General features: G+C 41.0%; 2 protein-coding genes across 2 annotated transcripts; both read right to left on the reverse strand.

The window, feature by feature from the left end:
- Positions 1-9,645: 9,645 nt before the first annotated feature.
- On the reverse strand, positions 9,646-27,752 carry LOC143434712 (uncharacterized). Its single transcript, XM_076914263.1, has 6 exons — positions 27,700-27,752; positions 15,891-15,927; positions 14,202-14,263; positions 12,194-12,248; positions 10,353-11,737; positions 9,646-9,778 (listed from the first exon to the last, which is right to left on the reverse strand). The coding sequence occupies exons 5-6, from the start codon at positions 11,479-11,481 to the stop codon at positions 9,723-9,725; spliced, it is 1,185 nt and encodes a 394-aa protein (XP_076770378.1). The 5' UTR covers positions 11,482-11,737; positions 12,194-12,248; positions 14,202-14,263; positions 15,891-15,927; positions 27,700-27,752; the 3' UTR covers positions 9,646-9,722.
- Positions 27,753-29,880: 2,128 nt separating this feature from the next.
- Positions 29,881-38,998, reverse strand: LOC117721350 (uncharacterized). Its single transcript, XM_034519928.1, has 4 exons — positions 38,742-38,998; positions 31,818-31,932; positions 30,855-31,028; positions 29,881-29,967 (listed from the first exon to the last, which is right to left on the reverse strand). Exons 1-4 carry the CDS (start codon positions 38,996-38,998, stop codon positions 29,881-29,883), a joined length of 633 nt encoding a protein of 210 aa, XP_034375819.1.
- Between the last annotated feature and the right edge of the window lie 13,743 nt (positions 38,999-52,741).

The following is a 52,741-nucleotide window of genomic DNA, read 5'->3' on the forward strand; positions in this document are numbered from 1 at the left end:
CTTCTACAGACAAATTACTGTCCAGAAAAGGACACACTCAGAATAGTCGAGTGATTATATGTGCCTAGACAGAGTAATCAGCCCTTAATAATTCTGCAGCACTAAGGTCTGTCAGATGATCCTGGGCCAGAAGGCGGAAGAACAGATGCTCCAATGTTTTGAAGTAGAGTTTTCACTTTCTAGACTCCATATTCAATCTTGGCTGCTCTGGATCGAGAGGGCTGCCCACCTGAGACACTCTGGGCAGTGCTCTCCTGGCTCCTTCACACAATGGCTATGATTCTCTGTCCTGCACAGTTCTCAGACATGGCACCTCTCCTCTCTTCCACACTCTCCTGGCATGATGGAGCTCCTTCCCCTTTCCAGTCTCAAGGCTGGGAAATCTAAAGTCTGCCCTCTGTCTGTCCTGACCAACTATTGGTGCTGGTATCTTTGTTTACCAGTCAGAACCAACTGGGAGCAGGTTCCAGAAGCTCCATGCAAACACTCTCATAGGAACAGTTTTTGGAGAATATAATTAGCATTCACACTACAAGCACCTACATGTGAGTGTCTGCATCTCTGTCCACATCCTTGAGCTTGGACAATACATGGTGTTCTAAGTCTATATATCTGAGCTTGAACCACACGCGGTACTCTATGGACAGATGTTTAAATCCGTAAACTAGGAGAGGTTGCCAGGTCCTGTCTGACATGAAGTCAGAAAATAAAACTCAGTAGACAAAGGAAATATTAAAGTGAGACCCAGAGATGAATATAGGGGATAGAAAATATAACTGTCTAGAACAAAAAGAGGTCATGAGAGGCATTTGGAGAATCAATAAAGGCTTACAGGTGTAGATGTATATATCCCCCTGTCATTCAGCTATTTTGGCCTTCCTTTTCTCCTTGGACGCTGTTGGTTACCAGCTTGAGAGGACAAAGAGAGTAGAGGCAGAGAGCAGAGAGCAGACCTCTGTGGGATGACAGAATGACCTTCACAGACTGCTGCAGCAAGAAGAGTCTACTTTATTGTTTCAGGAGAGGGTATGTTAGGGTTTTTTAGGAGTATGTGTGGAAAGGGTTCATTGGTCATGGCATGAAGTGAGCTAGAAAGGGTGATTGTTTAGAATACAACCCCTACTTATCATGTGGTCAGGAAGCCAGAGCTGGACATGTGTGCTGAGATATGCAGCACTGCAGACAGCTCTGTACAAGGTCACTATTCAGACTCCGTTAGACAAGGTCAGCTACCTGTGCTTAGAGACATTTCTCAGACAAAGACAGGCAGATAGATATAGGGAAGACTTGTTGAGAAAGGGAATCCCCCCTTTGCGTGGAGCTTAGAAAGCCATATAGTCATGGGGAACTGCTACCTTAATATCAGAGTTCTCCAACAACATACAGTGTTTTTGTTGTGATACACAATTAAAGATCAATGTCAAGTTACCTTTAATTCATGAAATGATTTTGTGGTCGTATCATGATTGAGGAAGAGTAGACTAGCCGAGAAAATATTTGTTTCTGACTCATATCCATTCACAGCACCAGTGACAAGAGATTGCTTCAATGTTTCATCCATTGACTTATCAGGCTGCGGAGGTTTGAAGTGGGAGGAGGATTGTGGAAGTGGGAAACTGGGAAGGTGGCAGTGAGTGGGATGTAAAGTGACTAAGTAAAAATAAAATAAGATAAAATAATTAATTAATTAATTTTTAAAAATGTCCCCCAAAGGCAGTTGAAGCCTGATCTTCAGCCACTGTGGCATCATTGATCAGACCATTCACTAACTGTTTGTTTTGTTTTGTTTGTTTGTTGTTGCTTTTGGCGTTTTGTGAGTTTTTATTGGATGTTTTATTTATTTACATTTCAGATGTTATCCTCTTACCCTACTGCCCCTACTTAGAAACCCCTAATCCTGCCCCAGTCCTGCTGCTTCTATAAGGGTATGCACCCACCCATCCACCCACTACCCCCTTTCTGCCCTCAAATTCCCCCACACTGGGGCATCCCGCCTTCACAGTATCAAGGACCTCCTCAGGTACCAATGCCTGACAAGGCCAGCCTCTACTACATATACAGCTGGAGCCATGGGTCCCTCCATGTGAAATGGTGCTGGTCCAACTGGAGGTCAGCATGTAGAAGAATGCAAATCGATCCATTCTTATCTCCTTGTACAAATCTCAAGTCTAAGTGGATCAAGGACTTTCACATAAAACCAGATACCCTGAAACTAATAGAAGAGTAGGTGGGGAAGACCCTCAAATACATGGGCACAGGGGAAAAGTTCCTGAACAGAACACCAATGGCTTATGCTCTGAGATCAAGAATTGACAAATGGAGCTGGGCGATGGTGGCGCATGACTTTTTAATCCCAGCACTTGGGAGGCAGAGGCAGGCGGATTTCTGAATTTGAGGCTAGCCAGGTCTACAGAGTGAGTTCCAGGACAGCCAGAGCTTCACAGAGAAACCCTGCCTCGAAAAACAAAACAAAAACAAACAAACAAACAAACAAACAAACAAAAAGACAAATGGGACCTCAGAAACTTGCAAAGCTTCTGTAAGGCAAAGGACATTGTCAATAGGACAAAATAGCAACCAACAGATTGATCTTTATCAATCCTACATCTGATAAAAGGCTAATCTACAAAAAATACTCAAGAAATTACACCCCAGACCATCAAATAACCCTATTAAAAATGGAGTACAGAGCTAAACAAAGAATTCTCATCTGAGGAACCTCAACTGGTTGAGAAACACCTAAACAAATGTTCATGGGGCTGGAGAGATGGCTCAGCGGTTAAGAGCACTGACTGCTCTTCCAGAGGTCCTGAGTTCAATTCCCAGTAACCACATGGTGGCTCACAACCATCTGTAATGGGATCTGATGTCCTCTTCTGGTGTGTCTCAAGAAAGTGATAGTGTACTCACATTCTTAAAGTAAATTAATAAATCTTAAAAAAAAAGAAATGTTCATTCTTAATCATCAGGGAAATGCAAATCAAAACAACCCTGAGATTCCACCTCATACCAGTCAGAATGGCTAAGATAAAAAACTCAGGTGACAACAGATGCTGGCGAGGATGTGGAGAAAGAGGAACACTCCTCCATTGTTGGTGGGATTGCAAGCTGGTACAATAACCCTGGAAATCAGTCTGGTGGTTCCTCAAAAAACTGAACATTGTATTACCTGAGGACCCAGTTATGCCATTCCTGGGTATATACTCAAAAGATGCTCCAACATAAAACAAGGACACATGCTGCACTATGTTCACAGCAGCCTTATTTATAATAGCCAGAAGCTGGAAAGAACCCAGATGTCCTTCAACAGAGGAGTGGATACAAAAAATGTGTTACATTTACACAATGGAGTAGTACTCATGTATTAAAAACTATGAATTTGAGAAATTCTTAGGCAAATGGATAGAACTAGAAAATATCATCCTAAGTGAGGTAACCCAGGCAAAAAAAGAGCACACATGATTTGCATTTACTGATAAGTGCATATTAGCCTAAAAGCTCAGAATACCCAAGATACAACTCACAGACCACATGAAGCTCAAGAAGAAGGAAGGCCAATTATGGGTGCTTCGGGTCTTCTTAGAAGGAGTAACAAAACATTCAAGGGAGCAAATATGGAGACAAAGTGTGAGACACAGACTGAAGGAGGGGCTGTATGGGGACCATTCTTCCTGGGTATCTCATGTGCAGTCACCAAAGGTAGACACTGATGTGGATGTCAGGAAGTGCATGCTGACAAGAGCCTGATATAGCTGTCTCCTTAGAGGTCTGCCAGAGTCTGACACATTCAAAGGCAGATGCTCACAGCTAACCACTGATCTGATCAAGGGGTTCCCAATGGAGAAGTCAGAGAGAAGACTGAAGGAGCTGAAAGGGTTTGTGGCCCCATGAGGAGAGCAACAATACCAACCAACCAGAGCCCCCCAGGGTCTAAACCACCAGCCTGGGAGTACATAGGGAGGGACCCATGACTCCAGTGGTATATGTAGGGGAGGATGACCTTGTCAGGAATAGGTGGGAGAGGAGTTTCTTGGTCCCATAAGAAATGAACACAGAGTGGGTGGGGGAATGTGAGCGTGGGGAGGGGGTAGCGGGGGGTAGGTACAGGCACTGCCTCATAGAAGCATGAGGAGGGGGGATGGGATAGGAGGTTTCTGGGTGGTGGGAGGAAGTAGGGTAAGGGGATAAAATCTGAAAGGTAAATATAATACCCAATTTTTAAAAAAGAGATAAAAAAAAGAAAAAAGGAAAAATAGGAGATTTAATAACACAAAGGGAAGGATTTAGAAATTTAGGAGGCAGTTTATGTTAATGGAAACAGTATCATAGAAACTGGCAAAATCACATCCTCATAGAAGCACAAGGAAGGGGGATGGGATAAGGGGTTCCTGGGTGGTGGGGGAAATGGGATAAGGGGATAAAGTTTGAAATGTAAATATTACAACCAATTTTGAAAAGGGGAAAAAAAGAAAAGTTGTTAGAACTAACATTTTTAAAAAATGTCAGCCCTCTAGGAAAAAAAATTTTTTTTTTTTTGATACTAAAACTTGTTCTGAGAATTGTATATTGCAGAATACACAGCCTTGGTGTATCTACTCATCAAGCATACTGAGCAGACCTGCTCAAACCTCGGATATCCTGGAATTCCATCTGGATGCAGTGAAAACACAGCGTCAGAGGCTTATCAATTTACTTTTCCCCCCACCCCGCTTCTACTATCTCAATGCCCTTAATCAGCTTAAAGAATTTAAAGAAGAGTCAGTGCCCCTATTCCCTGGGCTTGGGGACTAAGGTGGTTAATAATGGTTTGTCTTTCTAGGGAAAAGTAGTGGTTTTGTTGGAATAGGGAGGATTAGCTAAGACTTATTGCATAGCCATAATCTATTGGTAGAAATCTATATAATTAATATCAAGATAAAGTTATAATTTCTTAAATGGTACAAAATTTACTTTGATTTCAAATTTAAGGTTTTCATTGGTACGAGCTTCTTATTGATATAAAAGTGAGATGAATATTGTTACTCTCATGGGCATTGTGCCTGTATAACACATTTAGGAATACAAGGCTTAGACCCAGTCCTTCTTTAACTTTTTTTAACTGATTTGGGACGGTTAGCCTATGAGTTAAGGGACTATAGCAAATTCATGGCTTTGAGTTTATTGTTAGGGTGTTTTCCATACTTTATTTAGAAATAGCTGAGAGGAGTTAACAGACAACAGTCCAGGTTACCTTACACGGATAGTTGGTTTTCAAAACATCAGAAGTCCATAGAATTGACATTACAAATATTTCTATATTAATGTTCATTTTGATTAGAGACCTGTCTGCTCCTGACAGCTTCCTGTTGTGGATTCTAAGAAGAAATTGAGCATCCTTGGTGTTACTCCAGTTGTGGGTGACAGCCACTAGGCAAGAATTGCCTCTTTCCTTCTACAGACAAATTACTGTCCAGAAAAGGACACACTTGCAGAATAGTTGACTGATTATGTCTGCCTAGACAGAGTAATCAGCCCTTAATATTTCTGCATCACTAAGGTCTGTCAGATGATTCTGGGCCAGAAGGATGAAGATTTGATTCTCCAATGTTCAGTAGTATAGGGGCTTTCCTGGTGTTCAGTGGTCTCTATAAATTGACTAAGTTTTAGAAGCTATGCTAAGTGCTTGCCATAATTTCAGTTAACTCAGTCATTCTGGATTTCTGACAGGGTTGAAGACCTATAGTCTCATAGCCAATCCTGGCTATTTACTTTGAGAGAAAAGATCTGAGAAGATGGTCTTTAGCTGACATTCATTCTAAAGCCAAGAAAAAAGCCAGGTTCAAAACTAAGTGTTTTAGTTAGGAGAGAAGACAGAGGTTCTGGTTAATCAACAAAATGATGGACTGGGTATTACGACTATCTTGTACCTCACTGGTACAATTAGGAATAATTATGCTCTAATTGTATTTTGAGAGAAAAGTTTTATTTTAACAGGAAGGGTGATATGTAGGAGGAGCTAAAGGGGAAGGAGTACCGAGAGGAAAAGATGGATTAAGGAGAGGAGATGATGAAGGAGAGGAGAAGCTAGGTGATGAGAGAGAGAAAGAGGGAGGGCATGGAGGTAGATGTTCACGTGCCTCCACCAGTCAAAATAGTTTATATATCTAGGTTGGGTATTGAGTTACACTTCTGATTGAGCTTTACCAACCTTATAAATCCTTTGACTAACATTTAAAAATAATTGTATAAAAGCAAAAAGAAAAAGGGGGCATGGGATAAGGTTTTCTAGGGAGGGGAAATGGGGAAAGGGGATGGCATCTGAAATGTAAATAAAATATAAAATTAAAAAAAAAAACAAGACTGAGCCTGTCTTAGGTCATTCTGCCAAGAAGGTCTTCCTTACCCATCATGGAATATGCATTATCAAAAGCAATGCACTTCTGTCTTAGGTTGCCAAGACTCTGGGCAGAATCTTACTGGTCCTTGGCTAGCCAGCCTGTTTATGTAATAACTCTGTCTGAGAATGGACAGACATATTTTTGAGAAGCTCTGTGTGACCTGTGGAAGACTCACAGGCTGTAGGTTTTCTGCTGTATGATTGAGAAAGTGTAGGCATGACCTACAGATGTGATTCTACAGATCTCTTGTATCTATGTAAATTTTTAGCAACAAATGAAATCTAAACCCTCAGTCATCAGTAGGGTGGTTGTTTTCATTTCCACATTTCATTTTTTAATGCCCATGAGTAATGTTTCTATATTGGCTGCCAGCAGGACCACAACATACTTCTAATACAATAGATAAAGTATTTATGGTAATCCAGGTGCTAAATGGTAGCAAACCAGAACCTTGTCCTTTTCAATAAAATAGTCAATGTGTCCCAGACCCACACCAAATTTGGGTAAATATCCTTACAAGGTGATAAACTATGCCATCCTAGCTCCCATGCTTGACATTCAAAAAGCTTTCAGCAACATGAAATTAGGGTTCCAAAGAGTATGGTACCTTTCATTTAATATTAAATTTATAGAATGTAAGAAAGCTTGGCTGGGCAGAGAAACAAAGGTATAAGACTGGGTAGATCTGGATAGATAGTAGAATGTGTATTCTACACAGGAGATATCTAAGTTACATGTAGGGAATAAATGGACTGACAGGATGAATAACTAGAGTTGGACAATTCAGTGTTTTTAAGGAAAACCTTCAAAAGCAAAAGAATATTTTGAAACTGCAATTTCAAATTTATCCTTCCATTATTTATATGAAGCCACAACTTAAAGAATTATTAACCCTTTAGAACTACAAAATGATCAAGAAACATGTGGACTCTGGAAAATCTGCTGTTGTGTCATTGGTTCCCCTTGATAAACTAGTAAGGCATAAGAATAGGATATAAGAATGAGGAGTTGGAGTAGTTGGTAAAACGCAATTGGTAAAACACTTGCCCTGAAAACCTGAGTGCAGATGTGGGGATAAGGGGATCCCCAAAGCTTACTTGCCTGCAAGTCTGAGAGTCAGTGTGCTCCAAGAGAGTAAATCAAACACACCAGGGATTTGGATGAGTGAATGTGTCTCCAAAACTGAGGGAGCACAGAGTGGAACTCACGGGGAGGCCTGGTGGCCTGAGCTCAGTCCCTAGGACCCACAATGTGGCAGGACAGAACTGTCAAGTGGTGACTCCTATGACCACCACACACTTAGTTCCACATGTGTGGGGCACAGGAAAATGAGGGGAAGACAATGTCAGTCTCTGTCCTTCACATGTGTATCAATACACACACAACATGTACTCAAGTTGAGTACAGGGGAGCAGGGTCATAGTTCCAGTTCAAAATGTCTTTGTTTGTTCTATTAGCAAACATGGATCACATTGATCTAATATTTCTTAGTGATCTTTTTTGCCTTAAAATTGACAAGAGATCTTATGATAAAATTTTCCATATTATGTATAACATAGTATAAATAACATAAATATTATGGAAAGCTGGCTCGGTAGGTAAGAGCTCTAGTTTTATTTGTAGAGCATTCAGTTTTGATTGCTAGCTCCCATATGGCAGGTCACAATTGTCTATACTCCAGTTCCAAAGGATTGAGCACTCCATTTCTAGCACATGGTGCATAGAAAATACACAGTAGCCAAAGACTTCTATATATAAATCTACAAAATTTAAGCATAAACAAAGAAGAAAATGATTGTAATTTTTAAACTAAATCATGTTAAAGTATCCAAAACAGTGTTTTAAAAGAGACAATGGAAAAGTATTGATAAACTAACTGAAGTTGTTTGTTTTGCTTTCCTTATAGAAGGCCTAGGAGCTGCTGTCTTAAGTTATGTACATCACATATACACAGGAGCCTAAAGCAGGAATATAATCCTGTGGCTCAGTGAAAAAGAGCCAATGCATGACCTCTCCCCTCTCAGAATGTGTCCCATAAAATACAGGATGTCCATGCTACCATGGACATCCTGGGACTTTGGAAGGTATTCCAAAGACCCAAGAAGGCTGGACAGGAAGATGGGTACAAGAAAGGATATTTGATTCTATGGAATGTTATGGAAGGCAGATCGATGGAGGGAACTGGGTGGGAAAGGAGATAAAAAGGGAGAAGGGGGTTTTAGGATTCAGTGTGGGGAGAGGCAGGAGCCATGATGATGAATGGAAATCTGCAACTGATGGGGTGGTAAGGGAGGGCACAACTTCAGGAAGAGACAGAGAGCTGGGAGAGGGGAGGCACACAAGAATCAATGTGAGTGTGCTTAGCTGTGACTCACAGCACTGGGGATATGGAGCCTGGGGAGGCTGCCTTTTCTGGCTAGGCAGGAACCCCAATGAAGCAATAGTGACACCAACCCACTCACAAAACTTTCAACCCAAAAGTTTTCCTGTCTACAAGCAATTCAGGAACAAGGGATGGAGTGGAGACTGAGGGAACAGCCAACCAACAACCAGCTCAAGTGGAGACCCATCCCATGGACAAGCAACTGTCCATGACACTAGTAATGATACTCTCTTATGCTTGCAGACAGGAGTCTAGCACATGCTGTCCTAGGAGAGGATCCAGCCAGCAGCTGACTTAGCCAGACGTAGACACCACAGCTTAACATTGGATGGAGCTTGAAAACTCTTATGGAAGAATAAGAAGAAGGATGACAGTCCCTAAGGGGACAAGAACTTCACAAGAAGAACAACAGAATCAACTAACATGGAACCTCGGGGCTCTCAGAGAATGAACCACCAACCAAAGAACACACACAGGCTGGTGCTAAGCCTCCATGCACATAGGTAACAGATGTGCAGCTTGGTCTTCCTATGGGCCCCAAACAACTGGAGCAGGGGCGATCTCAAAAGTTGTTGCCTGTATGTGGGTTATGTTCTTCTAGCTGCACTGCATTGTATGGACTCAGTAAGAGTGGAAGCAACTAGCCACACAGAGACTTCCTGTTCCAGGGTGGGGAGATAACCAGGTGGCTCTCACACACCCAGAGGACAAGGGGAGGGTAACAAGGGGAAAGGATTGTAGGAGAGGCTGACTGGGAGGGGGCAGTAAGCAATATGTAAACAAGGAAAAAATAAAAATAAAAGTAAATGACCAATTTTTTTTCAGAAAACATCACATGGCACAAGTGAGACTCTAATACAGCAACAAATTTTTACTGTAGTCTACTATCAGCTAAAACATTTTACTTTAAAATTTATATATACATATATAATAAGCTTCTGTGTTAGAGAGTGTGTCTTCTCTTAGCAGTCCATCCTGGCCCCATAGTCAAGGGTGTACTGGTCAGCTGCAGCAGCAACTAGGAGAAAAGCAAGAATTATCAATAGTATCATCAGCACATCATTGGCGGTATTGTCAGGGTCAGCATCAGCAGCATCAGTGCCATTATCATCAGGATCAATGTAATGAGAAACAGTGAGAAGGTGGAGGCTGGTTTTGTTAATTTTATTCTCAGATGTGGCTTCTTTTGGAATGTTTGTTTCTAGGCCGAAGCTATCTTCCCAAGTCAGAGGTCAGAAGAACAGAGATAGATAGACACTAATGTTTATCAGAAAGATTTCTATGCTTGGTCATTCAGAAAACACAAGGTGAAAAACACTGGGAGTGAAAAAATTTTTCTCATTCCATAATGGGAGACAACCACGTACCAACCAAATTTAGATGGTCAGATGTGTTGGTTTAAACTGGTTTTGTCATACTATGTGAAGTATTTGCAAGAAGTTGAGAAAAGGAAACATTTTTGTTCTGGTTTTAGGTAATGCTTGAATAGCCCTATAGAAGCAGAAAGTCATGATTATTAGTAGCAAAGAGATCTAGTTTTCTATCTAAAATAAAGTTCATCGATTTTAAGCAACTACTGTGGTCTAACATACCTGGTTCATCATTTCTATTAGTGGGAGGACCTCGGTTAGTTCCATTCGCTTTAGGCCACACTTGGCGAACTCGAGTCCTCATCCATATCATCATGGAAAACAAAAGGGTTTGGAACAAAATGAAAGGCCTTGACTGCAGCCGTAGCATGTTTGGTGCCAAAAGAAAACCTGGCGGTCTGACAGTGGTTCTCCAATGCTCAGTGTGATCAACAGACTCGGGAGCATCAAAAAAAACCTCAGCATCCTGAGTAGAGGCCACATATTCGTCTATATCAGGAACGAGGGTGAATTCATCATCTGAAGAAAGACTTTCAGATTTGTCTTCTGCTTTAAGCAATGATAAAAGATTTCCGTCAGTTGATTCGGTCGAATCCATGGAATAGCAGGAGGAGGATGTAGGAATGGGCTCTGGGTCAGCATGGGGTGTGTCCCTTGCATGCTCCCTGTAAATAGATAAATCGATTATGAAGTCTGGCCCAGTGTCACTAGCTGTTTCTGAGTCACGTTTTTCATTCAATTCTGCATGCTCAGTAGGACTTTGTGAAGCAGGTGGATGAATGGCAGCAGGAGCCCCAATGTCAGCAGCAGTGATCTGAACAGTAGGATCCATGTCAGCTGGAGCCCCACTGACAGCAGCAGAGGTGGGGACTGTAGGATCCATGTCAGCTGGAGCCCCACTGTCAGCAGCAGTGGTAGGAGCACTTGGATCCATCTGAGCTGGAGCCCCATATTCGTCTATATCAGGAACGAGGGTGAATTCATCATCTGAAGAAAGACTTTCAGATTTGTCTTCTGCTTTAAGCAATGATAAAAGATTTCCATCAGTTGATTCGGTCGAATCCATGGAATAGCAGGAAGAGGATGTAGGAATGGGCTCTGGGTCAGCATGGGGTGTGTCCCTTGCATGCTCCCTGTAAATAGATAAATCGATTATGAAGTCTGGCCCAATGTCACTAGCTGTTTCTGAGTCATGTTTTTCATTCAATTCTGCATGCTCATTAGGACATTGTGAAGCAGGTGGATGAATGGCAGCAGGAGCCCCAATGTCAGCAGCCATGGTGTGAACAGTAGGATCCATGTCAGCTGGAGCCCCACTGAAAGGAGCAGAGGTGTGAACTGTAGGATTCATGTCAGCTGGAGCCCCAGTGTCAGCAGCAGTGGCAGGAGCACTTGGATCAATCTCAGCTGGAGCCCCAGTGTAAGCAGCAGTGGTAGGTGCAGTTGGATCAATCTCAGCTGGAGCCCCAGTGTCAGCAGCAGTGGTAGGAGCAGTTGGATCAATCTCAGCTGGAGACCCTCTGTCAGCAGCAGTGGTAGAAGCAGTTGGATAAATATCAGCTTGAGACCTTCTGACAGCAGCAGAGCTGGACGGTTTGTCAGGATGCCTTTAGGAAAAAAAAAAAAACATGCAACCTTCTTTCAATCTTAGTTTTGTGGATGGATCTCTTGTTCATGAATGAAAACCCCAGGCCAACTATCCAGTAAACTTCAGGGGAGTCTCTGTCACCACCTCCTGTCTCACTATGAGTGCCCCAGGATACAGTAGCACATGAGACCATCAGACCTCATGTGGACTTTGGACATCCAAACTCCCATTCTCACACATGCATGGCAAGCATTTTATCCATTGGATCATCTTCCTGGCTTGGATTCTTTTCAGCATTTCATGCTGTATGAGAGAGGTACTCACTAATTTCAACATAGTTTGCTCTATAAATAATTATTCAGCTTGTGATTGTACAAGAAATAAAGAAGTTGGCATTGTCTTACACAGAGGCAAAGACAGTGTCAAAAGTTATATTTTCTACAGATTAATGTATTGGAAATGCACACATTCTTACCTCACTGCTGTTCTTCTTGTAATTTTCTCACTAGCTTTTAATGAGGGAGGCGAATCTGTCATTAAACAACAGTTGTAGGAAACATGATTATAGTGGGATGAGGCTACTATTTTGTGCCCCTATATGCTGTGACACCATTTATGAAAAGCCTTTAAAGTGAATATCAATTGGTAAGCAATACATATATGGGGAACTCTTCCTTTCCACTTCCTTGTATTGTTAAACTAGGAAGAGAAAATTTTATCAAAAGTTACTACTTATATTAATTGTCGTGCAAGATACCTATGATTCTGAGCACTATCAGACACAAGAAGGGTCATCTTAGCCTGAACTGTTATACCATAGTGAATTGTTAACCGGATAGCATCTTGTTGCCATGGCTGCTTGTAATCTCTGCCCTAGGGATGCTGGCAGAACTCTAAGTGAGCATACTCATCTCATACAGAAGTGAAAGGGGCTTCTCCAAGTGTTGACTTGAACTTACTTCACTGAAGAAGAAGATTCATTCCTAGCACAGGGAAGCTCAGTCTATGGTGACTGTCATTGCAACATAGCCAAAAATAGGAGACCCAAAGACCTTTACAAAGAATTTCCAGCTGCCAGTGTGACAAAGCTCTAGAGAGACCAGTGCGTTATTCTACTTGAGATCTTCTGAGGAAGCGGCTAAAGGCCCTCAGTTCTAGCATTGGTCCCTAGCTCATGTGCAGTACAAAGAAGTTCAGCATCAACTTCCATTGCCTCCTATGGCAATAGCTACTGGAAAGACCCTCTTGGTAGTTATGCAAACTGAAAATGACTCCAGGAAGAGAAGCATGGAGGAAATGGGCTTGAGAAAGTGGCTCTATGGTAGACCTTATGCTAGGCATGTGTGAGGCCCCTGTCAATCCTCATCACCACAAAGAAAACTGCAGTGCTGAAATTATTTAAAAGAAACTCACCCCCATTATAAATAATACTATTTCACCTCATGCTTATGAGAAGAGGGTCCTTTAGATTCCTCTACACTATTCTCTGGCTGCTGCTTTCCAAAGGTAAAGTAGGTGTGAGATGCTGTGGTGACAGCTGCTGAAAGCATAAATTCTGTGGTGTCTCTCCCACTGTAAGCATCATATTCAGACTGAATATAGGCTGCATCCAAGCTGTGTTCTACAAAACGATGTGATTTCTCTCAACTTTCTTTCTACTGTGGCAGTTGTTTCTACAAATTATGTCTTGTCTCATATAAACCAAGCATCACTATATCTTTTGTAATTAATAGAACTACAGGGAAAAAGGTGCTGTCAGAGTAGCCCATATGGAGGCTGCTTGCACAGAATGCTTAGAATGGCAGTTTTCATTCCCCAGCACTCCCTCCAAAACTCACACACTATTCATTATTTTTAAAAGTTTCTGAGTGAGCCAGTTATTTATTATTTCAAGATATTCACATTAAATGGAAGACAACTAAAAATAACCATGAGATAATACATGAATTATCAAATATGTTGAAATTGAGGAATTTTATGAAGGAAAAAATCCAGATTGCTCTGATATTTAGTCCTCAAAACATAAAGAAAGTAATTGAACACTGTATTTTTGTTGTTTTTCAACAGGATCACAATGTATGGACACTGACCAATGTAGTGATATGAAGCCAGTAATATGATATATCTATTATGAAAACCTAAGTAAAGATCCATTTTATAACAAAGTCAAATTGCTGTTACGTGATTCGAGAGGATACATATTGTGGAATAGGTTAAAAATCTTTTTATTTATAAAAAGACACTACATGCATCAGTAGTTCATTTTAAATAAACAAAGCTCTTTCAGGTGATATAATGGGAATTGGAAATTTTTTAGAAACAATTCCTTAATTAAACGTGAATCCTAAAAATGTTTGGAAGCAAATTAAGAAAGGATACAACTACACACATATTTGATTTCCTTGGTGACTATTCTAGCAGGAACAAACCTCTTTTTATAATAGAATGTATAGAATCAATAGAGTACTCACTCTTAATCTTACCTGTATCATCATGGGAAGGTGTTTTCAGGATAGATTTTAGCTGTTCTGGTGGACTTCCTTCACTATGGTGTATTTTAAGAGTGTTAATTAATATTCAGAGAAAACACCAATCAAATGCTTTGAATTCTTTGTTGTTTAATTTCCTAATTTATATTACATTGTAAATTATTTAAAAAAATCTATTAATTTGTTTTTCAACCTATAGATTGTGTTTAGGGACACTTTCCTTACCACTTTTCCTCATGTGAAAGAAAGAGAAGAATTTAGCCCAGAAAACTTAGACCAACAAAACAATACAGATACACACACACAAACACACACACACACACACACACTCACTCACACATGTAAAGACACTAGTACCACTTCCTCCTTTGTTTTGGAGGCTGTACTGACTGATGGTTTTATCTACAGACTCAATGTCAGTCTTTGCCCCTGGAGCAGCACATCACTGTCTCTCAGGATACTTTGTGCATATTTCACTGATGATGGTGTTACCACCCTAGAGGTTGTTTGTGGATGATCAAATAGACTTCTGTTGCTGCTAGAACTCTAAAAACCCACCATAGGTTTTGTAATGTTCAAGCTGCTTTGTCGCAATTCATGCATTAATGAATCCTGAAACAACAATCTGCCCGTTTCTATGCCAAACAAGCATTTCTACGAACTCAATAAGGTAATAACAAGAGCAAAGAATAATAAAACGTAGTGGACATTTGCAGTTTTCTGTGGAACTGTTTAAAATTCCAAATAGAAGTTAGCATGTGTATTTTGCAAGGAGTCTTTGAACAGTTGTAAATTTTTGAATCTTCACTTTGGACATTAGTTTTGAGGATTTGTGGTATTTTCAAACATGGAATCAAAAAACAATTTAATAATGTTTAGAGAATATTTTGTTGATACACGGCCCAAATAAAGAGGACAATATAGTTGTCCTCTCTTGTGGAAGTCATTAATCCTAAGGAGCACAGAATTAGCTTGAAATACAACTTTTAATTTTCTACCACACCATTGTCTACCTAGCATCCTGGAAAGGAATGGATGGACCTTCACCTCTATGTTCATATCCATCTCATGTAGAAGATAAAAGCCCCTTTGATAGAGAGATAAATAATAGTCACAGTGTCGTTTAGCTCTGTATATTCAGATAGTATATTAGCAGTCAAAGGATTCATTACTCTTGAAAACAGATCATGAGAACAGATCATTGATGGATGGAGCATTCTGGAAAACATGGGTGTCTTCCAAAGTCTATGAAAGATGCTGCACCAAAAATTCCTTTACATGTACAGCTGGTGTCAAAGGAGGAAAGAAATGTGTTGGCATCCTGTAGAAAGGACTGATAACTGAGAATCATCCCAAATTATGCAAGCTCTCAGACAAGAAAAGTATCTGAAATGATAACTACAAGAGTGGGCCATAGTTCACAAATTGAATTCAGTAAGGCTTTGAAAAGCCAAAGAAACTCAGATGGATATCAATGTGCATAGTTAATCCCAGAAGGTTCTTTATCCAAACTGGTGAGTTGGTTCTTGGAAATGTTCATGTTCATATGAACTACCCTGAGCGTGCTAAACATACATTCATAATACTGTGGGACATGTAAGACACAGGTCTCAAAGTACTCCCAACTAGAATTTGCTTCTTATCTTTGAATTCACCTAGTATTAATGTATTGTTAAACCTTACCAGGACGAAGACCTCTGATGTTTAACAACAAACTCTCCTGAGAATAAAAACAAAATATCTTTTATTACAAGTATAGAAAGACATTACATATAATAATGATCAGACTCATTGTTAGCATCAATTTCTATGAGGCCAAGCTAGAGACTATTCTAGAGTAAATATTCATTTGTAGCAAATTACTTCACGTAGAACTATTCTATTCCCTGTATATTTCAAATCAAAGGTGGCAGTAATTTATCAAACATTAATGCCTAAAAATAAATACCCATACACAATTGTGATGATCCTAAATGAACTCTCTCAGACTGATCGAGAGCACAGTCCTCACCAGGATAATCAACTGGTTCAAAAATAACTTCTTGTGGTTCTTTCTAACTCTAGCCTAATGGTTCTGGAAAGAATTATAGCTTGAGTCTGGTGGCACACAATGTGAATCTCAACAATAAGGAGGCAAATGCACATGGATCTCTGTGGATTCCTGGATCAACAGAGCTGTGTTTAGTGAGACCATGTTTCAACTCCACCCCTAAAAAGAGTAAAACCCAGAGCTCTACTGCAAGGCATCACCTGAGTTCCGTTCTCTGTCCATAATTAAACCCAACTTCAGCAGGTCTTCTGCACCAGGAACATCCAAGTTAGACCTCTTCACCTCGAATGCTCTGCCCAGTTTCCCAGAGACATACACTGTCCTCTGACTTCCAATGTCCAAACAAAGGTAGCCCACCTCACCACTCCTGTGCAGGGATAACCAGTTGGCTAAAACCCAGCATAAGAACACAACCAACAAGAGCTAAATCAATATGACACATCTAGAGCCCAGTAACCTCTGGATATCCTAACACAGTCAAAGCACAATAAACGTCTTTAAATCCAATCTTAGTAAGATGACTGAGGAATTTAAAGGGGAAATTAATAAATCCCTTTCAACATATAGGAAAATACAATCAAACAGGTGAAGAAGATGAATTAAACAATTCAAAACCTGCAAATGGTAAAAGAAGCAGTAAAGAAAACACAAATTTGTGTTTGAGGGAAACATGGAGATGGAAAACCTAAGAAAGAGAACAGGAACAGAAGCACAGCCAACAGAATAAAAAATAACGAAAGACATGACCTCAGGCTTAGATGATAGAACACACAAAACTAATACATCAACCAAAGAAAATGTTAAACCTAAAAAATTACTGACTCAAAGTCATCAGGTCATCTGCAACAGTGTGAGAAAAGTCCTACCAAGACTAATAGGGATGAACGAAAGTGAAGAGAGCACCAGCTCCAAGGACAAGAAACTATTTTCAACAGAGTCATAGAAGAAAATTTACCCAACCTAAAAAAAGAGTGCCAATCAAGGAAGGAGAAGCTTGCAAAAGACCAAATTGACTGGTGTTCCCAACACAATAATCCTCCCTACACAAACATGAAAATGACAGGAATTATCAATCACTGGTTGTTGATATCTCTCAACATCAGTGAACTCATCTTCTGCAATTAAAAAGACACAGGCTGACAGGCTGGATGTGGAAACAGGACCCATCCTCCGGTTGCATACAAGAAAAATACCTCAGCAAACAAAGATAGACATTGCCTCAGAGTAAAGGACTGGAAAATGTTTTTCCAAGAAAAGGGACTTGGGATGAAACCTGAGTAGCAATTGTAATATCTAAATAAAATAGACTTCCAACCAAAATCAATGAAAGAGACACGGAAGGATATCTGAAACTCATCACAGAAAAATACACCAAGAGAACATGTCAGTTCTAAATACCCCAAATCAAAGGGCCTTCACCTTTGTAAAAGAAACATTACTAAAGCTTAAATCCTACTTTAAACCCTACACATTAGTAGTAACATATTGCAGCATCCCACTCTCATCACTAGACAGGTCATTGAGTCAGAAACTAAACAAATGTTATGAATCAAATGGGCCTAACAGATACCTACATACCATTTCACCCAAATTCGAAAGAATACACTTTCTTCTAAGCACCTCACAGGATCTTCTTCAAAAATTGACCTATACTCAGCCACAAGGCAAGCCTTAACAGCTACAGGAAAATTGAAAGAACCCCTTCTGTCTTATCGGACTACCATGGATGAAAGCTGGAATGCAGCAAGAACAGAAACATCAAAAGCATACATAAAATCTCATGGGGGTGAACAACTGTCTACTCAGTGACCACTGGATCAGTGTCAAAATGAAGAAAGACATGAAAGACTTTGTAGAATTCAATGAAAGTGTAGGCACAGAATACCTAAACCCATGGGATACAGTGAATGCATGCCAAGAGGAAAATTTCATGGCACTTAGTGTCTTTACAAAGAAATTGGAAAGATCTCGTACTAGCAATTTAAAAGTACATCTGAATGCTCTAGAAAAAAGAATCAAACACGCACAAGAGTAGATTGCAGGAAATAACCAAACTCAGGGCTGAAATCAACAAACTGGAAACAAATAGAACAATACAAATAACTAAACCAAGAGCTGGATCCTTGAGAAAAATCAACAAGATAGACAAACTCTCACCAATCGAACTAAAAGGCACAGAGACAGTATCCACATTCACAAAGATAGAAATGAAAAGGGGGACATAAAAACAGACACGGAGGAACTCGAAAGAACCATCAGGTCTTACTTCAAAGAATGCACTGCACAGATTTGGAAAATCTAAACAAAATGAACAATTTTCTTGATAGACACTACTTACCAATGTTAAATCAAGATCAGATAAACAATTTTAAAGAAGTATAATCTCTAAGGAATTTGAAACACTCATAAAATCTCCCAATCAAAAACTGCCCGGGTCTTTTCTCTCAAAGTAAATAGCCAGGATTGGCTATGATACTATAGGTCTTCAACCCTGACAGAAATCCAGAGTGACTGAGTTGACTGAAATTATGGGAAGCACAAATCATAGCTTCTAAAACGTAGTCAACTTAGAGAGACCGCTGAACACCTGGACAGCCCCTATACTACAGAATGTTGGAGCATCAAATCTTCAGCCTTCTGGCCGAGAAGCATCTGACAGACCTTAGTGATGCAGAGTTATTAAGGGCTGATTACTCTGTCTAGGCAGATATAATCAGTTGACTATTCTGCAAGTGTGTCCTTTTCTGGACAGTAATTTGTCTGTAGATGGAAAGAGACAATTCTTGCCTTGTGGCTGTCTCTGCACAACTGCAGTAACTCCAAGGATGCTCAATTTCTTCAGCTGCCATTTATTCTAAGCCAAGAAAAAAGCCAGGTTCAGAACTAAATGTTTTAGTTAGGATAGATGACAGAGGTTCTGGTTAATCAACAAAATGATGGGCTGGGTATTAGGACTATCTTGTACCTCACTGGTACAAATAGGAATAATTATGCTCTAATTGTATTTTGAGAGAAAAGTGTTATTGTAACAGGAAGGGTGATATGTAGGAGGAGCTAAGGGGGAAGGAGTACCAAGAGGAAGAGATGCAGTAAGGAGAGGAGAAGATGAAGGAGAGGAGAAGCAAGGTGATGAGAGAGGGAAAGAGAGAGAAAGAGGGGGCGCATGGAGGCGGTTGTTCACGTGTCTCCACTAGTCAAAGATAGTTGATATATCTAGGTTGGGTATTAGGTTACACTTCTGATTGAGCATTACCAAACTTATAAAGCTTTTGACTAACATTTTAAAAAATTGTATAAAAGCAAAAAGGAAAAGGGGGCTGGGATAGGGGTTTTCTAGGGAGGGGAAATGGGGAAAGGGTATGGCATCTGAAATGTAAATAAAATATAAAATAAAATAAACTGCCCGGGACTTTATGGCTGAATTCTACCAGAATTTCAGAGAAAGAGATAATACCAATACTTCTCAAACCATTCCACAAATTAGAAACGGAAGTAATGTTACCAAAGTCATTCTATAAGGCCACAATTACCCTGATATGTAAACCACATAAAGACTCAACCAAGAAAGAGGATTTCAGACAAATTTCCCTGCTACTACCAAGGTTGAGTAGACCAGAGACAAAGGGATGGCAATGGCCAGGACAAGAACACAATCAACAAAAGGCAGTGTAATATGGAGATGAAAAATCAAGAAAAGAGAATGGGAAATACATACACAACATCACCATCAGAAGTCAATGAATAAAAGAGAGAATTTCAGCCACAGAAGGTACAATCGAAGAAATTCATACATCAGTCAAAAAATGTACAATCTAAATTTTCTAACACAAATCATCCAAGAAACTTGAGACACAAACCATCCAGGAAATTTGGAACACTATGAAAAGACCAAACCTAAGAAAAATAGGAATACAAGGAGAAGATTCCCAGATTAAAGGCCCAGACAGTATCTTCAACAACATCATAGAAGAAAACTTCCCTAACCTAAAGAGAAAGATGCCTACATACATACAAGAAGTTTATAGTACAACCAAGAGATTATTACCCCAGAATATAAAATCCTCTAGTCACAAAATAATCAAAACACTGAATGTACAGAAGAAAGACGAATCTCAAAAAGCCATGAAGATCAAAAGGCAAGCAACATCAAACATATAAAGAAGGACCAATCCAAATTACTCCAACCTTCTCAACAGAGACTTAAGAGACAAAAGGGCTGAAGAGATGTCTTCCAGACCTTAAGAGACTACAACTGCCAGCCCAGGCTACTGTACTCAGCAACATTTCCATTCAATATAGATGGAGAATAAAAGATATTTTATGACAAAACCAAATGGAAACAATACCTTTCTACTAATCCATCACTAGGGAGGACACTAGAAAGAAAACTCCAACACAAGGAGAGTAACTATGCTCAAGAAAACACAAGAAGTTAATCATCCCACAGCAAAACCTACAGAAGGGAAACACACACAACAACAACAACAACAAAATAACAAGAACAAACAATCATTAGTCACTGATACCTCTCGACATTGATGGATTCACTTAGCAAATAAAAACACACAGTCTAACAGAGTGGATGTATAAACAGGATCCATCATTCTGTTGCATATAAACACACATGTCAGCAACAAAGATAAACACTACCACAGAATAAAGGGCTGGCAAAAAGGATTAAAAATCAAATGGACTGGAGAACCAAGCTGGAGTAACCATTCTAATATCTAATAAAATAGACTGTCAACCAAAAGTAATCAAAAGAAATGTGGAAGGATACTGCATACTAATCAGAGAAAAAAATCCACCTAGATGATGTCTCAGTTCTGAATAGCAATGCCTGAAATGCAAGGGCATCCTCCTTCAGAAGGAAACATTACCCAAGATTAAATCACACATCAAACTCCACACGTTAACAGTAGGGGTCATAAACACCCCATGCTCACCAATGGACAGGTCACCAAATGAGAAACTAAACAGATAGACAGGTAGAGGTCATGAATGAAATGGACTTAACAGATGTCTACAGATCATTTCACACAAACACCAATACATGTATATTCTCAGCACTTCATGACACCTTGCCTAAATTGACAATATACAGATACAGATCTGCATCGACAGATACAAGAAGACTAAAATAACCTCTTGCATCTTATATGGTCACTATGGATTAAAGCTGGATTATATCAACAACAGAAACAACAGACAGCCTACGATCTCATGGATACTGAAAACCTCTATGCTCAATGACCACTGGTGAAAGGAGAAAGCAAAGACTCTAGAATTCAATGAAAATGAAGGCACAAAGTATTCAAGCTTATGGGACACAATAGAAGCAGTGCACATCGGAAAGTTCATAGCACCATGTCCCTTCAAAAGAAATTGGAGAGATTTCATACTGACAACTTAACAGCACATCTTCACTCTGAAGATAAAACAGAAGCAATCACATTCCAGAGGAGTAGAATGCATGAAATAGTCAAAGATACAAACAAAGAAAAGAATACAAAGAATCAACAAAACTGAGTGCTGCTTAATCAAAACTCTGAGATTCCATTTACAGCCCTCAAAAAAGCAAAGATCAAAAAGTCAAGTGAAAGCACATGCTGGCGAGGATGTGGAGCAAAGGGAACACTTCTCCATCACTGGTGGGAATGAAAACTTGTACAGCCATGTTGGACATCCCTTCTGTGGTTTCTCAGCAATCTGAGAATAGTTCTACCTCAAGACACAGCTATGACTCTCCTGGGCATAGACAGAAAACATGTCCCACTATAGCAAGGGCCATTTCTTCAACAATGTTCATAGCAGCTTTATTCATAATAGCCAGACACTGGAAACAACCTAGATGTCCCTCAACTGAAGACCATATAAAGAAAATGCTGTACACCTGCACAATGGAATACTATTCAGCTATTAAACAAAGACATCCTGAATTCTGCAGGTAAATAGATGGGACTTGAGAATATCATTCTGAGCTCCAACAGGACTTGTGTGGTATGTACTCACTTATAAGTGCTTATTGTTCAAAAATTACAGGTACACTCCAGAGACACAGAGAAGCTAAACAAGAAGGAGGGCACAAGTGAGGATGCCTGAACCTCACTTAAAAGAGGGAATAAAATAGTCATAAGAGGCAGATGGAGGGAGTAAACTGGAGAGGAGAGGACACAGGGAGGGGAATTGGAGGGGTTCAGGATCAGGTATGGGGAGGAAGAAGAGAGATGGCTAGATGGCCATGAAAATGAATGGAAATCTGCAACTGACCACGGTGAAGAGGTGGGGGTATCTCTGATGAGACAGAGATCTAGGATAAAGGATGCACCCAAGAAACAATTGGGATGACCTTAGCTGTGACTCACCACATTGGGGATATGGACCCAAAATTTATTTTGTCTACACAAAAAAAATTCAGGCCCAGGAGATGAAGCAGAGACTGAAGGAATGAGCAACCAGCAGCAGCAGAAACCAAGTCCCATGTCACAAGCAAGCATCAGTCCCTGACATTATTGATAGTCTGTTATGTTTGCAGAGTTGTCCTCTGAGAGGCTCCACCCATTTGCTCACTTGGACAGATACTGATACCCACAGCCAAAGAGTGGATTGAACTTGAAGATTTATTTGGAAGAATAGGAGGAAGGATTGAAGACCCAAAATGGAATAGCATCTCCAAAGGAAAACCAACAGAGTAAATTAACGAGAACCCTCAATGCTCTCAGGATATGAACCATCTACCAAGAACATACATGAGCTGGACCTAGGACTTCTGGCACCCATGTAGCAAATATGCAGCTTGGTCTTCATGTGGGTCCTGAAGAACTGGAGCAAGGGCTATCCCAATAGCTATTGCCTGTCTATAGGATATGATGTACTAGCTGGGCTGACTTGTCTAGGCTCAATGGGAAAGGAAGCACCTAGCCTGAAAGACATGAGAAGTGAATATTTGGGGAGATACACAGGCCAGCCCTACCCTCTCAGAACAAAAGGGGAGTGAGATATGGGGGAAGCATTGTGAGAGGGAAGTGACTGGGAGACAGCCAGTGAGCTGGATTTGAAGGGAGTAAGTAAAAAAAGACATTGATTTCAATAAAAAAAAAAGAAGAATGAATAGACCTGAAACATAGCTCTACAGTTAGGCACATTGGTGCTCTTCCAGAGGACTACAGTTCAGTTCTCGGTACTGTCTGCAAAACTCCAACTCCAACTCTAGGAGAATGCTGTCCTCTGGCTTCGGGCGTCACATATACATATACGATTTTAACAATAAAAATAATTCTTTAAAAATGAAAAGAGACAATGTGGTACATGTATCCAATGGAATTCTATTCATCTATTAAAACAAAGACATAATGAATTTTGAAGTCAATTTGATAGAAGTTGAGAGGTAACCCAGACTCAAAAAGCATGGATGGCATGTACTCACTGACAAATGCATATTCGCAATAAAGTACAGTGTGGGGAGCCGACAGAAGGCGGATAGCATCCTTGCAGCCATCTTGAGCCATATACCCTGATAAGAGATTTGATTACAAAAGCCTACAACAGCTGAGCACACTCTGATAACATCTTGCTTTAGATACCCAGGCTCTTCCCTTGGGTATGTGAGACTTAAAGGCATGACTTAGAGATCAGATTTAGAGACAAGGCCTAAGGGAATGACTTAAAGGCATGACTTAGAGGCGTGGCTTAGAAGTGAGACATATAAAAGGAGAGAGGCAGACAGAAGAGAGGAGTACAACTTGGAACTAGGAATTAGGTTAGAGAATAGAACTTAGAGTACAACATGGAGTACAACTTGAACTAGGAATTAGGTTAGAGAGTACAACTTACAGTAAAATTTGGAGTAGTTATTAGGCATTAGGTAGAAGACACTTGGACTAGAGAACTCGGAAGAACTAGGAATTAGACATTAGGCACTTAGCACTTGGGAGAAGTAACTTGGAACATGGAGGCACTAGGGACTAGGAACACAAGACTTGGGACTTGGATTAGGAAGAGAGACTGAAGAATAAACGGGACTGAATCATATTCTCTCTGGTCTCCATTCTTCAAGTCGGTCCTCACTCTCTCTCTTACTGAACCCTGACCCACAGACTGGAGCAGCTTGGGGCAGTGCGGGCTGTAACACTTTAGCCCCCAAGGCTTTTGGCAGTGTAGGTCTCAACATTGATAGAGTGGTCTGAGACATTTTGGCCCCCAAATGTGGGGTAGCTCTGGCCGCAATATTGTTGGCCCCCAACGTGGGGCAGAGAGGTCCACAACAGTACAGGATGACCATACTATACTCCAGAGACCAAAGGAAGATAAACAAGAGGTAAGAACCAAGGCAAGGTTGTTTGAATCTGACTAAGAACAGAGAATAAAATAGTCATAGGAGGCAGATGGAGGGAGGGAACTAGGTGGGAGTGGGGATGGCCATGGAAATGGGGTGTTTCAGTATCAGGTGTGTGGAGGTGCAGGGGAGATGTCCTGATGGCCATGAGAATGAATGGGAAAGAATGCAGGTGGCAGTGGTAGGGGTTGTGGGAGAAAATTAGCATGTTTGTCACATTGCAAGCTGAAAAAGCCTTTGATAAAATCAAACACCTCTTCATGTTAAAAGTCTTGGAGACATTGGTGCTAAAATATGCATACCTCAACAAAATAAAGGTACTATATGACAAGCCAATGGCCAACAACCACTTAAATGGAGACAAACTTAAAATCAGAGACTAAACAAGACTGCCCGCCTACATAAGAGACCTCAAAGAATTGACCAAAGGACACCTACACCAAAGGGGATAAACACCTTAAGCAAAATGGCTGGACAAAGTAGTAACTCAAAAATATCAGTAGCCCTCCCTTATATAAAAAAATAATTGGAATAAGAAAACATTTAGTAAAACAAAACCCTTCACAATAGCCACAGATAATTCAAAATACCTGGATATAACTCTAATCAAGCTACTGAAAGACCTGTCTATCCAAAGCTTCAAGTCTCTGAAAAAGAAATTGAAGAAGACATCTGAAGATGGAAAGATCCCATGCTCATGGATGGACAGGATTAACATGGTGAAAATGGCAAAAATCCAAAAATCCTTTTCAGATTCAATGCATTTCCCACCAAAATTCCAACATAATTAGGTACAGAACTTGAAACAGCAATTCTTAGCTTCCCATCAAAAACAAAATGCAGAATAGCTAAAAACACCTTAAATAATAAAATAATTTCTGAATGTATCACTATCCCTCATCTCAAACGTACCACAGAGCAATCATGGTAAAGACCGCATGGTATTAGTGTGGGAACAAACAAGTTGATGCCTGGAATCAAATCAAAGACCCAGACATGAACTCACATACCCACTAACACCTGATTCTGACAAAGAAGGCCAAGGCATACAATAATTTAAAAAAGAAAGAAAATATCCTCAACAAACGGTGCAAGTCTAACTGGATGTCTACATGAGGATGAATGCAAATAGAGCCATAGTTATCACCCTGCACAGAACTCAAGTTCACATGCACCAAAGACCTCAACATAAACCAGACAGACTGAATTTACTAGAAGTGAAGGTGGGAAATAGCCTGGATACTTGGGTACAGTAGACAATTTCCTAGCAGAACACCCAATGTCTTAGGCTCTAAGATCAACAATTGAAAAATGGGGACTCATGAAACTGAAAAACTTCTGCAAGTCAAAGGACACAGTCAATAGGACAAAACGGAAGCCTACATTTTGGAAAAAGATACCCACCAACAGCACACTTGACAGAGAACTAATGTCTAAAATATATAAAGAACCCAAGAAGTTAAAAATTTAAAAATGGGGTAAAGAGCTAAACAGACAATTCTCAATGGAGGAATCCCAGAAGATCGAGAAACACCTAAATGTGCAAAGTCTTTAGTCATCAGTGTAATGAATGTCAGAAGGACTCAAAGATACCATCTTACACCAGTCAGAATGGCTAAAATAGAAAACTCAAGTGACAGCACAGGCTGGCAAGCATACTGACCAAGGGGAACACTCTTTCATTGCTGGTGAGAGGGCATAATTTTACAATCCCTTTTGAAAAGTAATCTGGCAGGTTGTTTTCCCCTGAAAATTAGGAATAGTTCTGCCCCAAGACACAGCTAGTCCACTCCTGGGCATACGCCCTAAAGATGCTCTACCAAACCATCTCAAGGACACTTGCACAACTATGTTTGTAAAACCTTTACTTGTAATAGCCGGAAACAGAAAACAACCTAGATGGCCTTCAACTGAAAAAGTGGATTAAGAAAACGTGATATATTTACACAATGAAATATCATTCAGTTATTACCAACAAGGAAACTGTGAAAATTGCAGGTCAATAGATGGAATTTGAAAATATGATCCTGAGTGAGGTTATCCAAACCCAGAAATGCAGGCATTGTGTGCACTCACTTAGAAGGGAGTGCTCTTTTGGCATAAAGTATAGAATAATCATGCTAAAATCCACAGACCTAAAGAAGGTAAATAGTGAGGGCCTGAAGTCAGATGCTTGAATCTCACTCAGAAGGGAAAATAAAGTAGACATCAGGGGTCGATTTAGGGAGGGAAATTTGTGGAAGATGGGGAGAGGAACTGAGGTGGGGAACAGGTGTACGGTGAGAGCAGGGAGAAGAGATACCACAGGGGAGGCATTTCTGTGATGAGACAAAGACCAGAGTCCATGGGGGCTCTTAGGAATCTCTATTGATGAGTCTAGCTGAGTCTACTAGCAGTACATGATATGAAGCTTTAAGTGGTCATCTCCTCTAGCTAGGAGGGACTTCCAGTGGAAGGAGGAGGAGGATACCCATGCTCTCACAAAAACATCCTACCTACAAGATATTCAGGGATTAAAATGGAACAGAGATGAAGGGAAGACACCCAATAACTGGCCCAACTTGAGACCTACCCTGTGGGAGATCGCCAGTCTTTGACATCATCAATGATAATGTGCTATGCTTGCAGACAGGGGTCTAGGATAACTTTTCTGAGAGGCTTCATCCAGCAGAGGATGGAAACAGATGTACACACCCACAGCCAAACATCAGGAGGCATTTGGGGACTCTTTGGAAGAGTTGGGGGAAGGACACTGAACTCAAAGGAGGACAGTGTGATTGAGGGGTCAGGGACACCACAAGAAAACCTAAAGAATCAACAAATCTGGGCCCATGAGGGCACACAGAGATTGAACCACCAATCAAAGTGCATGCATGGGCTACACATAGACCCCCTCCCATATGTAACAGATATGCAGATTGTTCCTCATGTGGTTTCCCTAAAAACTGAAGTGAGGACTGTTTCACACTCTGTTGCCTGCATTTGGATTCCTTTCTGCGATTAGCCTCTCTGGTCTCAGTGGGAGAGGAGCTAAAATCTGGACTCTTAGTTAGGGTAATAGGGCCAGCTACTGTATACTACATTTATATTCACTATAAAAACCTTACCTCTATTGAACCTGACATGCGACAGTCTTCTCTTCTCTCTTCTTTTCTTACTTATCCTGAGGCAAAGGTTTTAAAGTTATCATTATTGTGCTCTTCATAAGAAAAACATTTAGCTAGTGTTTTAAGTACTTTATATATGATTCCCTACTGTATCTTACTTTAGATGTTTACAAACAATATTTTTTGAAACAGAATCTCACTCTAGCCATGCTGGTCTGAAAACCACTCTATGGATCATGTTGGCTTTAATTCGCAGAGATCTCTGTATCTTCTACTTCCCACGTTCTGGGATGAAATGCATGGGCCAACAGAACTAGACAAACAGTGTTGAGTTCAGTTGTCAGCAATTGACTATGATTGCTGACTGCTATCCTTCCTACCTTTTCTCAAGAGAAAACATGAGTAATAGTTAGCTTTTAATTAAAACACAAAGTGCAGACACAAAATCTCTCCTTCTCTCTCTCTCTCTCTCTCTCTCTCTCTCTCTCTCTCTCTCTCTCTCTCTCTCTCTCACACACACACACACACACACACACACACACAAACACACACTCACACACACTTTGTAAACCATTAAACACAAGATTGGGCAGGCTCAGGGTGGTAAGGCTCTAGACTCTTCTGGAAGCCTAGGAGGAAGAATTCCAGGCCTGGAGGAGCTAGGAACTCCAGAGGACGACCAACAGAATCAAATAACGAGGACCCTTGGGGCTCTCTGAGACTGAACCACCAACCAAAGAACAAACATGGGGTGGACAGACACCTCCCTGCACGTATGTAGCAGATGTGCAGCTAGGTCTTCATATGGGTCCCAATCAACTGGGATGGGGGCTATTGAAAAGATCTATTGCCTGTATGTAGAATATATCCTAGCTGCTTTGCCTTGTCCATCCTCTGAGAGAGAGGAAGTGCCTTCCTTGCAGGGACTTGAAGTGCCAGGGTGTGGATATATAGGGTTCCCCAACTGCTCAGAGGTGAAGTAGAGGAGGGACAGGGAAAGACTGTGGAATGGGGTGACCACGAGAGGTTCAGTGGGCTAGATGTAACAGAAATAAGAAAAAAATAAATTAAATTTTTGCAAAAAGGATTAAAGATTTGAAATAGAGTGAGCTATCTCTAGCAAGGCTCATCTTAAAGCACAGAGCTATATGCTTTAAGATAGAAATAATGGCTCAACAGAAACAGATACAGATGTGTACTAAACAGAAACGTTCAGCATAAACAAGTGTATTTCCTATGGAAAGGGCATATGGCATTGTAAGAACAACCTTTTTCAGAGATAAACATTCACAGCATTCAGGACAAGATTTATAATGCTAAAGTACCAGACTCTGTGGAAAGAAATGAACTAAGTATATCCACTTTGAAAGCTCCATTTGAAATGTGGAAGAAAAATGTCTTGAACTGTGGAATCACCAAAGTTGCTGGGTACTTGTAAAAGGACACTTTAGAGACCTTCTTTCTCCCATCGAAAGGTAGTTTTCTGCTGAAAACTCAAAACAGCTCATTAGGAAACACTATTTGTTGCCTGGAATTATGTATGGTATAATTCTTAAAAATGTCTTATGCTGTCATCTTTGGGGTCCTAGGTTATAAAATTTTAGACATAGAAACAGTGGAAGAAAACATAAGAAAAAATAAATTAAATTCTCTCTCTCTCTCTCTCTCTCTCTGTCTCTCTCTCTCTCTCTCTCTCTCTCTCTCTCTCTCTCTCTCTCTCACACACACACACACACACACAAACACACACTCACACACACTTTGTAAACCATTAAACACAAGATTGGGCAGGCTCAGGGTGGTATGGCTCTAGACTCTTCTGGAAGAGCGTTTATCCATGTTAGACCACTTGCCAATGACCCTTATTTCAGTGACAAACACTGTCACAAGCAAAAATACTGCAGTGGAGCAACAACTGATCTAGTTTGTCCTTTGGCTTGGTTGATGGTGCATGAGGTGAACTACTTAACTACATCGAGGTCCCGGGGACATGCTGTTCTTTTGTTGTGGTCAAACAGTCTCTTCTCCAGCTCACACTTCATGTGTGCTAAGCTTTCTAACTACATGCCTCCGAGTTTCTCACAATCTTCCTATAATTTTAATATTCCTGACTTACAAAATTGTCACCCTCAAGAACAGCACTAAGATTGAAGAAGAGAAGAAACGGTACCTGTTTAACATTCATGCATTTTCATAATATGTTTCTAAAAATTGTACCATTTCACGTTTATTATTAAAATCTGCAAGTTCGATGGGCGTTATGCCAAACTGTAAGGAAAAAAAAATATTGCATTTTACAAAAAGGCTTGTTTCTCAACTGAAAGTTCATCACAGATTTTGTGAACATAAATACACACTGGAAAGAGTCACAAGAGACCATTTATGCTACAACACCTGTCACTTTCTCACACACTGCTGTCTTCTTCCCTTTGACACACCTTTCCCCTGCCCAACATTGTCTATGAACACCACTCCCTTCCAGAACTCTCCCCAAACACTCAATGGCTCCAGTCATCTTAGCTCCATGGAGTAGGGCCTCCATTGCCACAGCCCTGAAACAGAGAGTACAGTTTGGTAGGCCCCTGTTGAAGGAGTGTGCTCAAGAGGTGTCTGGAGCAGAGTTTCTCAATCTGTATTTCAAATACATTTCTTTACTAAACTAAGAATTATCTCACAAGCTCAACAGCATCTCCTATGGACGCCAAAACCTTTTAAAAATTAAATAATGCTTTTTGCATAGTTTCTCCAATGATCAAATTTCCTAAGTTGCCTGTCACCTCTCTCCTTTTCCTGTCTACGCTCATGCCTGAACAAAACCTACATCAGTACCTTCTTTGCTGCAAGACATTTTAATTTATTTTACAATCATTTAACTTGAAATAAATTGATTTGTATTGTCTGTGTATATGTGATGTGTGTGTGTGAGTGGTCCTAAATCCTTTATTTTTGAATTTTAAAATCAAGTCCCATTCTGAGACAAAATATGCTATGCTGTGTTTTTTGGAACTAACGACTAAAACTATGAAAAACCTATTTGGAGAGAATAGCATTCCTCTGAAGAGACTCAGTGAGAATGCTTGAGCTTCTGCATGTAGAAAATAGGTCTGAGTGTCACTGCTAAAAGTATATTGGAAAAAAAGTTGAAAGATCTTTACCCGATTTTTGGCTTCAAAATCTACGTCGTGCTCAAGGAGCATTTGTGCAATTGGTATGTTACCCCTGGATACAGCGTGGTGGAAAGCTGTATTCCCAGTGGCATCTATCAGGTTTGCATCAGCATCGTGGGCCAGCAATACAGAAACACAATCCACATTTTCTTGCTGGGTGGCCTGTGGAAATTGTACAAAGAAATACATGTTCGATTCAAAGACGCCAAGGGAGACATTTCTACCACTGCACTGAATCGTTTCCCTTAAATCAAACATAGAGCTTCAGTTATGCATATTATCCCTCTATTTTGACACAAAGTCTTCTCAAGTACCCCAGGCTTGCCTAATTTTATAATCTCCCCACCATATATATCTCTTTACAAGTGGTAGAATTTAAGGATTCTGCCAACACACCTAGATAGTCTAAAAATTCAGGTCTGTGCTGGTTGGCTGTTGCAGTGCAGAGATTGGTTAGCTGGTTAGGTTTTGTTCTTTTTGACAATTTGACATAAGCTTAACACACCTGGAAAGATCCTCACTTGAGGAATTGCCTCAAGCAAATGGCCTCTGGCCAACTATGTGGAGTATCTTTTTTTATATAATTTAGATAGAAGTAGGAAAGCCTAGGATCTTAGGGGTGGGGCACACCTGGGAAGAAAGTTCTCACTTGCTCTTTTTTTTTTTTTTTTTTTTTTTTTTTTTTTTTTAAAAAAAAGCTGAGCAAGCCTTGGTAAAAGCCATGGACAAGCTGCATTCTCCTGTGATCTTGGGATTTAGTTCTTCCCTCTGGTTCCTGATTGGAGCTCCTGCCTTGGCTCCCCTTGAGAATGAAGTGTGATGTGTAAATGTAAGCCAAATAACCATTTCCTTTCCTGAGTTGGTTTTGGTCAGTGTTTTATCACAGCAACAGAAACCAAACAAGGACACACTCTAATCCATTTCATGCCAAAACAGATGGCCAATAGCTACCTTGATCAGGGGTGTGCTGCCTTCATCATCCTGGATGTTAATATTGGATTCGTTTTCTAGTAACAGTATCACTGCTTCAGGATGGTTGTGGGCACATGCATAGTGTATGGATGTCCTGCAATGGAAAGGACATTTAGGGACATTTTTGAATGCTAAATAAGAAGCCCATCACCTTTAACTACTACATAGTATGAAGATAATTTCCTTCTGATGTAAGAAAGTAACCAGAATTTCCTTATTTATTTCTGTCTACTCAAATGTTCATTTGCTGTGTGTGCTAGGGATATAGTGCATGGCTGTCCCCATTTAAGGGAGGTGTTCTATCACTACCTTCATCCCTGCACAAAGCAGCCTGTCTGAATCCTAGAAAAGGTCCCAGTAAATTGATCTCAGTTTGAATTTAATTCCTACTCTAATATCTGGCTCTTACTAGTTACTACTTGGGATTTCTATGAGCTTCATGACTCCATTTCCCAATCCAAAGAATGGAGATTAAACATAGTATCCGTCTTACACGGGGCTGCGGTGATGCTTTTAGTTTGGATGGGCAAGAACTGCTAGAATTACAAACATTTACAGCTCCCGAGGGCTTAGCATTTGCCTCTCATGATAATGATTTCTCTTCCTTGTGATAACAAACACAACATTTCAGTGAAGGACAAACAGGATTCTATCAACAGTACACATACAAAGATTTTATATTCAAAGAGTTTTACATTTCTTTAAAAAAATCTGTCTAACCAAACAGGTCTTGAACTAGATAATCCTCCTAACTCATCCTAAATAGTGGCCGGTGACACTGTGGTTACTTTCTTTTATCATTCACAGTTTAGCCTCTCTAACACTGGAATGTCATTTATCATTTCTAATTTTTTTTATACTTATAATTGGCAGAATTTTTAACTTTGATACTCTATAAAAAAACAAAAGGTTATCATGAAACCCATTGCGCCTTACAGTAAAAAAGTCAGATTCCACAGGTAAATGACATTTATACAGATCACTAGTATCTATGTAAATCTTTAAAAAAACAAACAAAACTCTAAACTCTCAGTCATCAATGCTTTGATTTTTTTTCTTTTCCACATTTCTGTTTTATGACCATGAGTAGTGTGTCTGTACGTTGGACAATCAGGAACACAACTTAGTCCTTAGGTAATAGATATAGTATTCATGGTAATCCAGGCACCAAATGGTAGCAAAGCCGGACCTCATGCTTTGCCATAAAATGATCAATGTGCTCTTGACTGACACCAAGACCGGGTAACTATTCGTACAAGCTGATAACCTATGTCATCCTAGCTCCCTCGCTTGATACTCCAAAAGCTTTAAGCAAAATGAAACTCGGGTTCCAAAGTGTATGGTTCATTTCATTTCATATTTAAATTTATAGAATGTGAGGAAGCTTGACTGGGCAGAGAAATATAAAGGTATAAGAATGGAAAGATCTGGATAGATAGTAGAATGTGTATTCTACACAGTAAATATCTAAGTTATGTGTGGGGGTAATAAATGGACTGACAGAATGAATAACTACAGTTGCACAATTCAGTGTTTGTACGGAAAACATCCAATAAGCAAAAGAATACCTTAAAACTGTAGTTTATAATTTTTTCTTCTTTTATATGAAGCTCCAATTAAAAGACTAGCCTCTTAGAACTACAAATGATCAAGAAGCTGTGGAGTATGGAAATATACTGTTGTCATTGATTCCCCTTTATTACCTAGTACTACATCAAAAAAATGGGGCAAAGAACTAAACCAAGAATTCACAACAGAGCAATCTCAAATGGCTGAGAATCACCTAAAGAAATGTTCAGGTCCTTAGTGCTCAGAGAAATGCCAATCAAAGACCCTGAGATTCTACCTCACACCAATCAGTAAGGCTAAGATCAAAACCTCAGGTGACAACACATGTTGGGGAGAATGTGGAGAGAGAGGAATACTCCTCCATTGCTGGTGGGTTTGCAAACTGGTACAACCACTGTGGAAATCAATTTGGAGGTTCCTCACAAAATTGGAAATAGATTGACCTGATAACCCAGCAATACCACTCTTGGGAATACACTCAAAAGATGCCCCACCATGCCAAAAGGGCACGTGTTCCTCTTTGTTCATAGCGACCTTCTCTGTGATACCCAGAAGCTGGAAACAACCCAGATGTCCCACGACAGAAAAATGGATACAGAAATTGTAGATCCTTTAAACAATGGAATACTACACAGATATCAAGAGTAAGGACATCCTGAGTTTTGCAGGCAATAGGATGGAACAAGAAAATACCATCCTGAGTGAGGGATCTCATGCCCAGAACGACATGCATGGTATAGAATCACTAATAAGTGGATATTTGCCAAAAAATGAATAGTACAAAATACCCAAGATAGAGTCAAGAGAACTCAAAAAGGTCAACAAGTTGAAGTGCCCAAGTGAGGATGCCTCAGTGCCACTTGAGAGGGAGAAGAAAGCAACCATAAGCGGGGAGGGAGGCAGAAGACTGGGAGGGAAAATGGATGTGGGGAACAGAGGGGAACAGGTTCTGGGATTTGCTGGAGGAAAGTACTGAAGTCCTGAGGGCCAGCAGAAAGAATGAAAACAGGCAACCTTGGGAGGTAGGAGGTTTGGGGACCCTCCAGAATGTACCAGAGACCTGGGAGGTAAGAAACTCTCAGGACTCAAAGGGAAGAGTCCTTAGATGAAATGTCCTACATCTGGAAGAAAAAATCTGTAGAGCCCACCTCCAACAGAAAGAGAGGGCATCGAGTGAGGGATGGGATTGCTACCCCCACAGTCAAACTTCTGACCCATAATTGTTCCCGTCTGAAAGAACTGCAGGGACACAAAGGGAGAAGAACCTGAGAGAAAGAAGTTCCAGTGCAAGGCCCAAATTGGATCCAGCTGAAGGGAAGGCTCTAAGGCCAGACACTATTACTGAGTATATGGAGAGCTCACCAAAAGGGACCTATCATGACTGCCCTCTGAAAGACCCAACAAGCAGCTGAAAGAGTCAGATGAAGATATTTGCACCCAACTAATGGACACAAGCTGCTTACCTCTGGGTTTGAATTACAGAAAAGCTGAAAGAAGTTGAAGAGAAAGGTGACCCTGTAGGAGGACCAGCAGTCTCACTTAACCTGGAGCCCCGAGATATCTCAGACACTATGTCACCAACCAGGCAGCATACACTAGCTGATATGAGGCCCCCAACACATCTACAGCAGAGGACATCCAGGTCTGGATTCAATCAGAGAAGATGCACCCAACCATCCAGAGACTGGAGGCCCCAGGGAGTTTATAGGTCTGGTGTGGTCTGGGGTGTGTTAGGGACATCTTCCTGGAGACAAGGGGGTGGAACTGTCAGAGGGTGGACCAAAGGGAGTAGAATCTTGAGTGTTAAAACAAATAATGATAAAAAGGAAATAAGAATGAGGGACTGGGATGGTTGGTAAAACTCAGTTGGTAAAACACTTGCCCTGAAAACCTGAGTGCAGATGTGGGGATGAGGGGATCCCCAAAGCTTACTTGCCTGCAAGTCTGAGATTCAGTGTGCTCCAAGAGTGTGAATCAAACATACCATGGATTTGGGAGATTGAACATGTCTCTAAAATGGAGGGACCTTGGGGTGGAACTCACAGGGAGGCCTAATGGTCTGAGCTCAGTCCCCAGAACCCACAATGTGGCAGAACAGAACTGTCAAGTGATGAGTCCTCTGACCACCACACACTTAGTTCCACATGTGTGGGACACAGGAAAGTAAGAGGAAGACAATGTCAGTCTCTGTCCTTCACATGTGTCAATGCACACTCGACATGTACACAGGGTGAGAACGGGGAGCAGGGTCATAGTTCCAGTTCAAATGCCTTTGTTTGATCCATTAACAAACATGGGTCATATTGATCTAAGAGTTTTTGTTAGTTTTTTTTTTTTTTTTGCATTCAAGTTGACAATTTATCTTATGATAAATTTTTCAGTGTTGTGTATTAGTATTCATGGCCTATATAGTAAGACGAATCTAGACAGGTGGCTTGGCTCTTAACAGCTCTAGTTTTGTTTGTAGAGAACTAAGTTTTGATTGCCAGGAACCACATGGCAGCTCACAACTGTCTATAACCCCAGTTCCAGAGAATGCAGCACCAGGTTCTATCACACATGGTACACAGAAAAAACAAATAAGCAAAGGTCCTCTGTGTGTGTGTGTGTGTACAAAATTTCAGTGTAAACATAATAAAATGATGAAGTTTCATTAAGGCCTAGGTGCTGCTGTTCCAGCATGTGCAGGTCTCCTATGCTTTAGAGCATTTCACAGTATAAAACACCGGGGTCCCCAGTTAAAATGAGTCTAAGTATGACCTTGTTCCTTTCTAAGGATGTAGCCCTGGAAGTTGATTTCTCTCACTGCTTGGCCCTGAGTGCCCCTAACCTTTTTCACCTTCTCTGCACATGCCCCACAAGCAATTTCATGCCCCATTACCTGCCCCTCCTATCATATTCATCCACATGATGTTGACTGGACTGGATTAATCTTTGCATTATATCATGGTCACCCACACTGGCCACTCATTGTAGTGGACCCATGGGGTGATACCCGATCAGGTAGAGGGGAAATGTCTTCTTTTTCTGATGATGCATGCTTCTAAAGCCCAGACATGCATGCCACAGGCAGGTGTACCAGAGTCCCCTTTTGGGGACTTGTATTGACTGGACACTGTAATTGAGATTGTTCTGCATTATTAGGGCCTAGGGCCACCTAAGACATTTCCCTCTCTTTTCTCCCCTTTAGCTGATCACTGCCTCCCAAGTTCTACAATAAGTGTTTGCAGAAGAAAAAGGCAAGTCTTGCCAGTGAAACACAGGAGAGTCCTGCCAGTTCAGTATGAACTGAACTGTGCTTCAGCACCTAGCAGTACAGCTGTGCTGGCACCACCACAGTGACATGCTGTGAGCACACAATGGTGCTGGCTTAGCAGCTGGAAGCTCTGCTTATGCTCTGTGCATGCCTGCCTCAGTCTCCAGGGCCAGGAGCCCACCCTCCTTGGTCCACTTACAAAGCACTGTCAGTTTCAAGTCCGCAGTACATCTACCTGTACGGCCTTCAAAGGGAATAGGGAGAGGAATTATGTGATAGTTCAGGTCCTTAGCAGCTCTGTAACCCTGGGAACATGTGACCCCAAGAATAGCTTGCTGGTATTTCCTCCCAGAAGTATTTTGTTCCCCTTTCTAAGGAGGACCTAAGCATTCACACTTTGGTCTTCCTCCTTCCTGAGTTTCACGTGGTCTTTGAATTGTACCTTGTGTATTCTGAGCTTTTGAGCTAATATGCACTTATCGGTGAGTGCATGGCATGTGTATTCTTATGTGACTGGGTTACCTCACTCAGGATGATACTTTCTAGTTCCATCCATTTGCCCAAGGATTTCCTGAAGTCATTGATTTTAATAGCTAAGTAGTAGTTCATTGTTTAAAAGTACCACATTTTCTGTATCCATTTCTCTGCTGAAGGACATCTGAGTTCTTTCTGGCTTCTGGCTATTATAAATGAGGGTTCTATGAACATATTATGTGTCCTTGTTATACGTTGGAGCATCATTTGGGTATATGCTCAGCAGAGACAGAAGCAAAGGCCATCCAGAGACTGCCCCACCGGGGGACCCATCCCATCATATACAGACACCAAACCCAGACACTAATGCGGGGGGCCAAGAAGTGCTTGCTGACAGCAGCCTGATATAGTTGTCTCCTGAGGGGCTCTGCCAGAGCATGACAAATACAGAGGAGGATGTTAACAGCCAACCATTGGACTGAGCCTGGGGTCCCCAATGGAGGAGTTAGAGAAATGACTGGAGGAGCTGAAGGGATGTGCAACCCCATAGGAAGAACAACAACAGCAACCAACCAGACACCCCAGAGCTCCCAGGGACTATTCCACCAACCAAAGAGTACACATGGAGGGACCCATGTCTCTAGGCGAATATGTAGCAGAGGATGGCCTTGTTGGACTGCACTTAAAGGAGCAGCCTTTGTTCCTGTGAAGGGTCAGGCTCCAGGGTAGGGCAATGTAAGTGCAGGTGGTCAGTAGACAGTGGGTGGGTGGGTGGGTGGGTAGGTGGGTGAAGGAGCACCCTTATAGAAGCAGTGTAGGGGGGATCATATAGGTTCTTCTGGTGGAGAAACTGGGAAAGGGGATAACATTTGAAATGTAAATAAATAAAATGTTCAATAAAAAAGAACACACACACACACACACACACACACACACACACACACACACACACACACCAAGAGCCTGAACTGATGAAGAAAATCCTGAGTTAGTAAATCCAGCTATCATTATCTTATGATTAATTTTCCAGTGTTGTACATTAGTGTTAATGGCCTCTATATTAAGAGAAATCTAGACTTGTGGCTTGGCTGATAACAGCTCTAGTTTTGTTTGTAGAGCACTCAGTTTTGATTCCTAGCACCAACATGGCAGCTCACAACTGTGTATAGCTCCAGTTCCAGGTCAGCAAGCACCTGATTCTATCACACATGGTGTATCAAAAATGCCTATAGGCAAAACTCCCAAGTTTGTGTGTTTCTCTCTGTCTCTCTCTGTCTCTCTCTGTCTCTCTCTGTCTCTCTCTGTCTCTCTCTCTCTCTCTCTCTCTGTGTGTGTGTGTGTGTGTGTATCTGTCTAGTAAATTTCAGTGTAAATGTCATAATAAATTGATGTAGTTTCACTAAGGCCTGGGAGCTGCTGTTCCATGGTGTGCAGGTCTCATACGCTTAAGAGCATTAAGCGGGAACACAATGAAAAGGAACCTAAGCATGACTATTAGGATTGAGCCCTGACAGTTGATTTTTCTCCCCGCTTGGCCCTGATTGTCCCTGACAATTCCCACCCCTGTATACCAATCCCCCCTCACCAATTTCAAGCCCCATTACCTGTTTCTTCTATCACACTCATCCACATGGTGTTCATTGGAGTGGATTAATCTCTGCAGTGTATCCAGGTCCCCAACACCAGCTGCTTGTTGCAGTGGACCTATTGGGTCATATCCAATCCTATACAGAACAAATTTGTTCTCTTCCGGAGGTTTCCTGCAACTACAGCACAGACAACAATGCCACAGGCGGGTGTACCAGCGTCGCTTTCTGGGCACTTTTTTTGTCCGTACCTCATAATTGAGGTTTCCTTCCATTCTTGAGGCCTAGGGCCACCCAGGACCTTCTTTCCCTCTCTTTCCTTCCCTTTAGCTGACTGCTGCCTCCCAAATTCGACTGAAAAAGTTTGTTGAAAAAAAATGCCAATTGTTCACTAGAGAAACTCACGAGACTCCTGCCAGTTCAGTGTCTACTGAACTATATGCTTCAGCACCTAGCAGTACAGCTGTGTTGGCACCACCACTGACATGCTGTGAGCACACAATGGTGCTATGCTTATGCTCTATGCCTGCCTGCCTCAGACTGCAGTGGCAGGAGACCACCCTCCTTGGTACCTGTGCAAAGCACTGTCATGTTTGACTCTGCAGTAGATCTACCTGCATGGCCTTCAAAGGAAATACTGAGGGGAGTTAGGTGATGGTTCAGATTATTTGCAGCTGTGTAGCCCTGGCAAGATGTGGCCCTAAGACTGGTCTGATGGAGCAAAGAATAAATCATCTTGAGTTAGTAAACCTAGACCCAATACCACAAATATTTTATGTGTTCTCTTTAAGGATGTTAGGGTTTTTTTCAATCCTTCCCTTGTCCCTCTTGCTCCTGCCTCACTCACTATGCCCGTGCTTGCTCCAAGCCCTGCTCCCTCCAGCCCTGCTATCTTTTGCCAGAGTACACTGTAGCTGTATTCAGATCCCATATGAGGGCATCAGATGTCATTACAGATGGTTGTGAGTCTCCATGTGGTTGCTGGGATTTGAACTCATGATATCCTGAAGAGCGGCAGTGTTCTTAACTGCTGACCCATCTTACCAGCCCAAGGATGTTAGTTTTTAAGGATCTTATATGAGAACTATAATCTGAGTAACCACAGTGGATTCCTACCTGGTAAGAAACCAGTGGGGAGAAGAATATCTTCCAAGGAAGAGGAAGTAGTGTATAGTGTTATGAAGAGATAAAGAAAAGCTAGAATAGGAGGGTTTAATAAGAGGTAATTGGGAGAGACAGGTAGAGGCATAGCGTACACCCTTCCACCTCCCTCGCCTGTTTAGGCCCCATTACCTGCCCTATTATATTTATCCTATTATATTCCTCAAGATGGTGTTGACTGGAGTTGATGAGTGTCTCCGTTGTATCCAGGTCACCCATGCTGGCAGCCCATTGGTATGGGCCCATGCATTCATATCTGATAAGGCAGAGGCTCAGTTTCTTTTGGTTATACAAGCACTCACACAACCTTGGCAAGCAGGCCTAGGTAAAGGAGGAAATAAGGGGAGGGACAACAAACACTCAAGGCTCTTTGGAAAACTACATAGAAATCAGCTACTCTAGAAGCTTCCTGTGTGTGTGTGTGTGTGTGTGTGTGTGTGTGTGTGTGTAGCCTTGGATGTCCTGAACCTAGCTCTGTAAACCACACTGTTCTCAAACTCATAGAGACCTACATGCCTCTGCCCCCTGAGTGCTGGGATTAAAGGTATGGGCCATCACCACCCTGCTCATCCTGGGTACTTAATAGAAATGAAATCATCTAATATAGAAATGTCATCTTTTTGGTGTTTGGATTTTTCAACAGAGTTTAATGTTTGTAATGTTTATTCATGTTGTAGGATATTATCAATATCTCCTTTCATATCTAGATACTAGTCCATTGTATTAATACACCCCACTATGTTCACCCATTCAACACACTGTGTTGTTTTGGGTTTCTCTCTTTTGTCTTTTATAACTTCTATGCACATTCAGGTGCTCGAGGCTCTACTATTTCATATTTACAGTTCCAACAGGAATAAGAAGGTTCCCAGTTCTCAGTTCCTTTATAGTCTCACATGTGCTCTAGCACTTGTAGATGACAAGTGCTCCACCACTGACCTACATGCTCAGCATACATACATATGTTATCTATAAGTGATAAAGTTATAAAACTATGTATGAAATATGTTTGTCAACTCCAGTCCACTGCTCTATGAACTGAGGTATTGAAGTCTCCACAAAACAACTGGATAAAGTACTTGCAGACTAAATGCAGGAACACATCAAAACCACCATCCATCATGATCAAGTAGGCCTCATCCCAGGGATGCTGTGATGGTTTGGCTTATAAAAACTCATCAAAGTAATCTGCTATATAAACAGACTAAAAGAAATAAATCAGGGATTGAGGATGTTGCAGTGACTGAGGGAACAGTTTCAATTTCATGAAGTCTCATTTATCAATTTTCATCTCACTGCCTGAGGCATTGGTGTTCTGTTCAGGAAGCTGTCTCCTGTACCAATGCGTTCAAGGCTATTTCCCACTTTCTCTTCTACTAATTTAGTGTAACTCTCTTTACATTGAAATCTGTGATCCACCTGGACTTGACTTTTGTGCAGTGTGATAAGTCCAAGTGGGTCTATTTGCAGTCTTCTACATGCAGACATCCCGGATGATCAGCACCATTTGTTGAAGATGCTTTATATATATATTTTTTGTATTGTATGGCTTTGTATTCCTTGCCAAATTATCAAGTGTCTGTAGGTGTGTGAGTTTATTTCAGGGTCTTCGATTCAATTCCTCCGGCTGAACTGTCTGTTTCTATATCAATACCATGTAGTTTTTATTACTATTGCTCTGCAGTACAGCTTGAGGTCAGGAATGGTGATTCCTGCAGAACTTCTTTTATTGTCTGGGGTTGCTTTAGTTATCCTGAAATTTTTGTTTTTCTGTAGGCAGTTGAGAATTTCTTTCAAGATCTGTAAAGAATTGGAGTTTTTGTGGGAATTGCATTTAATCTGTAGATTGCTTTTGGTGAGAGAGTCATTTTCACAGTTAATCCTACAGATTCATGAGCATGGGAGATGTTTCCATCTTCTAATATCTTACTCACTCTCTTTCTTCCAAGACTCGAAGTTCTTGTTATACAGGTCCTTCACTCGCTTGGTTAGAGTTACACAAGGTATTTTATATTACTTCTGTTCATTGTAAAGTGTGCTGTTTCTCTAATTTCTTTCTTGGCCAGTTTATCATTTTATATAAAGGTGGGCTACTGGTTTCGTTGAGCTAATTTTTTATCCAGCCACTTCACTGTCGCTCTTTATTAGCTGTAAGACTTCTCTGGTAGAATTTTGGGGTCACTTCTCTGTACTGTCATATCAACCACAAATAGTGATACTTTTACTCCTTCTTTTCCAATTTGTATCCTTTGATCTCCTTGAGGTGCCTTCTTGCTCTGTCAAGTACTTCAAGGACTATAGTTGAGAGATAGTGGTGGAGTAGGGAGCCTTGTCTGTCTCTGATTGTAGTAGAATTGCTTTCAGTTTGTCTCCACTTAGTTTGATGTTGGTTCTCTCCGCTTGCTATATATTGCTTTGATTTCATTTAGGTATGTGCCTTGTATTCCTAATCTCTCTAATACTTTTACCATGAAGGGGTATTGGAGTTTGTTAGAGAACTGTTTAGTATCTAATGAGATGATCATGTGATTTTTTTTCATTTAGTTTACATGGTGAATTACATAGATGCATTTTCATATATTGTTGGAGTCCAGCCTCAACACAGGATTAGGGTTTTCAAATGGAAGCAAGGATATCTGGAAGGCACATGAGAAAATTAGGGAAAGACTGAAGGAAGCTGAGGAGGAGGGCGGCCCTTTAGGAGGACCAGCAGTCTCAATGTATGTGGACCCCCAAGATTTCAAACACAGGACGACCAAAAAGGCAGCATATGCCAGCTGATATGAGGCCCCCAACACATATACAGCAGAGGGGTCTGTGTTCAGTCAGAGAAGATGCACCTAACCCTCAAGAAACTTGAGACCTCAGGAAGTATAGAGCTCAAGTGGAGTAAGGGGTGGGGGTGGGAACAACCTCATGGAGAAAGGGGGTGGGTTGGAGGTATGGGATGTGGAAAAGTGGGAGGGGGAGGGTGGAGCAGGGTGGGATAAAATCTGGAGTTTGAATGAATGAATGAAAGAAAGATAGAAAGAAAGAAGGAAAACACACAGGCATTTTTTCCTCCCTTCTTCAGTCTTCTCTTCCTCTCTTCTCTTCCCCTCTCCTCCCCTCTCACCTCCTTCCCTTTCAGGTCTGCTGGAGCCTGCTGGGGCGAGCTGTTGGTGCAAGACATTCACTCTCCAGGCCACCTGGCAGGTAGGTGGCTGGCGGGAAGGAGGAGGCAGGAACCGCGATGGCGCCTAAGAAGCATGGCGGTGGTGGAGGGGGCGGCTCAGGGACCAGCGCGGGGTCGGAGGGAGGCGGCTTCACCAGTTCCGCAGTGGCGTGGTGGCAGCGGCTTCTGGAGGCAAATCCGGCCGCGTGGGCTGTGGAGGCAGAGGCAGTTACTTGGCCTCCTCCTCCTCCTCCTTGGCGGCTGCAGGGGCGGTGGTGGCTGTGGTGTTACAGGTGAAGAAGCTGAAAATGGAGCATGTCCAGACTGACCACGAGCTTTTCCTCCAGGCCTTTGAGAAACCAACACAGATATGTATGAGCAATTTCCCCTGTGTTCTGTGTTTAACGCACATATTTGCGGTTGGGTTTTCTCCAACAGAAAGTGATTTCACTACTGGCATATTAATAAGCACGAATAGGTTTTTATTCCAACTCCAAACACTGTGGTTGAACAACATCACCTCAATCTTTAATATCCTTATAAGGTATTGCATTTTCACATTCTTTATTTATAAAGGGTCAATACTGCTGTAAATACTGGTATTTTTAATGTTTTAATTTCATTCCACCACCATCAGATGCAGTTCCCTGTTTGGTTTAGTAAAGGGACATAAGCTTTCTCATGGTGTCTTCAGAGATTTATGAGTGTAAATACTGATTTGGCTGGTCTTTACGATGTGTTTAACTGTGAGGCTATTTAAATAGTGTGGATGTGACTTGTCATCCAGTAGTAACTTCTTAGTTACTGGGTTTTGTGCTAAAAAGTAAGAAAGAGGAAGCTGCAGTTTTCATTGTAGGCTCCCTGGCTGGTAAACCCTCCTCATGAGTTCACTGTACTCTCATTTTGCCTCTGGGTAGTGGGTTCTGAGCGTTTCTCCTGGGCTTTAATTTGCTAAAGCTGTGGACATATGTAAAAAAAAAATAAAAAAAAAAGATTATTTTAGGGAAGATGTAGCTGTAGAATTATTGCTTAATGCTTAAATGAAGGCTAGCATTGTTTCCACAAAAAATTGGTGATTTCCCTCCCCTGAATAGTCATGAAATTACTTCTGTTGAGTAAACATTTTATGTCATCTTATAATAAAAGCTGAAATGCCCTTTGTTTCTACTTCTTTAAAAAAAAAGTTTTTCTATATGTACCCTTGAGAATAGATTTTAAAGAAATCGTGTAGGATGATAAAGCATTTGAATGGTACAATAGATGTAAAGAAAAATTCTTTTTAAAAGAAATGTTTGTTTTACATTAAATGTTTACTTGAAATCAATGATTTTGTGCATAAGGTTCAATAATATAAAAAAAGGAAAGCACACAGGCAATGTTTTGGGGTACAAGCTGACAGGCAACTCTGGAGACTTGAGGCTGTGCTTTCTTCAGTCTCTCTTTTAGGCTAGCACACTCTCTTTCAGGCTAGCACACTCCCTTTAGGGCTAGCACACCCTCTTTCAGGCTAGCACACTCCCTTTAGGGCTAGCACACTCTCTTTCAGGCTAGCACACTCCCTTTAGGGCTAGCACATTCTCTTTCAGGCTAGCATACTCCCTTTAGGGCTAGCACACTCTCTTTCAGGCTAACACACTCTCTTTTAGGCTAGCACACTATCTTTAAGGCTAGCCCACTCTCTTTCAGCTAGCCCACTCTCTTTCAGGCTAGCAAACCCTGTTTTAGGCTAGCACACTCTCATTCAGACTAGCTCACTCTCTTTCTTGCTAGCACACTCTCTTTTAGGCAAGCACTCTCTCTTTCAGGTTAGTACACTCTCTTTCAGGCTAGCACACTCCCTTTAGGGCTAGCACACTCTCTTTCAGGCTAGCACACTCCCTTTAGGGCTAGCACACTCTCTTTCAGGCTAGCACACTCTCTTTCAGGCTAGCACACTCTCTTTCAGGCTAACACACTTTCTCAGTCTAGGACACTGTCTTTCAGACTAGCACACTCTCAGCCTAGCCCACTCTCTTTCAGGCTTGCACATTCTCTTTCAGGCTAGGACACTCTCTTTCAGGCTTGCACATTCTCTTTCAGGCTAGCACACTAGCACTCACTCCTGGTTACAAGTTAACCCTCTCCTTGGCTGGAGATTGCACTCTCTCTCCTTCCCTCATGCATGCACCCTGTCACTCTCTGTGTGCTCTCTTCTTGCCTTTGACTCACCCAGTGTTTTATTGCTACTGAAATGGCAGGTAGAAAAAGAGACATTGCGTAATCATTACCAGATCAGAATGAAAAGACCAGCCACATCTCTCGAGGAATTAAACATTAAGAATGAAGATTGTTCCCCCAAAATTCAAGCTTCCCTTATTCCCAGGGCCATGGCCAAAACAAAAATTGCAAACTTATCATTATTTAAACTTTAAATTTTGACTTATTATACTTCAGAGTTTAAAGCTACAACGTCAGTTGCATGCAGTTTCCTGTGAAGCTCTAATAATATTTGGCATGGGCAAAAGTACCAGGCAGTGGCTAGAAAGTATCAGATTAATCCCTAACTCAGGAGTTCTGCTAGCTTTTGCTTCTACCTGTTGAACATGATGGTGCAACAGCTTTTTCCTTTCTGAATTAAAGTATCCCATGTTTGTGCTCTCTTATTCCATTTTCCCTTATCCCATGGCTGTGTCTCTCACACCAGTGATCTTCATGACTCCAGTATATTTCTTCACTTTCTGGCAATGGGCCGTGTATGACTCTAGCAGTATGTGACTCTGCTTCCTTTTTCTAATATTTGTAGACATAATTTCTACAAACTTTCTTTGCAAATCAAACGTTAATCTGAAACTACCATTGTGCAGTTATTGCATTGTTCCCAGAATGAGAACACCTGGGCCTTTAGGACTGTGCTGTGATGTCCCCCTAGGCCTCAAGTTTTGATTGTTGTAAGAATCATTACATCAGGGAACACCCAGTGTCACAGAAATCACCAGATCAGAAGGAGAAAGAAATAGAAAAGTCAGATATAATAGAATAATTATGCATACCAAGACCAACTTCCAAATCTTAAAACTATTGCAGGTTTCCATTCTAATGTCAACACATTCATATAGTATATTGGCTTGCCTAGTTCCTCAGTTTTTTCGATAACCCAGTGTCTCTCAGCTGCTGCTGTTCTTTTCCCCACAACATTAAGAAAACTGAGCGTTGATACTGCATTATTTACTCTGCCTGTAGGTTTTTATTCTCCCTTTTTGTTTAGTAAGCATCTTTTTAAAGGTATGATTGTCTCTTTCTATAATTGTTGTCCTGTAGGATTGTGTGGTATACCAGTAACATACTTTATATTATAATATGCCAAGAATTGCTTCATCTTATTGGATACACATGTGGTAGCATATTCAGTTTGAATTTGTGTAGACATCCCCATAATTGCCATTATTTCCAATAAGTGTGTAATAACAAAATCAGCCTTCTCAGAACTTAAAGCAGTTGGCCATTGAATGAATCCCTGAGTATCTGTCAATGTTATGGTGTATATAGCTCTGTTTTTCAAATTCTGCAGAATGAAAAACATCCATCTGCCAGATGTCATTTCTTTTGGTACCCCTAGGGTTACTGCCAACAGGTAATAGAGTTTGGTTATATAAAGCACATGCAAGATAACTTTTTATTATTTCTATGCCTGTTGTCAAGTGATAGAAATGTTTTCTTTAAACCTTTCCCACTAACATGTTTCTCATGAAAGTTTGAGGCTTCTAACATCTTTCCCATTAGTACTTGGTTAATTTCCTCATTATCTTGTGCCATTGTAGCTGACAACCCTGTATGAAGCCAAATATGAGTAATATATAATGCAGTTTCTACTTTTCATGATCTGTTGCAATTGCGTAAGTAACAAAGTTAATTTTGAGATATCAGGAACAAAATCATCAGTCTCTATATGCAAAACAGCTCTTTCTGCATATAAAGAATCAATAATTATATGAAGAGATTCAAGATAATCTAATAATACCATAAGGATTGCATACAATTCTGACTTTTGAACCAATGTATATGGACTTTTGATCACCTTGCTTGTTTTCTCTGACTCATAACCTGCCATCCCTATCCTGTTTGCATCAGTATAAAATGTTGGTGCCTCTAGAATTGGTGTTCTCTTTATAATGCATGGGAGGATCCAATTAGTTTTTTTTTTTATAAACTATATATGTTTACTTTTCAGATATTTGTTATTAATTTCTAAGTAGTTATTCGAAGCTCTTTGCAAATCCTCATGTATCACCCATAATGATATAAATAATCTCAACAGTAGGCAGAGGTACCACAATTTTGGCCAGATCTGTTCCTGACAATTGATGGAGTCTTATTCTGTCTTTTATAATTAATTTAGAAAACTTTTCTATATAATTCTTTAATTTTGTTTATGAGCTAAGAAAGCATATTACACAATACTATCTTCCCTTTGCATAATGAGCCCGGAAGGAGAAAGAGTTGAAGGTAAAATAACCAGAATACATTCAAGTTTAGGATCAATTTGATCCATATATACATCTTGAAGTCTTTGTTCCATAAGAGTGAACTCGTTTTTTCCCCTTTTTGATTCAACTATTAGACATCTTGGAATGTCCAAATTTGAATCCCCTTATGATTTTTGAAAAAAATTGCATGAATTATGGATATTTAACCCAATTGTAGACCTTAGCCAGTTAATATCTCCCATTAACTTTTGAAATTGTTAAGAGTCTGCAGTTGGTCTCTATGGATCTATACCTTTTGTAGTCAAATTGTTTTTTGACTGTTTTTTTTTTAAACCCAAATAACTAAATGAATCTCCTCTTTGTATTTTTTCCCGTGTATTCTGTAACATTTTCTATAAAGCATTTTTGTTGGAATCAGCCAACAAAATATAATCCATGTAATGATGAATGATAGACTGAGGGATTTGCCTACAAACACTTTCTAATAGTTGTTGAACAATATCTTAACTTAAAGTTGGACTATGCAACATTCCTTATGGAAAAACCTTCCAATGGTATCTTTTTAGTGGACCACTGTTGATTAGAGTAGGGACTGAGAAAGCAAACCTTTTTTTCCTATCCTGCTCATGCAAGGATATTATTGAAAAAGCAATCTTTCAAGCTGATTATTATTATAGGCCATGATTTCAGTAACAAAGAAGATAAAAGCAGTCCAGACTGTAAGGGACCCATTTGGTGAGTTATCAATTTATTCTATATGTTGAGCTCCTGTACCAGTTGTTCAGGTGCATGTAATTTTTCTTTCATTATGGGACATTGGTTTTGCCACTTTGGTCTTCTTGATCACCATTTTAGGGACAAGGCTGTTCATATGTCAGCATTGGCCACTTTTATAACTTTGGAAACTCAGTCTCTGTTGTGGCAGGAATTTCCCTGTCCAATCTATTTGCAGCAGTAGGGCTGTGATTGGATAGGGAAAAGGAAGGTGGATGCAGAGAGAGGAGGATGCAGAGTTTGAGGCAGAGGTGAACCAGGGTGGCTTTAACTAGCCACAGGTGATAGCAATGATATGAAGGTTAGGATAATTGGGATAACTTGTCTAATCTATATGGGCATCTTGTGATTTGAGTATTTGCTGTTATATAAATATGTTTCTTTAATTATAAGCTTTAAGAGTTTTGATTTTACTGGGTGATGGGTATTGTGGTGGCTGATTGCAGGGTAGATGGTCATCATTTATATCCTCTGTGATGTCCTGTTTCTGAACAATGGGCACAGATTCTGTTTGGTCTCAATCATCTGTATCAATACCTTCTCCAGGAGCACCTACCAGATCATCCCTAATTTCTTCATTTGCTCTCCCCAGAATTGCATCAAGAGTAATTTGAGTACCCCATTGTTGTAAATGATTCCTTTCCCATAAATTTATGAGTATGTCAGCCATATAAGGTCCCAAATTTCCTGTTTGCTCTTTACAGCTCCTGTATCCACCAAACCTCCTATTTCAACACCATTCATTTGTGCCACTAATTTGGGTCTCTGATCATTAACTATTATTTGCCAGAACATATATTTTCCAGTCCTTACAAGAGCCCCTGTTCTTTCTATTGGAGCGGTCTTGCCCTTGATGTAAGGAAACAATAACAACTGAACAATTCTGTCCCCTGCATCAATTTGAATCTCCCTTTTCACATTTGCCATGATTTTAATTTCTTCCTTGCTATCCCCACCTATTATACCTGGATGGACAATGAATCCCTTCGAAGTTAATTCATTTCTTCCCAAGGTTATTCCTATTGTCCCTGGAGGTAAAGGACCATGAACACCAGTGGTTAACTTGTATCTTTCAACTTTTGGGGACAGTGTAAGAGGCCTATCTGTGGCCAGATACAAAGTTACACTTCCTTCTGTACCATATATAAGATCAGAAATACTTAATTTTGATTTTCATGCCTGTTTGGTACCTCCTGGCTGACCAAAGAAGATGGCTTATATTGTTTATTGCTAGGGCCTCCAGCTGACAGCCCCCTCAGTTCATTTCCTGATGGCAGGAGGTTACCTCGGATGTTTCTGTTGGACCTACAATCCTTAGACCAATGTTTGTCCTTTTCACAGTAGATGCAATAGTACCCTGGAAGCCTTTGTGTTTCAGTGCAGCAAGAACCTGCCTGTTCTCTTCTAACAATTACAGAGTCAAATTGCCCTGGAAATTAAGGAAAAATAAACACTAGAACAGTACTTACAGTAAAGGCCTATCCCTTTGAGGTGTTTTATATTTATTTAATTGTCCTGTATGATCTTAACCAAATATACCAAAGAGCTAGGTCATTTAACATCTCAATGTGAAGGCCTAAGATAAGTTTTAGGCAGAAAAGAAAAGGTGTACAAAGATTCTGAGCAGAGACCACCTTGCATGATGAGGCAGAAAGTCCAAGCCATTGGCTATAGGAGAGAAAGTCATAGACCAAGTTTTCAAGGACCTGAGCTGAGTTCCATGTCCTGAGGGAGCTGCTGGAGAAATTTCAGCAGAAGCCCTGGCTGCTCTGCTGGGTCCGTATGTTCTCTGTTCTGAGAATTCTGGAATTTTGGTTGCTGTTAAAAACTCAGAAATATTAAAATATGCTTTCATTTTAATCCCAGACATAAGGATGTGGGGCTGCTTGGGACTATCTGCAGCAGCTAACTATGATTTGTCTGGTGCTCTATCTAGCAGAGGTGTGGCTTTGCCATCTGCAGATAGTATCTGCCATCCATAATCATCCTTCTCAGTTACCTAAGTGCTGGTTTTACAGGTGTATGAGATACAGTTCTACCCAGCTGACTGTTAAGTGTCCCCAAAACACCCATGTTGGAACGTTAACCACAAGATAAAGGTGTTGGAGATGGGACTCTCCATTGTAAGGCTATGGAAGAGTGCTTTGTGCATGTCCCCAAGAACAGAGCAATGAAAAAGGAAAAAGAGCTAGGTCAGAGAGAATCACCAAAGACAAACAGGAAGTGGAGGCAGCCCCTGCCCCAACTGAGGAGCTACAGGTTACAACTCCTGTAACTAGGAAGAGAAAAAACACTGAGGCACAGAGTCTGAGGTCTAGGAAGTCCCTGCTGACAGGAGTTTCCTGTCCCCTTAGTGACAAGGAGCTCATGTTTCCTGGGATAGTAACTATTGCTTCCTTCATTGCAAACAGAACTTGCACTCTGCCTAGTTTAGCCTGGCATACATCAGTTTCTTTAAGCCAACTACAAAACAAGAATCCCTTTGCCACGGATGTGCATTTATTATTTTACTAAGCAAAGTTGTTTAGAACATTGTTAAATTTCAGGGAAAACATTTATCCTGGCAAAAGAAAATCTAGTCCACTTGGCCGCCTCGTGCCTTAAATATCATTTGAGAATGTGACTCTCTCAGTTGTGGCATGCATGTTATGGTCCTGAAGCAGTGGTGGTAGAAACCAACACTCTGACGATGAGGATGGGAGAAATGTTGAGGTAAAGGTTCAGAACCGTAGCATCAGACCAGGACCTAGTCAGCTCCCGACTTATGTGAGAGTGTTGGTCTTTATTGTAAGAGTGGAGCAGTGGGAGAAACCTACCCTGAGGTGCATACAGTTAGGACATCAGGATAAATCACTGAAAAATCAGCATGACTCCAGGGGGTGATTCAGTCTATGAAGTGCCTGTCAGGAGAGCAGAAGGACCCAAGTTCAGATCCCATGAGCGCTCAGATTCCATGGAGAGACACATCCCTGGATCTTTAGTGCTGGAGAGGCAGAGACAGGAGGATCCCTGCAGCTTGTTGGCCAATCAGTCTAGCAGAATCATTGAGCTCGAGGTTCACTGAGAGATCCTGTCTCAAAAACTAATGACTGGATGCTCTTAACCCTGTGGCTTCTCACATCTGTGACTCCTGTCCCAAGGATCTGATGCCCTCTTGTGGCCTCTGATTGTATCCTAAGTAAAAGGTGCACAGACATATATGAAAAAAAAAACACGCATAGTTGCAAAATAAAAATAACAGCAAAACAACAACACTTTTCAAATAAGAAGGCAGAACAAATGGCTCAGTCATTGAGAACACTTGTTCTTGCAGAGGGCCCAGGTTTGGTTCCCAACACCCACATGGCGGCTTACAACCATCCATAACTCCAGTTCCAAGGAATCCAAGTGACCTCCTCTGAGTTCCACAGACATTAGGCACATATGTAGCATACATGTGCACATGCAGCCAAACACTCACACACATAAGTACAATGTTCAAAGCCTTTGGATTTTTAAAAATACGTAAGATGGAGAGTGATCAAGCGATATGCCCAATGTTGGCCTCTGGTACAAACACACACATGACCACACACACACACACACACACACACACAGAGGGAGAGAGAGAGAGAGAGAGAGAGAGAGAGAGAGAGAGAGAGAGACAAACACACAGAGACACCTGCATATACACACCTGCACCACAGGTACCCAGCATATACATACACATGCACGTGCACACACACACACACACACACACACACACACACACACCTGCACAGGTACCCAGCATACATTCACATGCACATGCACATATACCTGCAACCACCCACCTGCACAGGCTCACATCACACACATGTGTACACACATACCTCTTTCACACACACATATGTACATACACACACACCTGCACAGCACATATCACACACACCTGCACACACACACACTGCATACATACACACCTGTACACATACATACATACACGCCTATCTGTATAGGCACACACACACACACACACACACACACACCCGTATACAGGCATATATAACACACACACAAATAAACACACTGTCTGGTTTTGTGTGTCAATATGACACAAGCTAGAGTCGTCAGAGGAAGGAGCCTCAGTTGAGTAAATCCTTCTATGAAGCCCAGCTGTGGGCATTTTCTCAAATAGTGATCAATGGGGGAGGGCCAGCCCATTGTGGGTGGTGCCATCCCTGGGCTGGTGGTCCTGGTTCTATAAAAAAGCAGGCTGAGCAAGCCATGGGGAACAAGCCAGTAAGCAGCACCTCTCCATAAACTCTGCATCAGCTCCTGCCTCAGGCTCCTGCCCTGTGTGAGTTCCTGTCCTGACTTCCTTCAGCGATGAACAATGATGTGGACGCCTAAGCTGAACAAACCCTTTCCTCATGACCAACTTGTTTTTTGGTCATGGTGTTTCATTGCAGCATGGAAACCCTAAGGCAATAAATAAATAAAACTAA

This window comes from Arvicanthis niloticus, chromosome 16 (assembly GCF_011762505.2).
Source record: "Arvicanthis niloticus isolate mArvNil1 chromosome 16, mArvNil1.pat.X, whole genome shotgun sequence".
Lineage (NCBI taxonomy): Eukaryota > Metazoa > Chordata > Mammalia > Rodentia > Muridae > Arvicanthis > Arvicanthis niloticus.

What these genes read in the sequence shown, in the direction of transcription:
- LOC143434712 (XM_076914263.1), bottom strand. Translation starts at nt 11,481, where the DNA reads ATGAATCCTACAGTTCACACCTCTGCTCCTTTCAGTGGGGCTCCAGCT. An exon ending in TAATAGAAATGATGAACCAG is followed by an intron (nt 9,779 to 10,352) that starts GTATGTTAGACC and finishes CTTTTCTCCTAG; the next exon opens with TTGCTGCTGCAGCTGACCAG.
- LOC117721350 (XM_034519928.1), bottom strand. Translation starts at nt 38,998, where the DNA reads ATGGAAGGAAACCTCAATTATGAGGTACGGACAAAAAAAGTGCCCAGA. An exon ending in GAGTGTGATAGAAGAAACAG is followed by an intron (nt 31,933 to 38,741) that starts GTAATGGGGCTT and finishes TTTCCATTGCAG; the next exon opens with GACATCCATACACTATGCAT. An exon ending in GCAGCACACCCCTGATCAAG is followed by an intron (nt 31,029 to 31,817) that starts GTAGCTATTGGC and finishes CAATTTCCACAG; the next exon opens with GCCACCCAGCAAGAAAATGT.